Here is a 72,089-nt window from a genome sequence, read left to right on the forward strand (position 1 = left end):
CAGGGCCCCATGTTTTCACTTGCACCTCCATCTACTGACTGTCCGACTACAATAAACAAGAGACTGTTACATAACAGAGCAATGCTATTCTGATGCATACAGTAGGTCTCCCTATGGAAATCACATTTAAGTGCAAAGATGCTGCTATGGAAATGCCATAGATTGAAGGTAAATGCTTTCTGATGATCTGCCGCTTGAGGAATGATAAACAGCCGGAGCTTAATTTGAACAACCTCTCTGCGCATGTTGGAGCTTGTCAAATCAGCAAACACTTTCTGGTGTGTAGCGTAGCTGCTGCCTTCCTTCCTCTCTCTCTCTCTCTCTCTCTCTCTCTCTCTCTCTCTCTCTCTCTCGTGTATCCGGGATGTTTTGAAAGGATAAGCAAAATGGAGCCCGTGTGAACAAAGACTCATTCGCATAGCAACAAATCTGATGACGGTGCAAGCTTGTCTTTTGCCGACAAAGGTTCTGATACTTTCTTGATGATCCAGTGAAAAATGGGCCGTGGTGACAGCATCCGTCCCCGAGGTGAATCCCCACACACGCTTCAGCTCTACAGATTCATGCTTTAAATACTCTGCATCCATTTGAGCAATTCAGATTTGCTGTAAATTCATATATTTTAATTGCAGAAGCTAATAACCTTAGTGTGCAAATACTCTGATCATTCAAAAAATCATATAAAGTTTTTGTAAATATTATTTGTATTATTTTCAAATAGTTTACTTTATATGTGTGTGTGTGTGTGTGTGATAATTTTTAGAGACTGTTAAAAATTAATTCTCTGTCATCATTTATTCACCCTCATGTCTACACTGATAGCTCAAAAATATTATATTTAAAAATAATTTTTTTCATTACAAATATTCTTTGGATTATTCTAAATATAATATATTATATTATGATATTATTATTTATAAGTGCCTGATTTTTTCATGTATTACATTACATTAATTATATTATTTACATATTTGTTTTTTAAAATGTGTCTGTATATTTTTGGAGACCCTTAAAAATAAACTCTGTCAACGTTTTTCCACTCTAATTTTCTTCAAAGGCTGTATGATTTACTTAAAACACAAAATATATTTTAAAGACATTTAGCATTTAATTCCATTAAAAAGTAAGTTACACCGCTTTTTGAATGATATGAGTGTGAGTAAATGTTTCTTTTTTTGTGTGAAATACTCCATAAATAGCTGTTTTTGTGCTTTAAGTGGTTGGCTTATTCATTTGTGTCTTTGCCGTCTCTTAACCTCAGAGGAGTGTAATTTCTTACCATGATTATTACTGTGTGGCCATTCATTACTAATTCCATGACTACCCAGAGTCTGAACTGCATAAACACCCAATTAAAGCCTTGCTCGTTCCTCTGCCTGATACGTTCCTTTTGTTTAAGTGTACATGTGATTAAAGCATTGTGTGCTCTTTTTCCAAAGCAGCATCATCTTAATATGCTGAGCAAACACATATGCCGTCCTGCGCTATTGTTCCTATTGTTGTGTATGCAGCAATTTTTTTATTATACACACTAACAGTAGAGACTTTGCTGCAGTTTACATGGTCTGATACACAATGGACCGATTCAACAGTGGGGGAGCGTTTACTTTAGTGTGTTTGCAACACGAATCCAGTGTCAGTAAAAGGCCTAGATTCTTTTTAGTAACTGATAGCTTCAGTAAGACGACAACATGAAATAAAAATGGACCATTCAGAAAAGTAAAACGTTTGTCTTTATAATCTTTTGTTAAACTATAATTAGGCCACCTGACTTTCCTTCTCAGCTGATGTGACATAAACCTCATGGGCTATACAGACATCACTGAATTCAATGATGAACTGCCTTTAACTGTCATTTTGCATAATTGACACACTGTTTTCCTAATGAATGTTGTTCAGTTGCTTTGACGCAATGTATTTTGTTTAAAGCGCTATATAAATAAAGGTGACTTGACTAGTTTTTATGAAATCTGCTAATAATTAACGTCAAACAATATATATTTTCTATAAACTGAGGGATAATTAAAAGTCTTAAAAAAAATGTTTTCTCTTCTAATCTCCTCTGCAATTATTTGATAAAAAAATACAGTAAAACATTAATATTGTGAAATTATTTAAAAGTAATAACTGTGGTAATATATTTTAAAGTACAATTTATTCCTCTGATGATGAAGATTATTTATTTATTTATTTATTGTATTATTACTATTTTTTGGAATTTCCTTGTATTTTAGGCCATCCATATCTAAAAAAAAGTATACAATGTGTTTACTTGAGTCAAAAGACTGTATGCTGTTAATACCATGCACTTCTTTGGTTAAAGTGAATTAATATTGTATTTTTTTTATACCAGGGTATGGTACTGTAGTGCACTTTCTGCTATAGTAACAGGTATTAGTTTTCAGCATGTCATCTAGAAATGCATCACATTAAGGAAGTAAAATGGGAAGCGGATGCAGTTTTCATGTTGATTTTAATATTTGATTTCAGAGCAGAAGCTGGGTGTCAGATGATGTAAACCTCCTCTGTGGCACATGATGGCAATGTGTAAAGGTCTGTAGAGTCTGTTGGACTCTAATGTGGACACGAATGTGTATAATGACTTGAGTATTACAATGTCAATATGTTTTATAAGGACACTTCCTGTGTGTGTGTGTGTGTGTGTGTGTGTGTGTGTGTGTGTGTATAGGTGCTGGTCATATAATTAGAATATCATCAGAAAGTTGATTTATTTCACTAATTCCATTCAAAAAGTGAAACTTGTATATTATATTCATTCATTACATTAATTAATTTTTGATGATTATAATTGACAACTAAGGAAAATCCCAAATACAGTTATCTCTAAAATTAGTGAAGACACCTGGTGCCACACTGTAATCAGCTAATTAACTCAAAACACCTGCAAAGGCCTTTAAATGGTCTCTCAGTCTAGTTTTGTAGGCTACACAATCATGGGGAAGACTGCTGACTTGACAGTTGTCCAAAAGACGACCATTGACACCTTGCACAAGGAGGGCAAGACACAAAAGGTCATTGCAAAAGATGCTGGCTGTTTACAGAGCTCTTTGTCCAAGTACATTAATAGAGAGGCGAAGGGAAGGAAAAGATGTGGTAGAAAAAAAGTGTACAAGCAATAGGGATAACCACACCCTGGAGAAGATTGTGAAACAAAACCCATTCAAAAATGTGGGGGAGATTCACAAAGAGTGGACTGCAACTGGAGTCAGTGCTTCAAGAACCACTACGCACAGACTTATGCAGGACATGGGTTTCAGCTGTCGCATTCTTTAAGTCAAGCCACTCTTGAACAACAGACAGCTTCAGAAGCGTCTCGCTTCAAAAAGGACTGGACTGCTGCTGAGTGGTCCAAAGTTATGTTCTCTGATGAAAGTAAATTTAGCATTTCCTTTGGAATTCAGGGTCCCAGAGTCTGGAGGAAGAGAGGAGAGGCACACAATCCACGTTGATTGAGGTCCAGTGTAAAGTTTCCACTGTCAGTGATGGTTTGGGGTACCATGTCATCTGCTGGCAGGCGGACTGGCCATCTGTGTGATCTGAAGAATCACAGAACGGCTGGCCCACCACCTACCATGCACGCAGTAATCACCTCATTCAGACTATAAGTCGCACCTTAGTATAAGTCGCATCAGTCCAAAAATACGTCATGACGAGGAAAAAAACATATAAATCGCACTGGATTGTAAGTTGCATTTATTTAAGAACCAAGAAGAAAACATTACCGTCTACAGCCGCGAGAGGGCCCTCTTGCTGCTGTAGATGGTAATGTTTTCAATTGGATCATTTCTCTCGGTTCATGTCAAATTAATTTTGATAAATAAGTCGCACCTGACTATAAGTCGCAGGACCAGCCAAACTATGAAAAAAAGTGCGACTTATAGTCCGGAAAATACAGTAAGTATGGAGCATGAGAGGAGAAAGAGTTACTTGCTAGGGATGATGTTAGGAAGTGATATTCAGGTTGCTATATTTTTAATGATTACAGTAGTTAAAACAGCTAAACTTCAACATTTTAGCTGTAAAATGCCACATGCAGTAGCTAATATTAAGAAATATTTTGTGCTTTTACTTTTTAAAATGTTGGTAACGTTAAAGTTAATGCTTACAAACTTTGAAGATTTTGAATACAGAAGTTACATTTGTAATGGTGTATTTTCATTTAGATGTGGTATTATTATTTGTGCAGTAAGATTCATTACTGCATAAATTAATTAAGATTATTAAGTAATAAATTCATTTTATGACAGCATGGAATATATTGTATAATATGCTGTTATAACAGCATATTATATAATCTATTCCATGCTATCTTGGAATAAAACCCTTTTTTTTTTTTTTAATCCATTTCATAATTTGAAATGTCAGATAGTCACATCCTAGAGTTTTTCCTCTCCCCCCTGAACTCCCGAACTAATTCAAATGATTTGCGATTCCCAAACTGACTCAAATGATTCGCGAACCCGCTCCGAACTCCCGAACTGACTCAAATGATTCATGATCCCGTATCGAACTCCCAAACTGATTCAAATGATTCGCGAACCCGCTATGAACTCTCGAACTGACTCAAATGATTCGCGAACCCGCTACGAACTCCCGAACTGACTCAAATGATTCGCGAACCCAGAACTGACTCAAATGATTCGCGAACCCGCTCCGAACTCCCGAGCTGATTCAAATTATTCGTGATCCCGTATCGAACTCCCAAACTGACTCAAATGATTCGAGAAGCCGCTCCGAACTCCCGAACTAATTCAAATGATTTGCGATCCCCAAACTCACTCAAATGATTTGCGAACCCGCTCCGAACTCCCGAACTGACTCAAATGATTCGTGATCCCGTATCGAACTCCCAAACTGACTCAAATGATTCGCGAACCCGCCACGAACTCTCAAACTGATTCAAATGATCCGCGAAGCCGCTCCGAACTCCCGAACTGATTCAAATGATTTGTGATCCCCAAACTGACTCAAATGTTTCGCGAACCCGCTCCGATCTCCCGAACTCCCGAACTGATTCAAATGATCCGCGATCCCGCTCCGAACTCCCGAACTCACTCAAATGATTCGTGATCCCGTATCGAACTCCCAAACTGACTCAAATGATTTGCGATCCCCGAACTGACTCAAATGATTCGCAAACCCACTCTGAACTCCCGAACTGACTCAAATGATTCACAATCTGAAGTTCCCATCCAAATCAAATGACAACGCCAGCTCTATTATTGGCTTAGTTCCAGGGTTCGAAATGACTTAGGACTCTTGGGGGGGTCCCCTAAAATTTAATTATTAAAGATTCTGAAGACTACCTTGCTGATATACTGTAGGCAAAATTATATGGACCAGTGTTGAAGGTGGGATAATGGTCTTGGGATGTTTTCCCTTGCCCCGATGCAAATATCTAGATACTTACATTGCCACCAACCCCTGCCATCTCACCCCTATAGGCACATAGAATAAAATGAAATTCTGAAAAACTATCACTTCTTCTTGCTTAACTACTTCTTCCTCTTCTTCCTGAAAACAATTTCACCTGATGATTTGTGTAGCTCTTTTTGTAAAGTTCTAGGATGATTGGGGTAATTTTGTAGGGTAGGCCTAGTGCCTCTGCATAGAAAATAATAAACAAAGTACAAGTATATATAAATGCAATAGAACAAAAATACATGTGAAATAAAGCAGTGCTTTTGGTTTCTCAGTTAAATTAACTGCATTAAGTTACAGACATTGAATAATCGAATGTAAATAACACTGCCTTCACTGTATACATTAAATATGGTTCATACAATTAATACAGTTTACCTTTAGCTACAAAAATGTTTTTTCTCTTTCTCTTTTGTTTTTTGATTAACTTTGGTGACAAACAGCTGCAGGTATATTGGGTTGCTGTTCCTTTAAGACGACTGCATGCAGAGGTGGGTAGTAACGAGTTACATTTACTTCGTTACATTTACTTGAGTAATTTTTTGGGGTAACTAATACTTTTTGGAGTATATTTAAACATGGGTACTTTATACTCTTACTTGAGTAAATTTTTGGGGAAAAATCTGTACTTTTACTTCGTTACTGTGGGCGACGCTCCTCTCGTTACTTTATCTTAATACAATAAATGTTATAAATGCTTCAGTTTATTCCAAACACGCCGTCTACTTTTCTCTGGGCAATGAGCGATGCCCAGTCGCGAATGATTCATTCTTTTGAGTCAATTCTGTTCAAAGGCTTGATCAAACCAATTGGCAAACGAGTGAATTGGTTCACTCAGAGTTGTAACGTTTAAGAACAGAAAGAGCGTTGAAAACGTGGCTATGGAACTGCATTGAATTGAAAGCAAATCTGCAAAGGCTATTATTTGCTAGCGATGGAGATCCTTATTAGATGAACACCGCGTGTGCTGTCTACTGTTTAACAGGTAATAACTTGGGCTACATTTGATTACAGTACACGATACCACTGTGACATTAGTTTGTTGTACGTGTGACTTATAACAGAGGGGAGTCAAGTTGAATGCAGCTTCCAAAAGACAAAAAATAGCCGATTAAGATTTTATTAATTTTAATACAATCACAACGGTGCGAGTACGTTCAGCAAGTCATATCATCAGCTGCTAAATTCAGATCTGTGATTGCTTGCTGGCGCTGAGCCAGAGATAGATGTGTTTTTCCAGCACTGCGCATTATAACCAATCACACATGATTCTTTTGAGCTTATTAAAGCATTGGCCAATCAGAGGTGTTCCGATGAGTCATCGCTAAAATGTCGGTGCTTCCTTCACTCGCTCACTGACTGAATACCTCTTTCTGGTGAATTCTCTCGTCAGAAACAACAAAGTGCAGATGTGTGTACGAATCTTTAATTAAGATATTGATTTCACAGTGTTAACAGTTTCAGTGATTTTAATGGGAGTTTCTGAGAGTGATTGAAATCTAGACTGTCAGTGAAAATGATCTTTAATAATGTAAATGTAATTTGCTCTCTTTCTGAACAATGAAAGATTAGAGTGAAAGTAACTAGTAACTAACTACTTGAGTAGATTTTTTATCCGATACTCTTTTACTCTTACTCAAGTAACTATTCAAGACTAGTACTTTTACTTTTACTTGAGTAAATATTTCTAGAAGTACTTTTACTTTTACTTGAGTACAGTTTTTGGGTACTCTACCCACCTCTGAATGCATGTATCTAATACCGGTAATGACACGCATCTGTTTTCTTTCTCTGACTGCGTTTACGGGGAAACTCATTGGAACGGACACTTTGACTTATTTTTTCGAGCACATCGTTATTTATTTTTTTCTCTTCAAACACAAATTGATAAGAAAGACAAGGGAATTCGGTATTCACGAACTTCAGGTGCTGTCTGCGACTGCGTGGATCTGCGCGCCGACAGACAGACCAGTCTACATTTGGATGTTTAACATAAATATATAACCTACTGATACAGCAAAGACAACGTCGGCAGTTTTGACGGCAAAATAGGCTACAGCATATTTCGTTCTGTATTGACAGAAAGTTTTTTAAAGCAGAATTTGATGAGAATTTGATGCAGTTGCAGATACCATAGAGAGTAAAAGAAACACTAGGCGGGAGGCGCCGAAAAGCGCGCTGTTTTTGCATCCCTGATATCTACAATTTCCCACAACAGCCATGTTATCACATAAGCACAATTTACCCTTGAAAAAAGTCGGTGATCTTTCTTTTTCCTCTTTTTCTTTCCATGTGCAGGATTCCAAATTAAGAAAAATAATTTTTAGCTTCTTTACCATGCTCTCATGTACCTACATTCATGCTCAAATCACATTCACTTTAATCAACTCACAGACTTGAATTAAGTCCTGGTTATCTTTCGTAATCACTGACTGGACAAGTTGGTTGTTAAGCTAAATGTCACTAAAACCTATAATTTTCACAATAATTTTTAATGTTAAAATATATTTGTTGGGGACCCCCAAAATCCAAAAATGAATTCTTATGGGGGGTCCCTAATGACGTATGGAGGGTCCGGGACCCCCCCAGACCCCCCTCATTTCGAACCCTGCTTAGTTCTCTAATTTCATAACATTTACTGATTTTAAGGTACGAGAAGTATGTTGTTAACAAAAAAAAATCTATATTTCCATTCCGAACTCATTTCCACGTCGAAACATCCACGAACAGGGGCGGACTGGCCATCTGTGTGATCTGGAGAATCACAGAACGGCCGGTACTCCAGGACGGTAGGCGGCCGGCCCACCACCCACAATGCATGCAGTCATCACCTCATTCAGACTATAAGTCGCACCTTAGTATTAGTCGCATCAGTCCAAAGATACGTCATGACGAGGAAAAAAACATATAAATCACACTGGATTGTAAGTCGCATTTATTTAGAACCAAGAACCAAGGGATTCTGGGCGCCACTGAGTGGCTTCTGTACTTCCCGGTTAGAGAGTACCTGTCCATCAAAAGCTCACTATCCAATCAGAGTAGATCACTGTTAAGCCCGCCCCCACGAGAGGTTTGTTTCAAAACACCAAACGAAAAACTGCGAAGCATAAGCAAAATCTGTGGCAATGCATTCAGAATCCACGATTAGCGAAAACGAATCTTTGAAAAACATTAACAAAGAATGAAGCATATTTGAAGAGCCTGTTACATTTGTGCGACTGAGTTAATTTTTTTCATTTTCATTGTGTTTTTCTTCTTTTGTAATGGCATATTTTTGATAGTTTCTGAAAAAGTTACATTCAGTTTTATAAAGTTTCGTTCATTTTTATTGACCCAAATGTAATTCCATATAGATCTAAAACATCTGCTTTAATAGTCCTTCACATTCATATTATTTTCACATAATTCAAGCTCTCTGGCTACAATTTAGCCTCTTCCTTGTTATTTCTCATTATAACTGCAGCACCTCACAATATCGGTCTCATTAGTCGATTTTCAAAAGATTGTCCAAAGCATCTGAGCTGATGGAGCTCATCTTAACGAATACGTATTAGACTGTTCTACTTTTGTGCCATTTATTTTTCTCTCATATTGTTTAATGCATCACGAGTAGGAGGGTTGGATGAATCATATCCACGTATCGATTATAATCTAAACTGCGCTAGGCCAGACTCGGATGATCCGTTTTACCTTGATAGGTGCCTGTGTGTGTGTGTGTGTGTGTGTGTGTGTGTGTGTGTGGCTCTAAATGCCTGCAAGCAGCACCCAGTTTCCTGAAGAGCAGGAAGGGAGAGTGACCTGATGCTGTTCATTAATAATTGACTGCAGGCAGCCTCTGACTCCCACATGGCTCTGTTCAGATTACAGCTTGCAGCCAGGACTCAAGGTTAGTGCTAATGATAGGACGATGGCCAACAATAGCCCTGGATTGGCCTTCCCACAGGTTGTGGGTGGAGGAGAGGGATTTCGCTTGCTGTTTCATTCCCACAAAAAAGGCCGCTGCTCAGTTTAGTATCATGTTTGTGTGCAATAGAGGGTGCAATAACTTAGGCCTGAATGAATGCAAAGGTGTAGGGGAGTAAATTTTGAATACAAGCGGCTCAGTTCTTGTAAATATTATAATACATATTAGTGTTACTAGGGATTTGCATGATTGCTCTGACGTGACAACACTCTGATATGATTGTGTGTGACGTGACTTTTTGTTGAATTCAAAATTCAGTAACAATTCTACAAAAAAAAAAAAAACACTCAAATTGACCTTATATTTAATTTAGTCATTACAATCTATTTTTGGAAACCATTCAGCAAATGTTCTCCATGAAAATATTAGAATTTCTGGAACAGGAACATTCTTATGAAGTTTTTAGAATTTATATTAAGACATTTCTTAACAACTTTTTGTTGTGAAATTTCTCAAAATGCATTTCTTAAGAAACCTTTGACTTAATTACTTGTTTAAGAAAATATTAAAGGCTTCATATGATGCGATATAAAACTTTATTTTCATTTTGGAGTGTTACAAGCTCTTGGTGCATAAAGAACAACTGTAAAGTTGCAAAGACTAAAGTCTCAAATCCAATGAGATATTCTTTATGAAAGTTAAGAGACAATCACACCCCCTAAAATGGCTCATTCTAACACGCCCCCACAAATGGTTCATTTATAATGGGTTTTAATGTTGTTGTTTTTTAATGCTACCTATCAGATTATGCTACCAACACTGTAGTTATGTACTGCAAGGGTAGGTTTAGGGTTCGGGTAGGTGTACATGTTAATAAAGCCTCACACCTCATCGATATCATTCTGGAAGCAAAATCTGATAGCTAGCACATTTGGCCAATCAAAACGCACCTCGCCTTTCAAAATGATGAGCTTAAGTCGGGGCATAGAGAAGAAACAATAATGTACATAATGTGCAAAATAATGTGTTTTTTTTACAGCATAAACACATTTCATTACACCAAATACACCAAAAAAATAAATAAATTGTATCAACCTCATATGACCCCTTTAAGAATTCCTTGAAGAAATGCACTTTTTTTACAGAATGCTTAGAATTATAAAGAATTATTCTCTTTTTTTTTATGTCTTTGTCTTTAAAAAATGTTAAGACAAAGTTCTTTGTACTTTGGAAAATATTTAAGAATTTCTCAGAATGGCCTGTAGAAAATTTGGCAGATAAATATAAAAAATGATCCAACATGATTACGCATAAAGCAGCCTTCTGCTTTTGCTTTCTGCTTTTGCTGAATTGAAATTCTGTAGCAAATATATATATTTAATTTTGTAAATATGACCTAATATTTTACAGAATTCAGCACATATAAGAACAACAACAACAAAAATAACTTTCTTAGAATTTATATTAAGGAATTCCTTAACTACTTCTAAAATCGGTCTTGAAATGCCTTTGAGAAAATATTTATGAATTTCTTTAGACATGCACTTAGGCATGCAAACTTTTTCGCACTCAGGTATGTTCTATGTATTTGTTTTAATAGATTGAAACGATACATTTCTACTTTCAATATAATTTATTCTTCAGACATTGTTTTCTAAAAACAATGAGCATCACCTTTTTGCAAAGTGAGCCACATTTGGTTTTCAGCCTTGAAAATATGTAAAATTCAATAATCTGGACATCAAGTTGCATTGGGCTCCCTATATCACTGGGACTAAACCATACAGGGCTACAATGCAACAAAGATTGATAAAGACAACAGATATTTCTAACAGAGCTACCAGCCTCTGTGTAACACAATGATGCTTCCATCTTTCTGAAGTCATTTTTATCCCCTGTAATTTGGCTCCAAATCTTGTCTACCGTTGTCTACAAAATAGTGAATTATGCATCCATCATATTTAATATTTTGGCATTCATCATTATTCATGTTTTTCTTTCTTCAGAAAAAAATAATAATAATTGAGCAGGGGAAGTTTCTGGAATGTGCTTGATTTGATACAGAATGCCTATGCAGTCTGAGCCTGTAGAAAGTTCTGCTGATTTTTCTTAAATAAATGCTTCTTGGTTAATTTGATTACACTTTCAAATACCACTAGTTTAGTGAAGTGCCCTTAGCTCTGTTAAAAACAACACATTTTGCAAAAACTCAGGCTTGTTAAAGTGCAATGCTAAATTAATACAAAGGTCTAAAAGAGTAAATATCGAACATGAGCTGCGCAATTTGTGCAGACAAGTGGGAGAAATCAAACGCAACTCCTGTCGAATAAGTTAACCTGATGAATTTTTTATCTCATTAGTATTTTTTCAGCAGCGGGTTCGTGTCAGCAGCGGGTCTGTACTGTGGGTCCCACTGAGGGTGGGGAGATTTTGGCAGTTCTAGAGCCACGGTGCCAAGCCCGAGGCCGCCTTCCATCTCACAGAACATGACTTTCATGCTTGACTGGAGCTTCACACATATCATAACCCACACCATCAAAAAAAAAGGATGGAGAGGAGTACAAAAAGTGAATGAGAGAGTGCTGACCTACAGCTAGACTCGGCAAGAGCAGCCTTGTGTTGTGTATGGAGAAGGATATCGCACATCTGTCAGCTCGGACGGCTCGAGTTAAAGATCTCATCGTAAGCCTCTCTCTCATCGGCTCTGTGTTAATGCTTCTCGAGTATATCTCACCAGATCAAAACCTCGCTGCCTATGGCTCTACTTATAGTAAAGGCTCTCAGGCTACACTGCTCGAGTTTCCCCGGCTTAACGGCTAACCTTGACTTGGCCCAGTTTCAGGCGAGTCTGAGAGGAAATTGAATGAATGAATTACTAATGTGAATAATTCAGCGTTTTACAATTACAGTGTATTACAACGTGATACAGCGTCCACATTCGGCATATTTGAGTTTCAAGTTAAAACAATTTTGCAGTGTGTGATCTTAAAAAAAATTATGCTGTGTGTGTGAAGTTTAGATTAAATTGAATATTCTGAAAGATACAGATGTGGTCAAAACATACTGTACACCTTGCAGAATGTTCATTATTTTACCAAAGTAAGAGGGATCATACAAAATGTTATTTATTTATTTTGTATTCCTGAATAAGAAAAAAATGACTCATCTTGACCCTGTTCGAAGGTCTGTCAACAAGAATCCCCCCCAACTCATCAGTGATTCTTTTGAAACTTTTGTCTTTAGTAATATGAGTGTATCACAATTTGCAGGATATGGGACATTTTTCTGAAGAACAGTGGGCAGTTTAACTGTTCAAGACAAACGGCTCATGAACAACACAATCACAAAACAAAAAACACTCAATGGATCATGTAATGACACAGTATTAAGAATAAAGCATAAATTTAAACTTTCGAACAGGGTCATTTTTATCAATTCAGCTGTTATTTTGTCTTGAGGACTATATGTAAACATCTGTTATATAAATATCTAATTCAGGACAAAAAATAGTATGCATTTTGTATGATCCCTCTTATTTTGGTAAAATAATGTGCTTTATGCTTTCAGATAGCAATGCTCTCAGCTCTGTGAAACAGCAGCAGATGCTTTTATCCGAAGAGAGCAACAAAAGTATTTGCTTTTTCAAAAAGCCAACAATATTCATAATACCAGGTTTATTTGACAACTAGATCAGGAAGCAAGCTAGAGAAGAGGAGAAATGCAGAGTGTGGTGTAACTTCATGTGCATGTTCTACACACAAGTACTAACAGAAATACAGGTTTCATGTTTCTGCTTTTAAAAAACATCTCTCATGCTTGGTTTCCTATACATGTGCATTTAATTTAAATGCATGTTTCATTCATTTGTGCATGTTATTTGCCTTCATTTGTGCTATGTAAGCATGCGTTGGAGATGCATCTCATCTCACTCTGCTTTCCAGTATCTCATATGTTTTTAAGAAAATGTATCAAGTTAAAATAAGTTTGAGACACCTGTGCTCTGTTGCATTGCTCTTTTAATACACATTCTTTGTGAGCAACCCAGCATGATAGGGTTTTAATGTCTGTGCTTATTGACAGAATGACACTGATGCATTCTATCAGCATTAGGGTGTCTTTAATAGATACATGAAAGTAATTTATCTCTGTCATCACCAACTGATCTCTTGATAGGGTGTATGATTTGTTTTTCAATGAGCATTTCCTTATGTCTGACTCACAGACCTGTTTCTGAAGCTCTTTCTGTGATATTGGAGCATTCCAAGCCAGTATGTAATGTAATATCTGTTACTCAAATACACACAGAGCCCTGACATCAGTGGGAGATCTCTGACACTTTCTACAGATGTAGAGTTAAGTATTGCACTAAATGCAACTAACATACTTCTACATACTAACCCTGCTGAACGTTTATGTTAACAGATATCAGATTGGAGATCAGATGTGTGAGTTGATCCTGTGTATATATTTCTGTTTTGCAAGTATTGCAAGAATAAGGTCATCACATTAGATATAGATGAAAGGAAAGCCATGTACTTTCCTTTAAAATTTGATATCAGAATTATAGAGTTCAGTGCTTTTCTTTCATGTATTAATAAGGATGCGAACATCTGAACATCAGATATTAAGCTCATTATGAATAAGTCTGCTTGTGCTGATGTTACTTTACATCTTCCTGTCCAAAAGAAACCCTGATGCTGTATTTGGTGAATTTCAGATTAAATAGTCATATGAAAAAAAAAAAATTATAACTATATAATATATAATTTTTTATTTATGATCAGAATCACTATTGATTTTAGTATTACAGGTCTATATCTTTCAGTTTGATTTCCTATGCAGGTCCCAGAATCGTTAGTCTCTCGTCTCTCAGGTCTGAGAGCATTAAAAACCAATCTGCATATAACACCACTGTAACATGCAGACATGAAACGGTAACACAAGAGCATGATGGGAATTGCTACAAAGACTCTACATGTTTCATTCAAATCAACACAACTGTGTGGTTCCTCTGGAGACGGATGCACATCACACACCCGGTAGATCGGGATTTATTTTTACACAAATATCTAGCAGTAGACTAGATGTGAGTGGAGCCGGTAGCGATTATCTGACATCAGCCTTTGTGAATTTAATATCTCAATAGTTTCTCCGGTACAACAATGGAGAGCAAATGGAGACTTTCTTTAAGTCTGCTCCTTTTTATCTCTGAGAAATCACAGTAATCTCTCCTAAACCTCCTAGAGTTGCATAATAAATCTAAGTAATGCCTCAAAGTGTGCACAGATTTGCCAGGATACCAAAGTCTGCAGTCAAAAGAGATCTCAATGTAAACTCATTTCTCATCAACTTCAAATCAGCATTACTTTTTTTATACTGTAGCTTGGTACTCTTACTTATAGCTCTTACTATTGACTCATTTGGGTCTGTTTTTATTTCACTACAGGAATTTAGGAGAAACAACTGAGACAAAGGGAATCCTTAAATAAATTTCAATGCAGTGTTATTTTTGTTTTATTTATATACTATTAATTTATTAATATTTTGAATTAGCTTTATTATTTAATATTAATGTGTTAGTAAACTTATTATTTGCTTTTTGTATTGTTGATTATTTGTATTAGTTTTTTATTATTATTATTATTATTTGATTAGCTTGCATTTATTTTAGTTTTACACTTACATTTAATCATTTAGCAGACACTATCCAAAGTGACTTAATGTCAATGTCAATGTCACCTTTGTTTATATAGCGCTTTAAACAAAATACATTGCGTCAAAGCAACTGAACAACATTCATTAGGAAAACAGTGTCAATAATGCAAAAATGATAGTTAAAGGCAGTTCATCATTGGATTCAGTTATGTCATCTCTGTTCAGTTAAATAGTGTCTGTGCATTCATTTGCAATCAAGTCAATGATATCGCTGTAGATGAAGTGTCCCCAACTAAGCAAGCCAGAGGCGACAGCGGCAAGGAACCGAAACTCCATCGGTGACAGAATGAAGAAAAAAACCTTGGGAGAAACCAGGCTCAGTTGGGTGGCCAGTTCTCCTCTGACCAGACGAAACCAGTAGTTCAATTCCAGGCTGCAGCAAAGTCAGATTGTGCAGAAGAATCATCTGTTTCCTGTGGTCTTGTCCTGGTGCTCCTCTGAGACAAGGTCTTTACAGGGGATCTGTATCTGGGGCTCTAGTTGTCCTGGTCTCCGCTGTCTTTCAGGGATGTAGAGGTCCTTTCTAGGTGCTAATCCACCATCTGGTCTGGATACGTACTGGATCCGGGTGACTGCAGTGACCCTCTGATCTGGACACAGACTGGATCTGGTGGCCACGGTGACCTCGGAACAAGAGAGAAACAGACTAATATTAGCGTAGATGCCATTCTTCTAATGATGTAGCAAGTACATCGGGTGTTATGGGAAGTGTTTCCGGTTCCGGTTTACCTAATTAATGCAGCCTAAAAATCCTTTAACGGATTTGGATAATAAAAGCATATTAGTATGTTATGTGTATGCCAGGTTAAAGAGATGGGTCTTTAATCTAGATTTAAACTGCAAGAGTGTGTCTGCCTCCCGAACAATGTTAGGTAGGTTATTCCAGAGTTTGGGCGCCAAATAGGAAAAGGATCTGCCGCCTGCAGTTGATTTTGATATTCTAGGTATTATCAAATTGCCTGAGTTTTGAGAACGTAGCGGACGTAGAGGATTATAATGTAAAAGGAGCTCATTCAAATACTGAGGTGCTAAACCATTCAGGGCTTTATAAGTAATAAGCAATATTTTAAAATCTATTAAACCACCCAATAAAGAATAAATTTTTAGAATAAAAAAGAAAATTGGTATATTGATTCCGTGCCAGTGGTCATCTTGAAGGCAAACATTAGTACCTTGAATTTGATGCACGCAGCTACTGGTAGCTAGTGTAACCTGATGAGGAGAGGAGTAACATGATCTTTTTTTTTAGCTCATTGAAGACAACTCTCACTGCTGCATTCTGGATCAATTGCAGAGGCTTGATAGAACATGCAAGAAGGCCCGCCAGGAGAGCATTACAATAGTCCAGTCTGGAGAGAACTAGAAGCCAAGCTTACTAATGTTGTATAAGGCAAATCTGCAGGACCAGGTCCTTGTAGCAATATGGTCTGTAAAGCTTAAATGATGATCGATCCCAACTCCTAGGTTTCGGGCTGTCCTGGAAGGAGTAATGGTTGACGAACCCAGCTGTATAGAGTAGTTTTGATAAAAGGTGGGTTAGCTGGAACCACCAGGAGTTCTGTCTTAGTAAGGTTGAGCTGAAGGTGATGGTCATTCATCCAGCTAGAAATGTCACTCAGACAGGCTGAAATGTGAGAAGCTACCGTCGGATCATCTGGTTGGAATGAGAAGTTGAGTTGAGTGTCATCAGCATAGCAGTGATAAGAAAAGCCATGCTTCTGAATGACAGATCCTAATTACGTCATGTAGATGGAGAAGAGAAGTGGTCCAAGTACTTAGCCTTGAGGAACCCCAGTAGCAAGAAGTTGTGACTTAGAAACCTCACCCCTCCAAGACACGCTGAAAAATCTATCGGAGAGATGGGACTTCAACCACACGAGTGCGGTTCCAGAGATGCCCATCTTTCTGAGGGTGGACAGGAGAATCTGGTGGTTAACTGTGTCAAAAGCAGCAGACAGATCCAGAAAGATGAGTATTGAGGATTTTGAATCTGCTCTTGCCAGTCGCAAAGCTGTAACAATTTAGTAATTGTTTGTTTGTTTTTCATTTTTTATGTATTTTTGAAATATTTCTGTTTAACTGTAATTTATTCTAGTTTAAGCTTTTACTATGAGATTTTTTTATTAATCAATCAAATGAACCTTGTGAATCTTAATAACGTCAGTACAGCATGTGGGTCTGTCTGAGAGCAGCAGCATTGTTCAGTCACCATATTTTTTGACTTCTCTTTTTGCGTCTTCTCTGCAGGTCATGGTGGTGGTTAGCGGATGTGAATATACAGATGCCTCCATCTTCATTTCCATTTCCACAGTTGTCCTCTTTCATCACTGAGCCAGTGGCCATTTACCTCCAAACATCACTTCAGTTTTCCCAGAGGAGCTCCGTCACAGGACCACAGAGCCACTCTTTGATCATCACAAAGACCCCAGAGTATCTCAGGGGGACAGGTCTCTCTTTTTTTCTCACTCTCTTTCTTCAAATCTCTTATTTTCCCCAGAGAAACGCTCGTCTCCCAAGACAAAAAGGGCTGTGGTGGTGAACAGTGAGGCAGAACAGTTTTTTCTTAAGTAACAAACCAAACCAGTCCTACTTATCTCTTCATCACAGTTTAGGTGAGAAAATCTCAACCAGTATGTTCCTTTTCAACATCATACATGTATTTATTATTCCCCTTGAGATCCAACTATAGTGCTAGTCAAGACTTCAAATCATATAATTTTCGAATTTTTGAATTAAGAGGTTTTGAATTAAGTCTCTTATTGCTCACCAAGGATACATTTATTTGATAAAAAATACAGTAAAAACTGTGAAATATTATTACAATTTTAAATAACTGTTTTTTTTAAGTATTTTATAAAATGTCATTTATTTCTGTGATCAAAGCTGAATTTCCAGCATCATTACTCCAGTCTTCAGTGTCACCTGATCTTCAGAAATCATGAAAATATGATGATTTGCTGTTCAAGAAACATTTCTGATTAATATCAGTGTTAAAAAAAAGTTGTGCTGCCTAATATTTGTGTGGAAACTGTGATACATATCAAGTTCAAAAGTTCAAAAGTACAACATTTATAACATTATAAAAGTCACTTTTAAACAATTTAATGCATCTTTGTTGAATAATAATATTAATCATAATGCTACAAACACAAAGAATGTCAGGAAGTCAAAGTCAAGCAGTTAAAGCTCTCAAGTCCTTGCATGGGCAATCAACATTAATTTCACACTGAATGAGCATGGAATTGTTACCAACCTGCAAAGCCAATTTGTCCAATATAATCAGTCCTAATTGCCATGCATTTAGTGTTTCCTCTAATCAGTAATTGACTGACAATAGAATATCCGTCTCACTGTTTTAGTTATAATCAGGGGACTGGGTTAAACTTGTCTACACTCATTTGAATCTAAATATCCCTTCATTTGAAAGACATATTAAAAGACATATTGAATACAGTCTAGTTTATGGGTTGCATTAATTGGAAAACATTTTAAAAAAGTTTACATAACAGTATATATTGATGTACATAATCAGCATCTGGAAAAACATGTGGGATTGGTGCATCCCTATACAAATACTGCAAAACTTGCTCAGTATATTTAAAAATATTTATAAAAAATATATATCCCTGTTGTTTTTCAGAACAAATATCTGAATATTCTTAAGGCAAGATGCGTTCACTTAAGATGCAAAATGGCATAACACATTAAACCTAATATCAAAATTAAATCAAATCTTATACCTGATATCAAAATTCTTAATTGAGCACACACTTAAAACAAGAAAAAATTCCACCTGTGTTGTAAAAAAGTAAAAATATAAATATAAATCTTGTTTCCCCTTTTTAATTAATTTATTTTTATTACCAAAATTGATGGATGTGTTTTCTTGTTTTCTTGTTTTAAGCATAAACTCACTTAAACTCACTTGATGTAAGGATATTTGTACTGGATATTTAGATATTTGTACTGGAAAAAAAGACAACATTATAATTTTGCAGTAAATGCAATGAGAAGTTCTTCTAATTTCACATAATAGCACAATATTATATATCATATTAAAGCACATTATGAAATTTGTTAATTGTGAATATTCCCATTTTTAAATTGATTTACGCATGCTAGTAAGTTTAGGAATATCAATTTTAAAAGTTATGTGAATCTCACAGAAACAGCTGATTTAAGCAGAAAATCATAACCGGGCCCTTTAGCTTCCAGTGTTAATATAGCCATTGTTTTTCTCTCTCTCTCTGTGTCCTTGATGAAGTAAGATGTGAACTCTATTGCAGACAGGATGGATGTCACCACTAAACTTTGCGATATATAATAATAGCCAGTGAGGAAACCAGTGGAAGCAGATCGCAGGCGCTCCTGAGCCAATGTGTGTGCTTTCTGAGATCATTATGTCCCATTACGTCTCTCAGGGCTGCTCACCGCCTCAGCAGCGCTCGCCTTCAGTTGTATTTCAAGATGGAAAAAAAAAGCTCTCCTTTATGAGAATAATTTATCACTATTAGAACAGTGACTCTCTAGAAAACAGGCTCAAATGCTTTTCCAAAAGAATTATGTATCAGAAATTAAGAATGCAGCACTTTTCCAGCGTGCTTCGGCCCGTGGGGAACCATTTACGGCACTCGAAAGAACCCACGCTGCCAGGACGGCGTAATAAAACATTTGTGCTTCTAAGCCGCTCAGGATGGCTCTCGTTTTCCTTCCTGTCAGCGAGAAATGCAGTATGAACACAGCCGTGTGTGCATCGCCCGTAAATGCTTTCATAATTCATATCTGTGCAACTGGAAGTCGAGTATGTTGTTTTGGAGATCTTTAGCTTTGCGTGGCTTTATTATCGCCGTACAGCAGGTAGATTTGTTGAGTTAATAGCTTGATATTGGAATTACTGGATCATAAATACAGAGGGTGTAGAAAAGAATCACCCTCCTTTAAAATAATCACATTTTGTTGCTTTGCAATCGGAAATGAAATTTTTGTTTTATCCAGCTGTATTAACTCGTGCAAGTGAAAGATATAACACCAACCAAGATGTGGACAGGCACAAGGCAGGAGATGGAGCCAAATAAATATCAAAGGCTTTATCAATGCCTAGAAGCAAAGTAAAGTAGTGGAAGGTATTTGGTACAACACAGACCCTCCCTGGATCATGATGTTGCTCCAAACTGGATGAAAGTGCGGAGGAAACTGGTCAGAGAGGCGACCAAGAGGCCAATCATTGAATGATTTGACCTCAACACCAAAATATATGTCCAGCGTAAATCCACTACAGCTCAGCATTAAAATAACAGCGTTCCTGCGGTAAAGCATGGAGGTGGTGATGTCATGTTATGAGGTGTTTCTCTGCAGCGAATGGAGCATTTGTCAGAATATAAGGATAAATGGATGAGGCAAAATCCATCACATTCTTGAGGAAAATCTGCTGCCCTCCGCAGGAAAGCTGTCAATGGGAAGAAGGTTTACGTTCCAGCATGACACTGACCCAAAGCACACAGCAAAACTGAGCACACAGAGGTTGAAGAAGAAAAATGTAATGTCTTGCATGGCCTCATCAGTGTCCAGACTTAAACCCCACTGAAAATCTGTGGAATGATTGAAGACTGCAGTCAACAAACACTCACCATCAGATTGAACTGAACTTGAGCAGTTCTGCAAAGAAGAGTGCGTTATGTCAAAGTCTATCAATGAGGTATAAAAACTAATTTTCCCTTTGAATTGAATTTATTTCTGAGCCCATAATTCTTCTTCTTTTAATCATAAACTTGTTTTAATCAAAACTTTATTTTTTTTTTGGTAAAATTAATATATAAAGTAATGCTAAAGCTTTCTGCTCCATAGATTGTTACATTTAGAGATGTTTGGATGGACAGTGTTTTCTTCAATGTCATCCTTGAATTTTTTTATTTGGTCTTTAGTCCTTAAACTCTTAAATTGACCTTCATAAAACCTGCAGAAACTGTTCTTATTATAGTTGTGATGTGGACTTACATATTGTCAGAATTATAAAAATAATTAAAACTTTAGTTAGCGTTTTTGGCGTGAACAGGCTTTATTATTTGCTCACTGTTACTATTGTAACTGCTGTTAGTATTACATTTTGGCATGCAACTTCTTCAAATTAAAGTAGTTCAAATCTAGTTATTGGTCCTTATTCCTTACACAGTTTTGTGATTCCACACACACCGTTGGACATAGAGTTGAGTGGTAATGTTGGTGAAAAGCCCCCTCTGTAGTGCACTAGATGAACTGTGCTATTGTGTGCTGCGATCTGTCACAGAGAGAGAGGGGAAGGGGTAGATGCTGGTGGCCTCATAAGAACGTGAGCTTTTTGAAAGAAAAACAAGAGACAATGTGAAATGCAGGACTGTGGACACCTCACACCTTCTTCACTGCTGTCTTGTATTTTTATTGTTTTTATTTTGTTACTCTAGTAAATCACCAAAGGAGTTTGTTTTAGCTCGTACTAGCTAGTTACAGTATCATCCATAAATGTTAACTATATTATTGTCCAGTGATATTTAGTGCATCCTACTGTACATACAGTACACTCACATTAAGCAATATATACTAAATAGCAAATCTCGTCTGTTTGATTGTTTTATATCATTGCAAAAATGTGAAGTGTGTTATCGCACAGCTCTATATATAATGTTGGGTGTTTATTATGACCAACATTATCCACATGCATGCATACAGTATCACATAAAGCAATATACTCTATGGCACAAATCTCAGCTGCTTGTATCTTTGCTAAATGTAAAACTATATTATCACTCTAAGCTCTAATCTAAATTTTTTGAGTTTCTGAAAAAGTTGCTTTGAAATTATGTGTATTGTGAAAAGTGTATCAATTGCTCTTGATTATTCCATCTGATTTCAAAGTTTATCATAAAGTAGATTAGTCTTAAAGGGACAGTTCACCTTAAAACTATCATTCTCTCATCATTAGCTCACCCTCATGTTGGCCGAAGAAAAAAAAAATTGTGTGGTGAAATATGTGATGCTCAATTGTGTGTTTAACATTTTATAAAGGAAATGTTATTGTTGTTTGCTTGTGCTAAAGTCTCCAGCATCCGTGGTTGCCAGGGTGTTGCTCTGTGGCTGCTAGGCTCTGGTGGCTTGTTGCTAGGTGGTTTCTGCATCTGAGTCCTGCATCCTCTCGTCTCTGTGATATTCTGGTTTCTTGATATGGCTCGGGTCCTGAACTTCACTAGTTAAGTATGAGCTTGGCTTAGCAAACACTACTAATTATCGTATTTTTTGGAAGTGTTCGGTGTGGCTGAAGTGCTCACACACCCAAACACCAATCCTCAAAGCCCGTTTGGATTTCTATGCGGGAAGGCAGCCTCGAAGTCACACGTCTGTTTACAAGCAGAAACGGTGAAAAGATACACCTGGACGTCTTCGAAGGACACCGTCCCCGGTGAATGGACGCCCAATTCTCCTCATTGTATTTCGCTACATTTCTAATGCTAAATTCACGAGGGAAAATATAAAAAAAAAACAAAGAAAGTCTGGCCTCAATAAACATGAGTCGTGGTCCATTCAGGCGGCGAGCGGTGTATTGTTTGTTTGCTATGGCCTGGTTTCCAGAGACCCCAAGAGTGGCCCAGTGAAGAGGGTTCAGAGAACAATGGTGCTCCTCATTGAACGGGGCGAGGACCGAACTCCCGAACACATATCGCCCGGCCTGTGCTCACGGATGAGTGACAGCTGAATCGCTGGGTGAGTTTTTCCCAAGTACGGGCTCATAGAGCTTCACTGCACAAGCTTAGTGTGTGTGTGTGTGTGTGTGTTTGATCGAGTGAGTGGAACTAGGGTGAAAAAGTGTGTGGCAAAGGGAGTGAACTTCCCATTGCCTGTGTGTGTGTGTGTGTGTTGAGGTTGCAGCTGCGGATCTGGGAGGTCCTGTGCCATTGTCAGCCACACACAATGGTAAGAGGAGCAAGAGATGTTTCTTTACAAAGTGACTGCACTCGCTGCCACAGAGCACCGAGCACCAGGAGAAAAGAATAAAGATGTCATTGATGTACAAAGAGGCTGCGTGTGATGACTCAACACACACTCACATACAGATAGGGCCACAACACACATATCCATAAAGAACATTCCTGAGCTCGCTCTTTTTGTATCAAGCTACCAATTAAAGATTTTTTTTCTTGCAACATAGAATTAAATTAATACGTTAAGCAAAATAAGCATCATTCATTTTAAAGTAAATTTTGAATTAAACTTTTTATGAACTATTATCAATATGAGACAGAAAATACAGTTGTTTTTGTTTTTTCTTTTGCACGTTCCAATTTAATATGCAAAATCGAGTAGTACTGTGAAATATTATTAAGATTTAAAATAATATCTGAATGTATAGTAAAATGTAATTTATTCCTTTGATCAAAGATGAATTTTAAGCATCATACTCCAGTCTTCAGTGTCTCATAATCCAATTTAATATGCAAAGTCGACTGTAAGTGAATGGTCGGGGACTACCTGTTACCCAAGCAATTACAGACAGATGAGAGCTTGGGAAACCTGTTTGAAAACATTCTTTTGCAATTATGTGTTGCTGAAATGACATACCCCAGCTTTAAATTATAAAAGGCTAAACTAATAATTTGGACCACAAAATACAACTTATCCAATGCTTCATTGCTCACCCTTACTTTGTTCCAATACTTCAGTGAAGATGCAAGGTTTAGCTGAATGTTTCTTGCTCTATTTTTTTCTATACAATGAAAGCTAGCTGTCAAGCTCCGAAAGTATCCTAGAAGTATAGTCTATACTCTAAAATAGAATTTGTTCGCTCAAAAAACAATAAAAAAGTAATGCAAATTTTTGCATCAGTTTTTTTTTTTACATTTTTTTTATGACAACTAATGAAATTATGTTCATCCAACAAACTACACTGAGTTAGAAGAACTTAATTTCTAACATAAACATATTTTTAAGTTTGTGGTCCTGGAACCCATTTATATTATGTTTTGTTTAGTTTAAATCCACAGATATCATAACATATGCTAAACGTATTTTATTTAAGTATCGCTGGCATTAGCGCAGTCGCTGCTAACAGTGTCAGTGCTACCTTCATGTGCTCTACTCTTCAGCTCAATAATAAAAACTTCAATATAACAGAAACTCTTTAAAATGTCAAACATAACAGCATTAAACACTAACAGGTCTTTCCCTTCACACACACAAAAACAAAACAAACAAACAGACAAAAACTTATTTTCAGCATTTATACTCCTTAATCTAGTGCTATGCAAAGCATGCTGGGAAATAGAAATCCTTTACCCAATTTCCAAAGTTAACAAGACAATTGTATTGAGTTAATACAACTAAATTTTTTTAAGAAATTCAAATAACCCAGAAATTTGAGTTCAAATTGTGCACAATATTTATACTAATCAACATTATTCAACTCAATCAAATGTTTGCAACGTAAAAGGTTTAATTAAATTATTCAATTAGAATTTTTTACTTGCAACCATGCATTTATTTTAGTTGTGGGAACTAGTCCCCTGTATAATTTTTAGAGTGCATGCAGCTTGTGTGCTATAATTCAGATCTTCAGATCAGAATTTTTGCAGTTCTCACATCATTTGCCCTTCTGTGTGTTGAAATGAGCTGTCAAGGGACACATACTGTATATATAACAGTTTTATTGTTTTATAATATAATTATAATTATATATATATATAAAGATAAATGCATGAATACATACCAAATGCAGGAAATCTATCTAAATTAGAAATATATGTGTATGTATGTAAACATTTATTTATTGTGACTTAATTTTTTATTTTATTTTGTCTTTCATCTTTCTCTCCTTGTGCATGCTTGTAGGAACTGAATAGAGGAGAGTGACACATCCTGACATGGTTGTTAAAAAAGTAACTGGACAAATGTCTCCACCATTTCTCCACCAGTCAGTAAACCCACACACGGCTCAAAAACACAAAGTCAAGGCTTTTTTTGCGGTTCATCTTATTATGGTTGTGGCTCTGTTGTTCCGCAGGTGATGCATGCGGTGTGGAGCGGCCTGACCTCGATGCAGCTCCATGGATCAGCACCGCCCTAATAGCAGAGGCAGCGGCGCATGGCCTTTAAAAGCATGCATGGAGTAAAGTTCAGGTGTCAGTAGTTCAACTGATTTATAATGGCAAGGTGGTCTTGATTAAGTGCTGATGTCACAGGATTCCTCAGTGCTCGTTTGCCGAATCAAGTCGTGGAGATCCAACAAACAAGACAAATGGCCGAATGAGCCGCGGTAACCTTTGTGTTTCCCTTTCAGGCTTCATCCAATCATGTGCCAGTGGAAGTGCAGCGCTCTTCCATTTGTTTTATTTATGGCTTTGCTCCTGGCGTGATATAACTACAGTTGCGGGTGCAGGGACTTTGGGCAGGAAGCAAATACAAATGAGAAGTGTGTTTTCATTGCACGTGTGTGTTTTTTGCTCTGTGGGCCTGTCAAGGCGACAATAATCAGCCATTTTTTAAAGCCGGTTCTCCTCTAACTATCAGCCGTAGACGTGTCACATGACGCAGGTGTCTTCGTTTCACCCTCCCGTTCGCTCTCTACTGTTGTCAACGTTCAATTATTCTTCCCAGTCCTGTAGCGCCTACAAAGGAAACATCACAGGCTCATTCGAGGGGGAAATGGGTAAAAAAAAACAGCAGCGACACCGATCGGTTGCCGGCAGTGTCATTTGTGAATAAACAGCTTGTCAGTCTGACTGGCTTTTTTCTCTGCTGGTTGCAGACAGGCCTGTCAGCCGCTGGAGGATCCTGACAACTAGTGTAGCACATTACAGCATTGTTCACCTCCCAAATCATGAACCGGCATCGTTTGGTCAGTGATCTCGGGTTGGTTTTAATACAGTCTGAATCAGGGTTAATTTAGTTAACTGAAACTAAAATGAAAAACATTTAAATATATATATAATGCTTTTATTCAAGAAGGACAGTAGTTCATAAATGCACTTTTTATGTCACAAAAGATTTCTATTTCAAATAAAAGCTGTTCTTTTGAACTTTTTGACTCATCAAAAAAAAAGAATTCTTCAAAAATAAAATGTACCAGTTTCCTCAAATATATGAAGCAGCACAACTGTTTTCAACATTGATAATAATCAGAAACGTTTATTTAAACTATTTTAAAACCATTAAAAAGCATTTGTTACTTTTAATAAAATATATGTTAGCTGGAATGAAATACAATAAAATATTTTTTTTTTCAAAAACAGAGAAAAAGGAAAAAGTACTAAAACATTAAATTAAAATGAAAACAGAAAATATAAATAAAAATATATTATAAAAAACTAAAATATTATCTCAATGATACTAAAATAACAGGAATTGTATTGAATTTTACTGTTTTCTAGCATGTCTTTTAGGTTACATCAAGATTAGTTGCATAACATTTGAAAAATTATAAGACTTACCTTTAAAAAAGAGTAGCATGCTTAATAATAAATAAATATTGCACTTTAAAATATTATACTTAAGTGTGAACTGAAAGTAATGTTTTCAGACACATAACTGCATGTTAAATGCAATTAAACAAAAATGTATTTATTTTAGATAAATGGGTTTTTAGCATGTCTTTTAGGTTACATCAATTTTAGTTGTATTACATTTAAAAATTATTACTTTCTTGCAAAAAAGAATAAGCATACTTGTAAAAAGAGCACTTATTATGGAAACATCTACTTTAAAAGAATGAACTTAAGTGCAGACTGAATATCTGTTATCTGCAATTAAATAAATAAAGTCATATAAAATACAGTTATCTGAACTGTGGAGTGCATTTTGACCCACTAAAGTAGGACTTAAGTACAAGTTCATAATTCTGTCATCTTTGAAGTATTGTTAGTTTACCGTTGAATGTATTGACAAGCATTTTTTTAAATTTAAATGAAAGTAAAATCATTTTAATTTCTGTTGAATCATATGTCATGTATTTAAAATATTTGTAGTTATACATTATTTAATGATTAAGTTGAATTTTAGTACATTTAAAATCTATTTACTTAAAGTGTAATATCGAATAACACACTGCAGTCAAAATTATAATCAAGTACTTTGTGCTTTAGTATGTTAGTCAACACAAAAAAAATATGAGTGCTTATTTAAAGCATGACTTTAAATCAGTGATTTAAAATGTACTTTAAAACATAGTTTCACAATATTAAAAATGACACTTTTTAAAATGGTGTTAAGAAACATACTAATGAAAGTGTAACTCTTTAAGTACACTTAGGTATGCTTTTATTAAGTACATGTTTATTTAATATTACTTATCTGCTAGAACAGTTTTATACTTGAAGTACACAATGAGTGCACATTCAATACTATCAAGAATGCTTCTTTTTTATATAAGGGCAAGATTAGTCTTAGGATACAAACAAAAAAAAAAGCTTAATAGTTAGTGATTTTCATCTCAAGTAAAATTCATCAAAGATGCGGCGAGAGTTCACTATTTAAACGCTCCGGTTGGCTCCCATTGTCCTGTCTGGAGATGGGAATGACTAATTGGTCATAATTGTTGGTAATTCCGCATGCGTCCGTCTCCTTTAGGCCGTTCCTGTGTGGTCAAGAAGGAGATATCCGTTATTGATGTGACAACGCAAAATTGAAAACCTTTGGCGGTGCATCAACCCCTAATTAATCGCTCTAATTTAATCTCACCACGGCTCTTCAGCCATCAAATGAATGCGATTACGGTGGCGAGAGCCATTTTGTTGCTCAAGCACAGGAGGTTAACCATGCTAATTAGCGGCTAGCCTGGAGAAGACAAGGGCCTGAGGGTCGGCCAGAAGAGTCCTAAATAGAGCTAAACGATCACATAATGACCTCAGGAACACGTAGCCATGCTCGGTCTTATTTTCATAATGTATTTCACTCAAGTCCACTTGGACACAATGGGGCAAGAGGCGGTTAGCGAGCGCTGGCCTCAGACTGTAGGGCTATGCTAACCGATACTTAGCCTGTGTTTCGTCGCATGACGCTCATCTTAATGTGTTTTGGTCTCTTGGTTGTATGAAATATGAAATATAAATAAAGGTGACTTGACTTGACTTGAAATGGCCTAGTTTGAGGATTAAAGTAAGGTTTTGAACACTTTTTATAAGCGAATTTGTAGTTTTAATGCATTTATACAAAAACATCAGAGATTAACTTTAATTTGCTGTTACAAAGCTACGAGGACAATTTAATACAATTATTTTTTTTTACATGTACACTATTCATTTGGTTACTATACAAAATGATGGCAACACAGTTGAAACGAAACCAGATAAAGTGGTAAACTGCTGGATTTTTAATGGAAAGTAATACTTTTATTCAGTAAAGATGCATTAAACTGATCAAAAGTGAGAGTAAAGACATTTATAATGGTACAAAATATTTATATTTCAAATAAATGCTTTCTATTTATCAAAGTATCCTAAAAAGTTAGACGTATCACAGTTTCCACAAAAATACTGATAATAATTGATGATAAAATATTAATTAGCATCGATAGTAATCAGAATTGTTTCTTGAGCAGCATATTAAAATGATTTCTGAAGATCATGTGACACTGAAGATGGAGTAATGATGCTGAAAATTCAGCTTTGCATTGAGGCAATAAATTAAATTTTGAAATATATTCAAACAGAAAATAGCTATTTTAATTTGTAATAATATTTCAAAATTTTACTGTTTTTATTGTATTTTTGTTCAAGTTAATGCATCCTTGGTAAGTGTATATATATATATATATATATATATATATATATATATATATATGCAAACACACACACACACACACACTAAATCCACGTTTTATTTCATTTTTATGTGAAAATAATTTTTACCTTTGAGATGGAAATGCTGGGGAAGTCTGTAGCATCTAGAAAACATTTCAAAGGTTATTGAAAAAGATTTCAAAGGTTATTGAAATCTATTAAATGTTGTCAATTTTGACACAGTAAATTTAAAATCAGCTATTCATTGTTAAAGGCTTTTTTATCCACATAGAGACGAATGGCTCTCATTCTACAGAAAGTGTAGTAATGTCAGATTCCCCTCATCGTCCTGTTTAAGAATCTGTTACGCACTATTGGTCTTTTTACCAGCACTAATTAAGAGCAGCAGACAGGCGACGTCTTGCATCAGTTCCCTCAATATACTTAAGATTTAAATGCTTAACATTTAGTCAAAGATCAATAATTGATCAGCGCATGTTTATTTAAAGAGCTGTAATGTAATATCACTTTCTTCGCCATACACACACAGGCTAGAGTGTTTACCACTTATCACCACATGATAAATATATCATGAGAACATCCTTCAATAATTGACATAATGCAAGTGCTCAGAATGCCACCAGTGGTTGGCATCAGAGTGTGTGTGTGTGTGTGTGTGTGTGTGTGTGTGTGTGTGTGTGTGTGTGTGTGTGTGTGTGCGCGCGCACGTGTGTGTGTGTGTGTGTGCTCTTGTTTTTGTGTCATATCAGGACACAACTCTGTATAATGACATGGGTATGACACAGGTATTACAAGGAGAGGGTGACTTAAGAGGACATAACCCATGTCCCCATTTTTCAAAACACTTATAAATCATACAGAATGAGTTTTTTTGAGAAAGTAAAAATGCAGAAAGTTTCCTGTGAGGGTTAGGGTTAGGTGTAGGGTTGGTGTAGGGCCATAGAATATACAGTTTGTACAGTATAAAAACCATTACGCCTATGGGATGTCCCCACTTCTCACAAAAACAAACATTCAGCTAAAAGCTGAAGGAGTCCGAGCGGTGCAGACAGGTAAAATACCCACCGCACATCAGCTTTAAAGGGTTAGTTCGACTGAGAATGAAAATTCATCCATCTTCTACTCACCCTCGAAGCATCCTAGGTGTATGTGACTTTCGTCTTTCAGAATAATCCAAGCGTGGGTAAGCGTGTGTTTGTTGTCAACAATTCAGAAGATGTGAAATAAAGTGCCACATCTGTAATAAAAAGACCCTCACACGGTTCTGCTATTTGTTTTTTTTATTGAAGTTGTAAATAAGACAAAGTATGTTTTAGAAGGAAATATGATTTAAATTTTCTACTTAAATTTTTTTTAATTCAGTGTGTTACTGGCCATTGTAATTATTTGTGAAATTTATTTTCAGTTTTTAAATTCACAATTTTTTTTCTTCATTGTGTAAAACTGATTTTATTTTATTTTTTCTTGCATGTCTGAGGCAGCTCTTCACAGCAATGCATATGGCTTTCACGTCAATAGAGAGCCTTACATTGCTGTCTAGGTATATAGCTATTTGAGGAATTAGCTTTTTTTATATAGGAATCTGAGCTCAGTTTAAACTCTTAATTATTTTCAGCAGTCTGGCATAAACTACATTAGGATGGTTAAATGCAGCTTGTAGCCAATCTGTGTGAAGCCTGACCCAGACCAAGGCTAAGTTTGTTGTTGTCTGAAGTCTGTTTGCTCTGAACAGGGGTGGACTGTTGTTTTGCCAAAGGCTGAGGGGTTTCGTAGCCAAAGGCAATGACCATCCTTTGCCCTGGGCAATGATATAAGTGATGCAGCGAGCGAGGGCTGAAAACAGCTGCTTTTACAGAGCGGATCTCCTGCCAGCACTACTTACGAGGAATTGCTTATATTAAAGAGAAAATTACATCTTGCTGTACTGTTTGCCATATATATGCAATAATTATTATTTTTAGAGTTGCATGCCAATAAAACTGAAATCAAGAAATTGCATGTTATTACCAAGTTTTTTGTTTTTTGTTTTTGACACTTCATTGCAATTCCAACTGCAAAAAAAAAAATTTTCTTATTCAGTATTTTTGTCTTGTTTTCCATTACAGATATCTAAAATAATCATTAATCAAGATACATTTACTTGAGAAGCTAAATGCCTTAAAATATTAAAGTTAAGGTAGGTGATTTTAGAGATGCTAGCAATAGCAAGCTAGCTTTGAAAGCATAAGATCCCACCCTCCCTGGAAAACACTCTCCAAAGCCACGCCTCCTCCAAAACACTTTTTCTTTTCCTCTTCTCTTTTTTTACCATCTAAAAGTAAGTTTTAGCATAATTCAAATGGAATGTAAGATAATTTTTTCTTACCCTACTGACACTTTTTTTCTTGTTTTGAGTTTCATTTTGATAAATATTTCAATTAACAAGACTTCATCTCATTTTGCTTCTTAAATAAATGTATCTTGATTTAAGAAAGGTTTGATATTTGTACTGGAAAACGAGAAGAAAAACTGAATAAGAAGATAACTTTTGCAGTGTTAAAGTGTCATGTAAATACCATAAAATTGGTAATCATTTAGTATGATGGTGTATATTAGAGTACCATGATATTGCACCATGGTGTTTTTTGTGATTTGAGTTAATAAATGTTTATCAGCCAACTTCACAAATTTATAGGAAGTTATACATTTATTTGCGGTAATTTTTTTGTTAGATTTCCCAAGGAAACACAAGCAGAGTTTGTCCTAGTGAATTCTTGTGATGCATATTTATCAGACACTTTTAACCAAAGATCGACTTCTAATCTCTCATTTAGAAAGCATTTCTTATTGTATGGTAATCGAAACTTTTAAATTGTGCTGACAAGGGGTACATTTCCAAAAGCATCTTTGGCTAACTATGGACGCAAGTTTTGGTAATGACAGAAGTTGTGACCACAGTTGCTTTTGGGAAACGCACCCCAGATCAACAAAGAAAACAGCCCTTGGAAAAGATCTGTGAAGAACCACAGACACTTTGCATGGTCTGAAAGTCTTTTTCGCACATTGCACACGTCACAAACATCCGAAGCGATGCGATGAGCCTCTGATTCTGCACAGTCAGAAATGAGGTAATAATATTCCATGTTAAACTTTATTGGACCAAACATTTTAAAAAAGACTGTAGTGTGTTTTAAATAGAAGGCTCTCTCTCCATTAAAGTCTTCATTGTGTGGCTTTTTGTGGGAATGTGCTGTACATCTGGGCACCACATTGGCTTCATGGTGGCTGGCTGGCTTTGGCACCCATCGTAAAGTGACGTACAGAAAAATAAAAAAAATAAAAATAGAGGGACATGACATTCAGCCAAGTATGGTGACCCATACTCAGAATTCGTGCTCTGTATTTAACCCATCCGAAGTGCAGTCTGCCAGGCCTCCAGGAGCCCGAGCGGTCCACAGCACTCACTTCAACAAACAGCGGCGAGAGAAACACGAGACGCCGAGAGTCACTGACCTAATGTTCATTGAGACCAAGGGCCAATGTCTAGTTCACACTGAGAAACATCGCGTGTCGAGACAGTCGTGTTGATGTGTGTTAAAGAGGGAGTTTCTGCTTCTGTTCAGCGGATGTCTGTGAGGGCCAGACATGCAGGTACGATGACTGGGCCACCATATATTTCAAATGGGCTGTAATAAACTCACATTCCAAATGCTCCACCGTTCAACCATTTAAAAATAATTATCATAATAAAATCCAGTGCTGGTTTTCTACTCACTAGTCACTGGAGGTTTTCAGCTCAGAAATAAAACACACACACACAGTGTACAAAGACACCAACAAAACCAACAACCCAAGAACAGAACATTTTAATGCACTTGCATTTCTTGTCATTTAATCCGCAAAAATTAATTAAATGTGTTATTTTTATTTATTTTCTCAGTTTTTTTGTATAGAAGAATATTTAGGTTGCTGTCCTATTAATGAAAGGTATTTTCATATTATCCCATTTTTGTCCTGTGATAAAGCCAGATATTGTTCTGATTACAGGACCCACAGGAACTTAGCATAGTTTCTCTCTGATCATAAAGCTGCCAAAATGTGGCCTTAGAAAGGAATCAGTTTTATTTTTTTATTTATTTTTTTATTTTTAATAAATTTATTTATTTTTTAATTTAATTTAATTTAATTTAATTTAATTTAATTTAATTTAATTTAATTTAATTTAATTTAATTTAATTTAATTTAATTTAATTTAATTTAATTTAATTTTATTTTATTTTATTTTATTTTATTTTAAAACAATTAATTCATCAAACAATGCAAAATGCAGTATAAAAGACAGTGGTGTTTCACTTTTTTTCTTTTTTGTTTTTGTCTTTGGTTATGTGTAATTCAGTCACTTGGATATCACTTATATATTGAATTTGTCCTAAGTGTATATTTGTGACATACATACATACACACACACACACACACATATATATATATATATATATTTATATAGATTTTATTTAGTATTTATTTATTTATTGTTAATTGAAATGCAGCGACAGAGTGTGTGTGACAAGATGTGTATTAACAACTTAACACTAATCTGCATTTGGTTTTGGGGACCTCAGTTATAAATGATCATGACAACTAGCATCATCTTAATGTATTAATGTTTGTGTTAATACTGTTTGGCATTGCTGTAATGAAAAATGCTTTTGAAACTGGTCAAATAATGAGGCCCACAAAAAAATAGTGATTGATTTTTTTTATATTTTTTACAGAACTGAAGATTTACATCAAAGGGGATACTGCAGGGAGTGGACTTGAAATTTCTCAATAATCTGTCAAAACTGTACAGCACTCCAACACTATCACATCTTAATTGATGATGAAAAAAAATCAAAATAATAATCACCTAACTGGGGGGTAGTGTTTCATTCCATAAATCAGTGTTTGTTTGTGATGCGCTCTCTTCAGATCAAGGTTTGTCTTTGTACAAACTCTCCACAGCCGTTTTCTCTCCCAGTGCATGAAACGTGTTCTCAGGTTTCATATGAACTGCTATCATATCCAGTGATTTCTGAGTGAGGTAATATGTTGAAATGCAAGTGTATGATCAGCTCTTCCTCGTGTGTGTGTTTGTGCACATGTGATTTACTCAACCATTTTCAAATCAAAGTACACATTTTCTGATGTAGTTAATTTAGCATTGCTAAAGGGGCTTCAGTGACTACACTGCAGGATAAGGCACGTGACAGTCAGGCTAGATTACGCTGTAATTATTCACATTATAATCCAGTTTCATCACTCTGACTCCTGTGCGTGAACATAAATAAGAGGTTGACGAACAAATGCATTTCCCAGCTCAGTCTCTCTCTGTAAACATGGTCGGGGGGGGGGAACATGAAAGAAAAAATTAATAAATAAAATGCAAATCAGTCTCTCATCAACAGATCCTTCTGTGAAACTTGAGTCTGCCCCAAAATGCAATACTCAAAAAAAAAAAAGAGTTTCTTTCATCTCGTTTTTTTATCGTCTTTTGAACTGGATCGGCCACATTTGTAAAGTTCCTGGCCTGTACAAAAAAAATGCCCAGGTAGATCGGTTTACGTATCAGATAGATGTAGTTTGTGTATGACTAGCATGATCAAAGATGCTCGTGCTTTATTTCTGATTTAGGTGGCTCCACGAATGGTCTTCGGAGGAAGCAGATGAAGGTGACTCGTCCATGTGCTCGAATCTGAGCATCAGAAGAGGCTTGTTAAGGTGCCCTGCGATGGACTCCGGCATTCGTGAATGTCCAGGCTGCCCGGGACAGAGGTCAGTACGGAGGTGACGGTGGGCATCGTGGGGTTGGTCAGGTCTGTGAGGGTCGTGGGAGTGCTGGACGGGCTCATGGAGGTGTTAGAAATCTCTGAGGCCGGTCTGGACGGCGTTCCTCCAGGCAGGGTTGACCCGTCCGAGGTCTTGTCCACACCCGTGTTCTCCTGACGCAGGAGGTTTCGTCTGAATTTGGCCCGAGCGTTCTGAAACCAGACCTGAAAAACCGAGACGGCAGACGTTAGAAATAATCCCACAATCCAGAAAACCATGTGATGCTCAGAGGACGAACATTAGTCTCATCAAAGCCCAGTGACAGCTGATGATAATTAACGCTTCGAGATTTCATTTTTATTTGAGTATTTATATTCTATACTCAATTATATTGAGTATTTTCACTGGTTGTTCTGCCAAAGCAACTGTTTTTCATTTTTCTGGTTCCAATATCTGACAAACAGCTGTTTCTTTTATTTCCAGACATGCTTGTGTTTTATTTGTGCATGTAATAAATTCAGATTTCTAACTTTTAGGAACAAATTAATAGTGTTCCAGACCAGGCTTGTGAGTTACAAGCGATTCATTCCTTTAGTAATTTTTTAATCAGTCTAATCTGCTGCTGATGTGAAGGAATGTGCTGTTTTTGACAAAATCTGCTTGACTTTTTTATCACAAAATATAACAGTATTATCACCCAACTCTTTATAGAAAGTAGAATATAGGAGTATCTTCTACTTTATTTGCATACATACAGTGCAAACTTGTAAATCTCAACCACTTGATTGCTTGTATTGTTGCAAAATGTAACTATATTATCACCCAGCGCTAATCTGTTAAATGCAACTAATGCATGAAGATATTATAAACATTAACATTATGTTTTTCTGTAAATCTGCTTTTGAAACCGTGTGTATTGTAAAAAGCGCACATTTGATTTGGCTAATATAAAAACTAAAGGCTTACATGGTCAGTATATGCTAACAACGCGAAGCTGAAACAACATTTTTCTGACCTGTAGGACGCGCTTGGTGAGGCCTGTTTTCTGGGCCAGCTGCTTCAGATCCTTGGCGTCAGGATTGTGGTTGATGGCAAAATACGACTTCATGGTCCTCAGCTGATGGTGTTTAAATGACGTTCTCATGCGCTTGGTCTTCTGGTTGGTGCTGTACTGCGAGTCTCTGTCCATCGGATCGCCATCGTTCTCATTGCAGCTCAATGCTGAATCAAAAAATGCAAAATAGATGAGCTGCGTTGCTGTTATCGATGCCCAAGTGAGGTTTTCTGTAGTGCATCCATATCAAAAGCTTAAAACTACACATGCATATTACATTTTCCATAATGCAAAATTTATATAGTGTAGCAGTGAAGTTCTGGTTTGAATAAATGCAGAAAGCTGAAACTCAACAATGAATACATGCAATGACAGGACGATCAGACGCTGTGATGAGAATGATGAGGTGCTTCACAGATTCTTTTGTTTCTTTGATTGCACTCCAACATTGTGTTTAGTCTTGGATTTGACTACATAAAGGAGTCCCAGCACCATCATGTTGCTGTGTTTGCAACTTACTGCATGCATAATAATCTGCATTATGCTGTAGTCTTACATCATGCTCTTTTCATATTTTTTACGATGCAATTCTGCATCATGATTTTTATTTGACTTTTAAAATCCTTTTAAAACATGGTGGGTTTACTCATTTCTACAGAAGCCCCACCCCCCACATATGGCCATATTTTATGGTGTCTTGTGTAGGATTTGATTGTGAAAAGCCCACACTATCCGTCTTGGACACAAGTGTTTAGGAGATAGATCTGTCTGAATGTGTCAGAAATGTGTTTGCGCCAGTTCCACATTCTTGGCAGAAGTTTATGTGTTGCTAGACACATGACAGTTCAGAATTTTAAAGAATAATTTAATTTAATTTAATTTAATTTAATTTAATTTAATTTAATTTAATTTAATTTAATTTAATTTAATTTAATTTAATTTAATTTAATTTAATTTAATTTAATTTTATTTTATTTTATTTTATTTTAAAACAATTAATTCATCAAACAATGCAAAATGCAGTATAAAAGACAGTGGTGTTTCACTTTTTTTCTTTTTTGTTTTTGTCTTTGGTTATGTGTAATTCAGTCACTTGGATATCACTTATATATTGAATTTGTCCTAAGTGTATATTTGTGACATACATACATACACACACACACACACACATATATATATATATATATATTTATATAGATTTTATTTAGTATTTATTTATTTATTGTTAATTGAAATGCAGCGACAGAGTGTGTGTGACAAGATGTGTATTAACAACTTAACACTAATCTGCATTTGGTTTTGGGGACCTCAGTTATAAATGATCATGACAACTAGCATCATCTTAATGTATTAATGTTTGTGTTAATACTGTTTGGCATTGCTGTAATGAAAAATGCTTTTGAAACTGGTCAAATAATGAGGCCCACAAAAAAATAGTGATTGATTTTTTTTATATTTTTTACAGAACTGAAGATTTACATCAAAGGGGATACTGCAGGGAGTGGACTTGAAATTTCTCAATAATCTGTCAAAACTGTACAGCACTCCAACACTATCACATCTTAATTGATGATGAAAAAAAATCAAAATAATAATCACCTAACTGGGGGGTAGTGTTTCATTCCATAAATCAGTGTTTGTTTGTGATGCGCTCTCTTCAGATCAAGGTTTGTCTTTGTACAAACTCTCCACAGCCGTTTTCTCTCCCAGTGCATGAAACGTGTTCTCAGGTTTCATATGAACTGCTATCATATCCAGTGATTTCTGAGTGAGGTAATATGTTGAAATGCAAGTGTATGATCAGCTCTTCCTCGTGTGTGTGTTTGTGCACATGTGATTTACTCAACCATTTTCAAATCAAAGTACACATTTTCTGATGTAGTTAATTTAGCATTGCTAAAGGGGCTTCAGTGACTACACTGCAGGATAAGGCACGTGACAGTCAGGCTAGATTACGCTGTAATTATTCACATTATAATCCAGTTTCATCACTCTGACTCCTGTGCGTGAACATAAATAAGAGGTTGACGAACAAATGCATTTCCCAGCTCAGTCTCTCTCTGTAAACATGGTCGGGGGGGGGGAACATGAAAGAAAAAATTAATAAATAAAATGCAAATCAGTCTCTCATCAACAGATCCTTCTGTGAAACTTGAGTCTGCCCCAAAATGCAATACTCAAAAAAAAAAAAGAGTTTCTTTCATCTCGTTTTTTTATCGTCTTTTGAACTGGATTTGTAAAGTTCCTGGCCTGTACAAAAAAAATGCCCAGGTAGATCGGTTTACGTATCAGATAGATGTAGTTTGTGTATGACTAGCATGATCAAAGATGCTCGTGCTTTATTTCTGATTTAGGTGGCTCCACGAATGGTCTTCGGAGGAAGCAGATGAAGGTGACTCGTCCATGTGCTCGAATCTGAGCATCAGAAGAGGCTTGTTAAGGTGCCCTGCGATGGACTCCGGCATTCGTGAATGTCCAGGCTGCCCGGGACAGAGGTCAGTACGGAGGTGACGGTGGGCATCGTGGGGTTGGTCAGGTCTGTGAGGGTCGTGGGAGTGCTGGACGGGCTCATGGAGGTGTTAGAAATCTCTGAGGCCGGTCTGGACGGCGTTCCTCCAGGCAGGGTTGACCCGTCCGAGGTCTTGTCCACACCCGTGTTCTCCTGACGCAGGAGGTTTCGTCTGAATTTGGCCCGAGCGTTCTGAAACCAGACCTGAAAAACCGAGACGGCAGACGTTAGAAATAATCCCACAATCCAGAAAACCATGTGATGCTCAGAGGACGAACATTAGTCTCATCAAAGCCCAGTGACAGCTGATGATAATTAACGCTTCGAGATTTCATTTTTATTTGAGTATTTATATTCTATACTCAATTATATTGAGTATTTTCACTGGTTGTTCTGCCAAAGCAACTGTTTTTCATTTTTCTGGTTCCAATATCTGACAAACAGCTGTTTCTTTTATTTCCAGACATGCTTGTGTTTTATTTGTGCATGTAATAAATTCAGATTTCTAACTTTTAGGAACAAATTAATAGTGTTCCAGACCAGGCTTGTGAGTTACAAGCGATTCATTCCTTTAGTAATTTTTTAATCAGTCTAATCTGCTGCTGATGTGAAGGAATGTGCTGTTTTTGACAAAATCTGCTTGACTTTTTTATCACAAAATATAACAGTATTATCACCCAACTCTTTATAGAAAGTAGAATATAGGAGTATCTTCTACTTTATTTGCATACATACAGTGCAAACTTGTAAATCTCAACCACTTGATTGCTTGTATTGTTGCAAAATGTAACTATATTATCACCCAGCGCTAATCTGTTAAATGCAACTAATGCATGAAGATATTATAAACATTAACATTATGTTTTTCTGTAAATCTGCTTTTGAAACCGTGTGTATTGTAAAAAGCGCACATTTGATTTGGCTAATATAAAAACTAAAGGCTTACATGGTCAGTATATGCTAACAACGCGAAGCTGAAACAACATTTTTCTGACCTGTAGGACGCGCTTGGTGAGGCCTGTTTTCTGGGCCAGCTGCTTCAGATCCTTGGCGTCAGGATTGTGGTTGATGGCAAAATACGACTTCATGGTCCTCAGCTGATGGTGTTTAAATGACGTTCTCATGCGCTTGGTCTTCTGGTTGGTGCTGTACTGCGAGTCTCTGTCCATCGGATCGCCATCGTTCTCATTGCAGCTCAATGCTGAATCAAAAAATGCAAAATAGATGAGCTGCGTTGCTGTTATCGATGCCCAAGTGAGGTTTTCTGTAGTGCATCCATATCAAAAGCTTAAAACTACACATGCATATTACATTTTCCATAATGCAAAATTTATATAGTGTAGCAGTGAAGTTCTGGTTTGAATAAATGCAGAAAGCTGAAACTCAACAATGAATACATGCAATGACAGGACGATCAGACGCTGTGATGAGAATGATGAGGTGCTTCACAGATTCTTTTGTTTCTTTGATTGCACTCCAACATTGTGTTTAGTCTTGGATTTGACTACATAAAGGAGTCCCAGCACCATCATGTTGCTGTGTTTGCAACTTACTGCATGCATAATAATCTGCATTATGCTGTAGTCTTACATCATGCTCTTTTCATATTTTTTACGATGCAATTCTGCATCATGATTTTTATTTGACTTTTAAAATCCTTTTAAAACATGGTGGGTTTACTCATTTCTACAGAAGCCCCACCCCCCACATATGGCCATATTTTATGGTGTCTTGTGTAGGATTTGATTGTGAAAAGCCCACACTATCCGTCTTGGACACAAGTGTTTAGGAGATAGATCTGTCTGAATGTGTCAGAAATGTGTTTGCGCCAGTTCCACATTCTTGGCAGAAGTTTATGTGTTGCTAGACACATGACAGTTCAGAATTATGTTTTCTCTGACAACTACAAATATTAGTCATTGAAAATGGTCTGATCAACACTTCAGATAATTAACCTTGAATGCTTTACAACGCTGCACATGGTGAACAAATGTTTCCTCCTGAAATAAAATATGGCCATTGAGAAATACTGTTACCTTTACTACAGAGATGCACGTCAAGAGCAGTTATCTTCGCTGAACGTGATATTATTTATGTGTACGTGATATGATGAACTGTCTTTATTGTTCTTTTTTCAGGTTTTGATCTCGCTGTGCTTGTGTTCGTGCTGTTGTTTAAAGTGTGAGCTGATGGGGGCAGCAATGATCTGACTGTGTCTGACTCTCAGAGAGCAGAGAGACGCCAAAGTTCACTCTCTCTAGTTAACTCCTGTTTTTGTCAAATGGTTGATCTGATTTCAAAAAGTTTATTTTTTTCTATTTTAAGTCCATGTATGTTTAAACGTTCTTCAGAAGCCGTCAGAAGCCTCCAAACAAGACCGCAATTGTAATACATTTGGCAACTTCAATTAACGATTCCAAACAATCTGAGTTTAAAGTGATAAATAAGCATCGCATTTACACACATTTTACAGTGGACATATAGCTTGGAGACATAATTAAAACTCGTGATAGAATTGTATTTTATAGTTATATTCTTTATTTGACTCAAGCACTTTAAGTATGTGCATCCTGGGATAAAATATTTTTTAATTATTATTATTAATACAATGTATTTATTTATTTCACTTTATCTCATATGTGACATTAAATCCTGGAACCTATATATATATGAATATTCGTAAAGAAATGGTTCGTAGATTATTTCTGTTTAAAAAAGTATATACCCTATAATTTGAACGCGTGCATACATCTTTTTATAGGCTAGAGAAAAAGCAAAGTAAATTAATTCATCTGAATTTTCCTTGAAAAGCTGAAGATTTTCCGTTTCTTTCTTTCTTTATTTTTTTCTTTCTTTCTTTCTTTCTTTCTTTCTCTCTTTATTTCTTTCACTTGTATTTAATCTTCCCGGGGTCTCAACTAGCATCTAAGCCATTTTCCACTTGTCAGTCTCTGTAGTCGTCATCATTCCTCTCTGTTTGGTCCTCAAGCAGGGGCCCTGATGCCCCGCTGAGGGGCCCGAAATGCCCGAGCGAACAAGTCACGTTGTTCCAAATTGTTCAGCACAAGCTCAAGTATTTTAGTAGAAATCTGTGATGTGTATCGATTTTTTTAAGTGGCGCATTTTTGTCTTTTACCTAGTAAAGAAGTTAACATTTTCTTTTTCATGTATATATATATATATATATATATATATATATATATATATATATATATATATATATATATATATTTACAAATTTGTAAATACGAAATTAATTATTTAATACAGCATTGTGATATAGTAAAGGATAGCGCTCTTTTAAATAACTATTAACGCATATGATTTATGAACTTTATATATCTTGTCTCAAACGAATTGTAATGCAAAAGTATTTTGAATGTATTTTTTTTCTAGGTTAAATTAGATACTGAATTATTATTCAAACAAGGGAATATTATTCAAACAATTTTTTAGCAAGAAAGTGCATTCAAAAGGCTTTTTAAATTTCCCCATATTTATGTTCCCTTTAGAAAACTGTGTATTTATTGCATGTTTACTTTAATAGCCTATATATATATATAAATCGTGTTTAAAAAAGTCGTACTTTATTGTTCAAATAGTTGCAGCTAACAGTCTTGTTTAAGCGAAATTTCACTTAAGTTTTTTGTAAATTCATCGGATTTGTTTTTATCTTGCTCTGCACGATTTCGTTAGGTATTCAGTGCCGCCCAAAAAGTTTCGTAAACCTGGAAATTCACCGAATCGCATGGAGCAATAGGCTAACATATACGCGCTCTTAAAAACTTGTTCAGATAGGAAATATGAGTGCAACTCGTTCAAAAATAAATTTTAAATGAATGACAAATAATGTTTATAAAAGAATAAAACGAGCAGTTAACCAGCAACAACAACAACAAAGTTGAGTGATGGTCTCACCTGCATTATAAGCCGCCAGGTCCGCTCCGGGCCCAGGGCTCTTCCTCTTTCGGGGCCGGCCCTTCTGCACCGTGTTCACGCCGTTATAATAAGACAGTCCTAGAGGGCCCGTGCTGCCCAGTCCTTTATTAGGCGCTACATCCGTGTGATTGAAATGCGTGGGGAAGTCTCCCTGGACGAGCGTTTCAAAGTGTAGCCTGCAGTACACCAGACTGTCTTTCATTCCGAAGTGGTCCCCAGTCGTCAGCATTTTGTTGCAAGTCGTGCAGGTGAAACAGTTCAAGTGGTACACCAAATCCCTGGCCCTCATGACCATTTCCGAGGCCGAGATCCCGAGGTGGCACCGGGCACATCTCTGCACCGAAAACCTTCTGCGAGAGAACAGAGCAGCTGTGACCTTTCAGCATACTTCAACCAGAAGGTGGGCCCGCCACTCACGAGCCTCACATTAAATGTGCTGCTTCTCATAATAACCATTGGATAATTTATAATTTGCGATTATACATTATATATCAATATTTTTATCTGGCCCTATATAGACATGCTGAAGTAAAACAATGCCTTAAACAGCAGGATGCATGAACAAATAGGCTGGTTAAATCAGTGGAATCTAGACTCACCTATAATTACGTCTCGAATAATTACTAAATAGCTTGCAATTGAGATTGAAGTGTGCTGCAGCCTCAATTGAACATAGAAACGCGTGAAGCCTTCACTTATATGATTGTCTTAATAGGCCTCTCGCTTCCCTCTGATTATTAAATTACACAATGACATACAGAATCAGTGCACAGTCAGCTAAATATCATGCAAACATCACAGAGTAAGGCGTTTTTCTATAGGTTTTGCTGCTTTCTTTTCTTCCCAATACAAATGTTGCAATTCATGCAAAGTATAGGTAAATCGTTTCTGGGTTATTTAGTTGTATAATGACGTCTAAAATCACCTCACACTGCAAAATATAAGTAAAGACGACCTAGGCATGCTGCTGCATGTTTTTGCTTATTTAACTGTTGCGAGAACAGAGTAAAATCGTTGAGCAGGTTAAGTAGTTTCTGGATTATTGTACTTGTTAACGTATTTGTTAAATTGAATCATGACGTTTTCATATCTAGGAAGAAAGAAAATCACTTTGCAAGAGAATGAAACGTTTAATTTCATATATATATATATATATATATATATATATATATATATATATATATATATATATATAGGGCTATATATATATATATATATATATATTCCTTGAAAAACTTCTGTACTAATTTAAGTATTATTAGTCTGATTATTAAAATGTACAACGACGTTTTCATAGGCAGGGGAAACAAATCTGTATTTTTTAATGCACGTAATGAAAATTAGATACGCCTTTTCTGTATTATTAAAATGCACAATGACGAAACCACATTAAATACAGTTAACAGACAAAAAGCCGGCTTTAGCGACACGTTTGCCTTTTTATTAGGCTATCCATAAACGAAAACCTCAGTCCAGGCAAAGAAAAGGCCGGAAGATCGTGCAACTTTTGAGTAAAGGAGTTTGCTCACCTGTAATAGTCTTCTTTGCAGTAGATGCTTCCGTCTTTGCTGAAGCAGGTGAGTTCAGACTCCAGGTTGAGTTTACACTCGCAGCACTTCAGACAGCGCATGTGCCACTGCTTATCCACGGCGAGCAGGTAATAGCGGTCCGAGATCTTCCCTCCGCAGCCCGCGCACAGAGCCACCCGGTCCCCGCTGATCGAAGGCATGTTCTGCACAAACACAGGCGAACAGCGCGCTCGGTGAAGGCAGGAACTCACATCCAGCTTCATTAAAACACCGTTTTTCTTCATCATTATCTCCAGTGTTATACAAATGAATTATTTCACGGGCAGATAAGTAAAAGATAAAATAGCCCCCATAACGCGTATTTCAAGAGTCTGGGTTCTGTTTTACGCATTTTCTAATTAAAAATGTCCAAGGAGTGAGATATTACTAGTGTTCACAATGGGAGGGGCGTGAGATTCAGAAGATAAATACAGAAGTGTATTCAGTGATTTGTATTTAATATTTCCCTGACAACGGACTGCCATACATAAAAAGAAAATAACCGCAAGAAAAGATTAGGTTATATCATGCATGACTGTATTCACATATTTTTTCGATTAAAAAAAACACAGTTTTGGAAAATGTGATAGGTATGTAGCTATGCAAATTAATCGAAGACTGAACTTGGTTTATTATGTTGACGTTCGCCGTGTTGTGTGGCCTTAGATGCACTACAAAGCAAATCCACTCGTAATATAGGCTCTACACACACACACACACACACACACACACACACACACATACACACACACACACTATTGTGTAATAAAAATATTGTTTTAATCTTTATCATTTCTTTATTGTAATTTTTGATTTGCCATCGTATAAGTTTTGAGATGCAGTGTTAAAATGTCAAAACAGTTTAATGCATCGTAAGTCTAGGTTAGCCTATTATTGCTAAATAAATATTTTAATCGCAAAAGAATCAATGTAAAGGTTCAGCATTGTCTTCCTTGTTGTTAATCACATTACGGCCCAAAACAATGTCAGTTTATTTACAATATCTGCTAATGCTTTTATCATAATTATATCACTAGTATATTATGAAAAAAATAAAATGTGTTATTTTCGCGTCACTTAAAGTTCAGCAGCACTGCATAAATAATTAGAATTTATTTTATTTGTATAAAAACTAACATGCATTTTCTTGCTCCCTAATTCCTTTTTGTTTCATCATTTTTTTTTTATCGAATAGCTACACTTTTACAGTCGAAATTAAATTGGGCTATATGCCATTTAAAATTGATACCGTATCTCGTAGCTTTCTGTAACCATTTGCAATCCACACTTGACAAAAAGATTTACAAGCAATGCATTGAAGGCAAGACCTGTGATTTTGGTTTTGCAGAAGTTTAAAGTTTGTTTAACTGGACAAGACCGGAATCACATCTCTGGGCCTCTATATATTGCGCGGTTGGACTAACGGTTCAGTTAATATAGGCTGTTAGGATTTCCAAGCAAGCGCCTGGAGCGAGAGGCATGGCTTTCTCCTACCGTCTCTGTTTCCCCCATATCTATGGCCGAGCTGATAGTCGCCGAATCGCTCTTTCCTCTCCGCTCCATTTCTTCCATGACACCATGCATCTCGCCTCCAGGCAGACCGTGGAAAAGCATCGTTGCCGCAGATGAGACCGAATAGCACGTGTTTCCGTCAGATCTGCAACCCAAGATTTCCGTGAGACGCACTTCCAGCCCTGTGCAGTTCATATGACCTCTCTGACTCTCATTAAATAATTCCCGTTAAGAGGATCTGATCGGTCTAAACGGTGCTCGTTTATCAGGACTTTCAGCTCCGTATTCTGACAGATTCTTTTAAATGTATCAGAGTATGAGATCGCAAAACATGCAGCCAGCACAGATTGGTTTAGCCTCTAAGAGCATTCCGGAGCTTTGAGGACATACCAGCTGAAGCCCCTCTACATGTGTGACACTGGACCCTCCTATTTCTTCGTGAGTAACTTTCAGTTACCACATTTTGGACATGCATTTGTCAGTGTAAGGTTTCAGTCTTGTCTTTTCAGAAATCAGTTTTGGAGTATGACTCCAAACACAAACACACACACAAAAAAATCCGTTATTGCATCGCCGAAGAATTAAAAAATAGTATAGGCTACATAATCCCGAAATGCCTGGGAGGGAGGACTACCATGACGATTCAGATTTTGCAAGTGGTTATATCTTCATCTACGTCTCTTCACCTCCTCCACGACAGTATGTGATCACACACGCACACACACACACACACCAAAAATGTCCAATTTCAGTAGGCTTCAGCTCGGGTAAGAATCAACTCAAAGGCTTGTTCTAACAAATGAGCTGGTTTTCCTTGTTCGTCCCCGCGTGCAGTAGGATCAGCCTGTAATGAAGTGAGAAGGAGGAGGAGCTGAGGACACTTTTGGTTTGTGTAATCCAGTGAAGACAGTGAGGTTCCCTGCGCTCTTGCCTCTCCGATCGTGAGCAAACCCAACGCGCCTTTTCTACCGGGACTTTGACGTCACGCCGTTCCGTTCGTGATTATTGGCTGTTCGGAGTATTGATATACGCGGTACACACTGTGTCGAATTGTTGCAGGGACTTTGATGTCAGCTGGACCGAAATTTGATGGTATTTCAAGACTTTCTCAAATGGCTATTTTTCGACCGATGATTTTTGTTCATATCTTCTTCTATGGATAACTTGAATGCGTTTGAACGCTTAAATAGGCCTAATTCGTTTTAGTGAGCGACGTGCAGTGCGATACAGAGATTTAAACTTTCGCGAACTGGACATTTCAAGTCAGAAGTGAATCGCTTTGATTTGTGACTTGATTTCATTCATACTAATTAAGCCTAACTTTAAGTCGATGTCTTATGCCATGAATTGCTTAATGTGAAAATAATAATTTGCTTTCTTTTTACCATTGGCTCAAACCTATCTGGCTATCTTGATCAAACCTATCTTGATCTGCTTTACCAGACAAACCGCCTCGGTGTAGATCTCCAGCCCCGGACTTTAAACAAAAGGATGCAGAAGAACGGAATAGTTCCTTTTGACAGTATTGAATGTAGTTTACATCTCAGAGTATCAGAGAAGTCCAATTAACGTCAGTGTCACAGTCAATTCAGCTGTTTACTCTAACCTGCTTTTTGCACTTCTATTTTGTATAGTTACCAAACGTTGGGAAGATGCAATACTAATAATCTCTTTTGTGTGCGTGGTTTTTCTCACATTAATATTTTTTTCACATTTATAAGTGTAATATTTTCTTAATTTTTTATGTTGTTCTGTAAGCATTATATTTTCACCCAAACTCCCAAAGATTTCATATATTATTATTATTATTATTATCTTTCTCAGTGAGGTGAGTGTTTGGAAAGCTAAGGAAAACACTCCCATTGCATATCTGGAATCATCCATTATTAATGGCCGTCCTCTTTTGTACTTCATATGGACTGCTGTGAGCCACTCCAAATCCCAAAAGGCCATATATTTGTTTTATTTATTCAGTCCATCCAGTATAATAGGCGATGATTCTAACAGCGCAGAGAGAGACACTTTTCTGATGTCCACGCAGTGAATAAAGAGGTGGGAAAAGCAGACAGGAGCACAAAATACGTTAAATTTAGCATATATTAGTCATTTTCTTTTTAAATTTTAGTCCAGTTTTTTATTTCAGTGTTTTGCACTCAAAAACTTCGTTTGGCTTTTGTCGTTTTCAGTTGCTCATTTAGATTTTTTAGATTTTTTTTTATTCTAAGAATTCATAAAGCACTCTTAATTGGCGCTCTGAACTTAATTGGCGAGACAGTATTAATCTCGAGCCCTAGAGAGCAGCGGACCTCAGGAACAAACCAGTGGGAGACAAATTCATATAGCCCCCACGTGACTCGTGTTTTAACAAAATAGGCATGATAGTTCGGCGCAAAAAAATCAATAGATTTTTGAGTTAACATAGTATTGATGCTCCACAGAGAATTAGATTTATATATATTTTATTGCTTTTATATGTTGTATGCTGAAGTCCACATGTTTCACTATAATCACAGCAATGCTTTAACCCAATTAAAAACAGAGTTTTGCAGAATAAATATTTTAATAAACACTGCTCATTCAAACTTAGTTTTCAAACATTCAAACGTATGTATTTGCTTCCAATCTGCTTTATAGCCTATTGAACACGAAGCATGCACAAAATAATAAAGAGTGCAAACTATTTTACATTTTGTGCAAAAGTTTTGAAATAATGTAGGCTACATGGCGCCCAAATAAAAATGCTTAAGCATTGTGTTTACTCTAGGTGTATAAGGTTTAATATTTACATGTGGAATTTCTGCCAAAACTATTGGAATTGCAACAATTCCATAAACATAAACAATGTTCTCGTACGCCGTGTTAAAACCAAAAGTCTTATTTCGAGAAGTTGCGAGAAGAGCTCGTTAGTTGCTCAAAAATAGTCATGGGTGTTTGTTTATTCTTCAAAAAGCTTCTGCTTCCTCCACTAAGACAACCTGAATGCAAGCGTGTTTCCAAGCAGCACAACAGATTAAGGCTGGCTTTAACTCTGACACATTATCAACTTGTGTCTTATAAACAAACACCAGGCTTTTTGACAAGATCATGAGCTTCACATACATTGCTGGGAAGTGTAAGCGTAGGTAACTGTGTATTTTTATTCAGTGCTGTGAACGAAGCAACTAATAAACATTCTTTAAAATGGGCCGTTTATTGTATCTGGCTCATGAATTGTAAATGATGTTGATGTAATCGATCGTCATTAGCTATATAACCTACTTGAAGGGTATGGCACAGGTTCACTGAATGAAGAACAGTCACTGCTGGTTTGTCTCAAACATATGGAGCATTCAAACGCTTTAAAAGGAAAATTAGCTGAGGGAATTAAAGCCATCGTTTTCCAGCAACAAGCCTATCACCGACTGACATTGTCCGAATGATTATTATTATATTATATTTTATTTATTTATTTATTTATTTATTTATTTATTTATTTATTTATTTATTTATCTATCTTTGCATCACACAATAGTAATAAGAAGGGGAAAATGGTCAGAAAAATGGTCAACAAAGACATGCAAGAGAAAACAGCAGGACTCTGCAAGCTAGCTTGTTTTTGCAGTAAGAGTGCAATAACGTCCTATTGTGAGAATCTGGGGATCCATAGATAAACACTTGACTGAAAAAGCCACACATTTGTCCACTGATCCAAATATTTAGGCTACCCACTCAGTGAAAAATAATAGAATGCTATTCGTTCCAAAAAAAAAATGAATATAAAATACACATGAGCTGCCATGAGAGAAACAGGTGCAGCTACTGTTTATGTAGAGTGAAAAATATAGCTACCAGTCACAATTTACCACAGTCCTGGCAGTCATTGGGCCCATAAGCTGATCTGAACTGTGAAGATAGATATAGCAATAGTAATGTAGACAGATAGACAATACCCACGGCATGGTAGGGCAGGCATTAATATTAAAGTTTTATTTCACAAACATGAAAAGGCATGTTAAGCTCCAAAATTCGTATGCAAATGAAATCCTGTGTAATACCCTTAATTGAATACATGCATATTTATAAAGTGAGCTCTGTCTAGTATAATGTTGGTTTATACATTAATCATTTCAGTGCATGTTATCGTGAAGCGTGTGCGAAATATCGTGATTCCGTCAAATCTAAAAACTGATAAGGACGGTTAAGGACAAAACACATAACCTCTAACACTTAAACTTCACCTACAGTTCTGAGTATATATGTAGGCCTAGTTTGTTTACAGACAGTGTGCGAATTATAGGGGATCTCGGAGGATCAGATCCCCTTTTAAGGTTTGAATAAGGAAAGGGCGGGCGTCTTAAAATAAAATATATATTTTAAATACAAACAAATAGGCTATTTGTATGTTTCAACAGGGGTTTTCAAACGTTTCGTTAACGCTACAAGTACAACTACAAGTTAGTCAGAGCACATAGCGATTTTCACCTGTCGCGAAATTCGCTAGAGGGAGGTAACCATAGCAACAGTAGCCTACACTGTGCACGCGATTTCGAATAGAAACAAATTGCATAAGCATGACTTTTTGTCACTTTATTGTAGAATTAGATTTACATAATAAAGATAATAATAGTTTTTAAGTATTTCAGAAAAACGTTTGTGTTTTGTTTAGAATTAGTAAACAATTGACATTTAGCTAGTTAGTTACACGCCAAAAAACAAATTGCATTGCGTGAGACGAACATCCACAGATTATGCCCTGAAAACTACCTAAGACACTTAATAATTTAAAATTACCTTTAAAAATCGACCATTTGAAAGTCACAGCAGGCTATAAATCTTAAACTGTTTACATTTTTACACAATTATTTATCAGTTTAGTAAAACTATAAGCCCCTACAATATGTTAGTCTACCTATTTGGTTCGTCAAACAGCGTCTCTGATTTAATAAACGCATGCTTCATATTGCTGTTCTGTTTCAGTCAGATCTAATAACCTGAGTTAGGTGTTTAATATGGTTTGTACTCAAACACTAGGGAAAGCGAGCGCGTTTTGTCTGCTGCCTTTGAATCTCTCCCCGTGATAATTCTAGCCAGCTCTGATCAAACCACTGATATTTCTGTGCTGAGATTTGGGGTTTTCACCACGAACGAATAGAGGAACAGTGACCCACTCCCGGTGAACAGATCGTTCATCATTTATCCAGAGAGAACAGTGAAAGCTGGGCTGAAAAATACCGACAGTATATATTTTATATTAGTAAATGGCACGTATAGCAGATATTTTGAAAGCGAAAATTAAAACACAATAAGCCTTTTTTAAGTAAACACAACTAAATAGACCGAATGAAACGATACATGCTTAAAAATGATGATGTTTTACACACAGAGCATCTGTTGGTTGTCTTGTATGCGTTCTCTCAGCTCTGAATTAAAAGTGGATGTATAGTGTTGTTTCGTGGCCCTTCTTTTAACCTTTTAATGAGTTCAAGGTTTGCCCTTTACCTTCTGTCTGAATCAGATTCTTCCGATGAGGTGTGTGAGCGGAAACTTCCTCATCATGACACTGCTCTTCTGACAAGACTGATCCTGAGTTCAGATGGACGACAGGAACGAGTGTTATATTGCCAAAGTATGATATAGACTACATTATCTGTTCATAGCTATGTTTATACTATATCTCTAGAAAAGACATTCTGTTTTGAAAAATTGCTTATACAAAATTGAATTCTGATTGACTTAATGGAGAAATATCAGAAACGTTAGTAATTTAATATTTATACAGTAGGCCTATCTTATTGTTATTATTATTTATAGACAACCCATTAGTTAAAAAAAATAATGCACACTTAAATGGTATTAACGCATGAAATAATAGACGTGTATAAGAAGGTCGCATATCTCTCTCTCTCTCTCTCTCTCTCTCTCTCTGAGACCAATGATTGTTGCAAATGGTTTCCTCGTGTTCTGAAATCTAGACTTTAAAAGATTGCATTGACACGGTGCATGATTAAAGAATAATTTGCCTAAATAAGATTAACCCGATATATATTCAGAGCTTTATTGGCATTTACTGCTAATACAAGGGTCTGCACGCACAGCGAGAGTTCACAAAAAAAGAAGATAATTAACACTTTAATTGCGCGTATGCAGTCTATTTTATATCAAAATAAAACTATTGTCTCTTATAATATCCTTTGACTAATTAGAAGCGAAAGCAGTTTTGAAGTTCTGGTTCATTCCCCAGGTATCGCGATAGTTCAGGTGCGTGTTTACGATGGTTCGAGAAGCGAGAATTACGATAAGTGAGTCTCGAAAGCCATTATAAATATCCAAACTTCTAAAAGCTAGTGTTTTAAACGCTGTGGGCTGGGACACCAAACAAATTAGATGTTGGATATAGTGACCATTCTGCTCGTGCCCATTAGTGCTGCTGTCTCATTATACAGTAACACCATTTGGAATTGATTATAGATTAGCTCGAGAGCCCGACTGCCTTCAACTTTCTAATATTAACCTGTCAGTCTCTGGGGCCAAAAGTCAAGAAGACAGTCTGTGATTGGGGAACATTTCAGAAACTGGTGCATATTAATTAGAGACATTTTTATGGTAAATAAATGGCGAGGCTTCTGGGCTGGGAACATGTAACACTTGTAGATAAACATACTAATTTAATTGGTATAAAGTAAAGTGAAGTGAAGTGAGTGAGTGAGTGAAGTGAAGTGAGTAAGGTTAATTAATGAATGAATGTGACCAAGGTGAGTACCGTGAACTTTATAACATCATTAATCACCTGGAGTCTTATTATTTTTCAACTTAAATAGGCCATCCCTAAACTAAAGTCGATGCTTTGAGAACTTTTACATTTGTTCATCCAATCATTATTCATGAGGATGAACTGGCACACAGAAAGCGCTTTACAAAGCAACATAAGCTTTTAGCTTGTCTGCTTGGTTTTGTCCCACACTTTTTGGAGAACCTCTGGCTCAGTTTAGACCCGGCGGGGGGAAAAGAGAACATTTCTTTTGTTTGCCTCCATCCTTTCTCTGACTATTTGTCCCTGTAAGAGCAGTGAGCTTCTTTCCAGCATCTGCAGGCTGGATTAGCCAGAGGAGACGGAGCTCGTATTATATCCTGAAGGGGCTTGTACTGTAAAGGTTCACTACAAGTTCCCTTTCCCTGCTTTTCTCCTCCTAAACATACCGCCGACTTGAATAGGAGGATAACTCTTTGTTAACAGGGCAACTATTAACTCACATGGAGTTAATCAGAGTCAGTGGAATGGTGTATGTATTAACATCTGAATGGGCCATAGTCTCCACTCTGGTCTGCTTTATACGGTGGGTCCTCAAAAGAGCCAAGGCTTTGCCCTTTAAATACTTCCTACTTCCCACTATTGGTTGGCCAGGAAGAGAAAGCTGTGTTTAAAAGTAAACACTTACAGAAAAACGCTTCATGTGTGTGCTAATGTCACTGTTATCCAGATCCAGGATGCTGGATCCAAAGTAGATGGATAGTCTTTGATCTTTGACATCCATAAAATGCTCACATCCAGTCCCAACACGCAGTAAAAAGAGGATTCTGTCTTTAAAATCACAGCCAGTGACTCACTGGTTAACAACGCTGAGAGGAAATTAAGATGAGCGCTTTGAATTTCTTTCTAAAAATGGACAGAGCCATGTTTAATTGCAAAAATATTGCAGAGCATAAATGTGCCCGTGCCCTCCCGCTCCGTTCCTCTTTTTCCTCGCTAACAGCAGTGCTAAGACAATGTTTCTGTCTTTGTCTGAGCCTTAGGTACACAGATAGCGTTGACCTCTTCATTCAGACCCCTGGCACGCCGAACAGGAGGAAACACTAATTAACATCTTACAGATCTCAACACCACTGGAGAAGCAGAGTGTGAAAGCGGCTGTGCGTAGTTATGTGTATGTGTGTGGTTACACATAAAGTGAGTAAACAAGGAACATTATAGTGACATGCTATGCTCTTTTTTGCCATCTTTCTGAAACTTGAGTTTGTTTTAACTCACTAGCATAACTACGAACCATTGTTGATACTGACGCCTCGCGTCTTTTTACAGAAATCATCTTCCAGAAGCTTGACCCCAGTTCGGCTTCATGCAGAAGTTGCAGGACGTCATGGAGGATTAGATGAGGATAGTAAAGTTGTATTAATTTCCTAAATGTCTATATGGTATCTGTTCTCCTCTGATTAGCTTGGCATGGTCTGTTTGCTAAACCGGTGGCCCTGTCCTCTCGAAAGCCTCGCTTATTTGTTCTTGATCATTTTATTGAGTCGCTGGATTGTTGACGGGGGAAAGTAAAGCTGATGTGGAAACGTAGACTTAGTGGGATTTATCCATGGGAGTGAAAAGGGCCTTTTCTCTGGTTTTGTTGGTTTAAACCTTGTCTTAAACCCCCACCCACCCCCTTCCACCCACCAGCCTAAAAGCTTTTGACATCTTCATCTAGTTCACAGTAGGAAGGCTTTGTTTGCTCTTGTCAGGAGAGCGGATGGGGTTTTGCCCCCGTGAGCCTAGTGGCACAAGCGCAGGACTTTGCCGTGGACGAAAAGGGAAGGGGGTTTGAGGGGGCGGCTTCACCGCTCCAGCTCGGGCCAAAAGCGGGGCACTTCCCTCCACCCTCCAGATCCCCACAATATGGTCATTGTCCAGTGGTGAATAACGTGGCCAATCCGGCGATGTGGGCCGCTTCTTGGGCTTTGACTATGAACCAGAATTCTTTCTTCAGCGTGAAAGAAGTCTAATCCATGTAAATATGGGGATTCTGTAGATAGAGCTTTCACTGCAAAGGGGAGGAGAGGGAGGGTCAGCAATTTAACCTTTGACCTGACAAATAAGGAGCATGAAAGTTCCAGAATTGGCAGACAAAAAGAGGCTCCCACGACTGATTGAGTTTTCTTTGTGCCTCTCGGCTGTACGAGGATAACTGACAGATGACATGTTGTGAAGACGAAGACATGCATGACTGCTGAGCACATCACTGTACATTCAGCAAAGAGAGGTGAGGAAACTGCTGATGTGGTTTGTTTTTCTCTCGGCTTTAAAGCATTTGATTAAACTTAAAGTGCACAGACGATCTGGCCAAAGTCAACTCAAAGAGTCTGTTTTCCCCCAATGCCTGTATCTTGCATACTTAAAACAGTTTAAGTGTTCTTTGAATATAGCCTAACGTTCCAGAAACCCCCACAAACACACAACACCCAAATGTCACTTGTAAAACATCAAGGGAGTCATAACTTAGCTGGGAAAGACACAAAACACTGCCTTTAGCCCAGACGTGTGATATTGCTACATTTACAATGGTTCATGAAGGAAAACGCCCCCTGCTGCTTTTTATTTTATTTTTTTTAAGGTACAGCGCAAAATTACAGAAAAAAAGAGAGAGAGAGAGAGAGAGAGAGAGAGAAGAGAAGATTTTAATGGCTTAAAAATATATATTTTTAAAAAAATTTCTTAATAAATATATTTAAAATGTAAAAATATATTTAAATATAAATGCATATGTATATATTCTTTCTATACAGTTTCCTACAAAAAAGTAAAGTAAAAATAAAAACAATAAATAAAAATGTATAGCTAAAGCAAAGTATTTAAATAAATGCATGGAGAAATGTATGTACATTATGTACAACTACAAAAAAAATAAAAATTTAATTGCTAAAATAAAATAATTAAATATAAATAGATGGGGAAATGCCCCTTCTTTTTTATTTAGTATATATATATATATATATATGTATGTACGAATAATAATCCAAATAGGATATTTTGAAAACCATGGACCACCTAGTGACTTTCATTGTTGAGCAAATTTGTTCTTCAAAATATCTTAATTTGTATTACTCCACAGTAGAAATAAAGTTTGTAATCGCAGATGGGTCATAAACTGATGACAGAATTAAATTTTGTGAATGAATAGTGCCTTTAAAATGGGCAGGTAATATGGCTACAAACACCCAGGTAGCTGTTCATTGAATCTCTCACTAAAACCAGTGTATGTGTGTGTGTGTGTGTGTGTCTCATGTTGACCCCACCTTATCCAGACCTGTTCCTTTCATGACTTCCTTCCTGCTTTTAGGGTTTTATCGTTTCCTCTAGGAGAAGAGGGCAGTATGATCAGTTCTTGTGCGATACATGTACTAGATCAATCAATTAGGGTTTGTTCTAATGTACTTTAAATATAGACATGTATCTGGTGGTGTCTGAATGCAATGTTGCGATTGATAAAGCATCATTGCAAGCTTGTAATGTAACTTTGCTAAGAGTCTATGTGTGCATCGTTGTGCGTGTTTGTGAGCTCCTTGATTGGCTTGTATGTTTTCTTTTCCTTTCATGTGTTTTTAGTCTCCAGTGCCTTGTTCCTTTTATAATTACAGCAGTGTTCTCCTCTGAGAGCTCTGGTTGCTGCGGTGAGGAGCACACACACATATACGCACACACTCGCCTCTCTCCTGCAAATACCCATTAACGTGTAGAGCGAAAGCTGTCTGTTTATACCTTTTATACAGGGGCACAATTAAAACAGAGCAAGATCAAAAAGATATTGAAGTTTTCAGTTGGGGGGATATGGTTCAAAAATGCAGATTTAGATATTGATGGAAATACTTTTTTTAATCATCAGGGAAACGATGATCGTTAAAGCTTCCTCAGCAATTCAGTGTGCACACACTCATACTGCCCCTCTTTAGAAAATTGTGTAGAAGATGTATGTATTTTTTGTCGCTGATTGGAGTTGCAAACATAATGGCTGTTTTCAGACAGGTTTCCATCAAACATGCGATCAGTTGAGGCAGCTTGCTGTGTCAAGATGTTCAAACAAACAGAGCAATGTTTCTTAAAAAAATCAATCTAAGCATTGTTAGTTGTTTCAGCATGTGAATCTAGGAAACATTGATGAAAGCTTTAAAGATGAACAAGGTCATAGGAATGAAGGCCTTGACATGATCTGCTGGTGATTTTGAGGGATTATCTCCAGAATGGATAGTTACTTGAAGGCAAGGTGCTACAGGCAAAAATGCAGATGATTTTTTTCATGTAGTAGTCAATTTTTGATTTTATAAAGTGTTTTCACTTTCATAAAGTGGTGTTTCGAACTAGTGGAAAGATAAAAATACATGCAAAATACACATTTAAGTTTTTATTTGATTGTATTTGATCCGTCTGCATCTGTAGATTTTAATTACAATATATAACTTTAATCAGTTTTCTTAAAAGAAAAAGAGAGAGAAATCTTCACTTTTGCAGCTGCAAGTGTTTTAAGTTTGTTCTTATAGCATTTGCCTGATTTGATACATTTTATTTCTAAAGACATTGTGAAATGTTAATTCATTTTAATTTAAATATTATTTTCCCCCTGACTTTAAACAGTGTTTTGGGGTGATAAAAAGGAATGTCCAAAATCCCCTTTGTAAAAACCTTTGGCTTTATTCATTGTTCAGGTTTCTTCAGATGGTTCAGATTAATGCATCATTTGCATATTCAAATATAACATTTAAGAAATCTTGGTGTGTTATGATATCTATTAGTTTTTTTTAAGCCAAGGTATTGTATTGAAAGTATCAAATTAATAAAATATAATGTTTAAAAAGCAAGTATATGTGGGATTGATACAGTATCCGTAGGTTCAAGTAAATACGTTTGTCACACTGGGGCCACTCAATGAAATTAGTGCATGGTTTATGGAAAGTATTCGTGACTCTTGCATCTCTCAGTGTGGGTTTGATGACCGATTCAGACCTCTTTTTATTCCAGGAGTCAGTGGTCTTGGCTTCTCTGCTCTGGTGGTGACGGCCTGGGGAACCGCCAACATGGAGCTGTCCGCCTTCAATTCACACTCATCTCCTCTGTCTCAAGGGTGTGAAATTATAAGCTCCGAGGACTCCCTCATTCACATTTTACAAGACTACAGGTTAGTAGCCAAACAACACGTGCATACACTTCCCCGGTGCCAGAGTTTTCACAGCGGAGGATTTAGATCTTTATTCTCATCTGCCCCCTGTTTTTTCACCTCTCTACCCTTCTCATTTATGTCCGTCTCTCTCTGAGAGCCTGTGGACAAGGGTTTCCATTGGGTTTGACTTGAGTGAAAAATCGTGCCAAGATCATGCCCTCCTTTCTATCTACCCATCCTCAGCGCTGCTCTCTCCTGCCTCGCACCTTTCATATGCACTTTCATTCAGATCTCTCTCAGAACAAGGGAAAATGGTTTTTGCCACGTCCATTTGTTCTCGAAAGAGGAGACAAATTACAAATGTGCTCACGAGCCTTTGTACATGAAATGGCTTTTTCATACGTGGAGAGGAAACTGATGAAAAGCGTTGAGCACATCAAAGTGGTTTGACGCCGGGGCCGATTGAAAGGTTTGGAAAGTTTCGCCCTATCGCAGGACGCCCCACTCTCTTTCTAGTCCGATTTTAGTTACAGGCTCATTTGAATTAAACTCGCCCGTCAATTAGCGTGACTTTTACCCCGGCTCACTGGACTTCAAGGGCGCAGAACTTTCCTAGCGCCGTGTGTTGTGTGAAAGCCTGGCATGCTGTTTCCTTCCTCTTACCAGCAGCTCGTAGGAAATGGTTAATGGTCTGCGTTTGGCAAGATGGGGGTATTGGAGAGGTATTTTATGGGTCGAAAAAGGGGGGCGTGTGTGTGTTTGGGAGAGTGGGGGGGGGTAACAATGAAGAGGGCGTTATAGGTGACAGGTGAGTCAATCAAAATTAAAACATATGCTGCCCTACCCGAGACCAGATGCTCTGGGAGAGGGTGGGTTGTGGGTGTGTATGTGTTTGAGACAAAGACAGAGTGAGTTTGTATGTTAGTGTGTGTTTGAGAATAAGACAGAGAGAGTTTCTGTTTCCCAACTAGCTGCATGGGGCTGGTTTGTGGCAGGGGAGGTGGTATATACGTAAAGTTAAAACTCGTAAAAACCTTGATTGCAGCCTCTGAATCACGTTTCCTTTATGACGGAAGGCTGAATGTGGCCGTTATGCCATGTGAATTGTTTTTCCTCTTATAATGCCCATAGTGGGTTTGATAAAACGTTTTTTCATGGAAATAAAACATCCAAAATACACTTTTAAGTGTATATTTTATTAGACTTGCAAAAGTGCACTATTACTTTGATAATGCAGCATTCACATATATAAACAACATTTTAGAAAACTTTTAATACAAAAAAAATGCTTTGTATTTTGCAATTTTGCATGTAATCAATCAACTAGGGAAATAAGATAACGATATCTATTAGTTCCTTTTTTTTTCTTTTTTTTTACTCCGTTCACCTTGGTTGCTTGCATTAATGCAACAATCTTTTTTATTAACTTAATAGCTAACATTAAACTTTTAATTGAGTATATAAAAGCACTAATATTAGCGCTATACTAATTTTCCTTAGAAATGTTTGCTAAATTGGTTCAAAACCTAATTAACTGAGCTCGAACTACTTGATATGCAGATTTAACCTGTGTGTTGTATATCATTTCAGTCTGTACTTTCTGTTATTGGTAAACTTTATACTTAATTTTCCAACTTTGGAAATATCCCATAGACTTTCAGTGATAGAATGTTAAACTGACAATGATGTCATCATTATAATATTTGCATATAATATTTTCATATCAGATTTCATACTGAATTGTTTTCCTAAACCTAGATCTATAGGTGCACTCACAACATGTGTTGCATTCATATGCACACAAACACAGTAGGTGAACTTTGGCTAAAGCCTATAGTATTACATTACCTTGGCATATTTATTTTGCTGCTTTGCATGCACTGCTGTTTCATTTTAAATAATGCAAATTTAGTTGATAGCAGGTGTAGCATTATATAGCATGCATAAACATGCTGGTCATAAACGTACCAACGCTATCTCACGACCAATTCATATGTATTTTACGAGGTGGCTAATTCGTACAAATTTGTATGACCTCACTTGTATGATTTTGTACCATTTGTCTAGACCCCAATGATGGATTGATTTAGTGGCGGGGTTAGTTGTAGGTCATTCGTGCAAATTCATACGAATTGTGCAACTCATAAAATATGTACGAATTGCTGTGAGATCAGGCTGAACTTACACATGACTTCTTGAAAAATATAAACAAACAATATTTTTGCAATTGCATAGTTGCCACTGGGGTGATTACTTTTCAAAAGGTACACTTTTGTACCTTATTTTACCTTATAGTTACATGCTTGTACCTTGAAGGTGCATATTAGTACCGGCATAAAGGATACCGCACCAGGGATAACTGTTCATGTCAAAACACATAGATTTATATTATATTTATGCATTATTAGCGGATGCTTTTATCCAAAGCGACTTACAGTGCATTCAGGCTAACATTTTTTACCTAACATGTGTTCCCTGGGAATCGAACCCACAACCTTGCGCTGCTAATGCAATGCTCTACCACTTGAGCCACATGAACATGGACAGGAACATATATAACTTAGAAAAGGTTCTATACTTTTGTGTTTCTGTCTGCTTTTAAAATGAACCGTAAGAGATGTGCTGTACGACAATAAGCTAATTAAATGTTTGAGGGGACCATGAGAAGACAAATGAAGGGCTGAGCAGCTGAGATGATGAGTGTCAGAGTTAAACTGAAAGAGCTAAAAGAAAGAAAGGAGACAGAGGGGATTAAGCTGTGAGAAAGAAAAGGGAGGGGGAGAGAGAAAAAGTTTCTGTGTGTGTGTGTGTGTGTGTGCGAGTGTGTGTGAGAGAGAGAGAAAAGAGAGTGAGCGATGTAGTGCACACTGGGAGTTAAGGTCCAACACGACGGCTAAGCTCCTCAGGGGGACTTTGGGCAATATCCTGTTAGACTGGAATGCAAATCTGTGTGATTGTGACCAGGGGCCTGGCACCACAGTTCACATACGCACACCTGTCTCCCTTTCTCACTGTCCTCCTTATCCCATCAAAAGCCCTTTTTACCTGTCAGGTTTTTTTCTCTTGCAAACATTTATAGAAACTGTCACGTTCAGTCCAGGTACCTCTGAAAAAAAAAAAGAAAAAAACCTGAACCAAGCCACCTGATGTAGCACGGTTTAGTGAGGCCCAAGGGGGGCGCCTGTGGCAAGACTGACCTGAATAGTCTTACAAACAAAACTACCGTCAGGATCTTTAGAGCATCTGCAGAAAAAGGGCCATGCATGTCTCTTGAAGGAGAAGTTCACCCAAAAACCAGTGATCATTGTGTGCTTAACTGTATTTTGTTCTTAATCCTAATTTATTATATGGAATGTAAAACTGTGCTGTTGTTTTTTCATGTTTTCCAGTACACATATTTATAAATTCTTAAATCAAGATACACTTTTATGGAAAGGAAAATGACTTAAGATATGAAGTATTCTTGTTTTATGGAAAATGTATCAAAGTTAAGTGACTTCATGCTTTCAGACAAGACAGTTAAGTGAGTTAATGCTTTAAAAAAGAAAAATATCAAGAAAAATAAACTTAATTCAAAGTGAAAACAAGATTATTTTATCATCCCATCTGCAGCTTTTTCTTGTTTTAAGGAAAAAATACACAATTTTGATTGCTTTTGCAGAGAATAAGATATAATATTTCAAGTAAATTCAATTTTATTTATATAGAGCGTTTTATGATACAAATCACTGCAAGGCAATTTTACATAAAATGTATGTTTCTATAATATTTAGTAGTAGCTTATCAGTGGTGACTCAGTTTATGTACATAAATATGTACATATCTCAAGTCATTTTTATTCTCAATTAACTGTATCGTGATTTAAGATGAAATCTGTGTTTTTATTCATTGAATCTTTTCCACTCCACTGTGACTTCAAATGTGATGTGTTACCACATATTCAGAAGTTTTCATTTTTTTCATTTTTGTCACTTTAGCAGCTTGTCAGCCATTGATCAGTCCAGGCTTTTATTGCATGGAAAAAAGCAGCATTAACAACCTTCAAAATGCTTTGGACCAACATGAGTGAAAGTGAGTGAAAGTTTTTTGGCTGAACCGAGCCTTACTTTTATTGCATTTCTGTTGTCTTATTTCTCACATTCTGTCATTTTAATGCAATTAAGGAATGCTCTTAAAGCTCAGATCTGTTGCGTGGTTTGTGACTTTTCACTCCGGAGGTGTTTGGTGGGGTTTCGTTCCAGGCTGGAGTCTGCTTAAGGTAATGAATAAAACGCAGAGATACTTTCATCTGTGGTTGATATTGTTCAGTCATCTTAGTCATGCGTTCCTCTCCCACGTCTTCGTGAGTCACGCCGGCTCTTTTTTAGGTCACCCTCTCATTTAAATGACCACCAGGAAGAAGTGGGAACCTGGTGGTTTACATACGGACGTTTATGTGGAGGAAGCGTTGCTGTTTTTTATTAGAAAATACCAAAGGAACCGTCTGGGACGCTCTTCAGAAGAGTTGAGAGGCTCTGTTTCAAAGGGCCTCTCCGCTGGCAAACTCTGATAGGAACTGATCTCAAGTGCATGTTGGGAAACATGTTTGAGTCTAATGGGTTAATTAGCTCCGAGTGTTGCTCTGTCTGCTGAGATTTAGTCTGCCGTTGCAGCCAATGTTGTAACATGAGTGATCTCTGTTTTAAAGCATTATTCTGGGTTAAATACTGCAGTTCTGTTGATTCAGTAACACACTTACAGAACTTAACCAGAGCCTGCAGATGGATCGCACTGGAACATTTAAAAACATAATTATTTTTGTTATAGCATTTACATTTACGAGTTCAAATACATTTTTCATGATCGACAGCTGCTACTCATTGAGCTTTATTGCACTTAACATAGAATATTGCTTTTAATGAAATGTTTCTGCACATTAACAGGTTTGTCTTTCTTTACCTTTCCGCTCAGGTAAGTATTTGTTTGCTCTTGTTTTGCATGCATTTGTTTTTAAATCAGTGCTCGGTTAATTGGATTGAGATGCAGAATCCCAGAATTGGAGCCGTACTCCAAACAGAAGCACTCTTCAGTGTTGACTTGGTAATTCGGTCCAGCTCTGTATGGTTTTGTATGGTCTCTGTTGCAAAACAGCAGCAGCACTCCAGGCCCTCAGCCCCTGAAAGGAAGCCCAGGGCCATTCTGGTTAGTGCAAACTCCCAGAGGATCAGAGCAGGAAGAAAACAAGCCGAGAGAACATCCTCTGGTGTGATTGACACGACGTTGCTTGTCAGCTCCAGTCTGCTTGTGTCTAAAGAGATGGCTTGGGACACACCATGTGAAATGTTTAGCTTGTTTTTAACAAAGTCCAGTGCTCTGTGAATGGAAAATAAGCAATGCACGGCATCGGTCAGCTGCATGTTTGAGTTTTCACAGTCAGCTTAATCATCTCCTTCTTCTCTTCATCCTACAGTTTCCACACAGTTCAGAGATGCCAACAGCCGATGCTCCCTGTGTTACATGGGTTGCTTGGAAACCAGCTCATTGGGAGCATGTAGTGCAACACAGAGAGGCACAGGATGCAGTGTGTAGAGAAAAACAGGCGCCCAAAGCCCACGTGTGGACAGCATCCTCCAGACGCTCATGAAGATGTCCCACGTACTTCAGTTCAGTCAGCGTCTGCTGGATTTTTACAATGCTGGATTTTGCCCGTCTGTTGGCAACAAGAGCATCATTGTGTGATATCATGTGATGTTTCGGTTTGAAGAATGTAGACTGAGATGATCATTCAAATAATTTATTGCACTCAAAAATTATTTGGGTATCATTTTAAGATGTATGTAATTGAATAGCATTTCAAGTCAAGTCAAGTCAAGTCAAGTCTGCTTTATTGTCAATTTCCACATGTCCAGTGCATACATACAGAGAATCAAAATTGCTTTACTCTCAGACCCCTGGTGCATACAGATAAGATTAACATTAAAGCCTAACAATCTAGATCAAATATAAAATGTAGATAGAACTATACAATAAGAGAATGTAAAAAAAGATATAATAAAATAAAAAAATAAAGTTAAATAAAGCAGTGCAAGGCAAATGGCAGATAGAGTGCAAATCAATTAAGTGAACACATTGCAGATAAAAGATTTTTAGTGCAAAAAAAAAAAAACCTTAAGTCTGATTAAAGTGACAAAGGGTTCAAGAGCAGTTATTTTTTTTAACTGACTGATGAGGTAGTGGAATGACATCAGTTCCATGCTGAATGAGGTAGTGAGCAGACCAATGCTGCACAAAGTGACTGGTGCATGCCATCATATATTAGTGAGGGGAGGGGGTGGAAGGACCTGGGGATGTGGGATCTGGGGGGGGGGGGGGGGGGTTCATAGTTTAGTGGAGCCTGGGGCAGAAGAGGGGAGGGGGGGCAAGTTTGGGAGTGAGTTCAGCCTCCTGACAGCCTGGTGGATGAAGCTGTCCTTTAGTCTGCTGGTCCTGGCCTGGAGACTCCGCAGTCTCCTCCCTGATGGCAGCAGACTGAAGAAGCTGTGTGATGGGTGGGTGGGATCACCTGCGATGCAGAGGGCTTTGCGGGTGAGACGGGTTCTGTAATGTCCTGGAAGGAGGGGAGAGTGACACCAATGACCTTCTCAGCTGCTCTCACTATGCGTTGCAGGCGCCATACCACACAGTGATGCAGCTCGTCAGGATGCTCTCGATGGTGCCTCTGTAGAAGGTGTACATGATGGGGGGTGGGGCTCTGGCTCTCCTCAGTTTGCGGAGGAAGTAGAGACGCTGATTTGATTTCTTGGCCAGTGCTGCGGTGTTTTCGGTCCAGAAGAGGTCCTCTGTGATGTGCACACCCAGGAACTTGGTGCTGCTCACTCTCTCCACAGTCGCACCGTTGATGGTCAGAAGAACGTGCTGAGTGTGAAGTCAACAACAATCTCCTTCGTCTTCTTGGCCAGGTGGCTCACCTCGCTCCTGTAGTTTGTCTCATCTTTGTTGCTAATGAGACCAACCACAGTCGTGTCATCCGCAAACTTAATTAAGAGGTTGGAGTTGTGTGATGGTGTGCAGTCATGGGTCAGCAGAGTGAAGAGGAGGGGGCTCAGCACACATCCTTGGGGGGCCCCAATGTTCAGTGTTATGGTGCTGGATGTGTTGCTGCCCACCCGTACTGCCTGAGGTCTTCCAGTCAGAAAGAACTTAACATAAACAACTTGTGATGCATTAGATAAAAATGTGATGTCAGTCATCCATAAATAAATCAAAGAAAGAGTTAATATTTCTGCACTCATATTACCTGTTTGCAACTGTTTGATTTTTATCTAAATAATCCTATTTTCAAAATTCATTTATTCAGATTTATTTATTTAGAATCTGCATAAATTTGTTTTAAGTTTTTCCACTTAAAATGTTTTAACTAAACGTTAAACGTATGAATGTTAAAATATGATTAGTTGTCAGAACAGGCGATAATCAATTAGTTTAAATGTTGTAACAAATTTGATTTGTTGATGATAATATCTAAACCCGGTTGTGTATTTAAAACATTAGTATTATTACAGAAATCTGACCTGTTTCATTTATTTGTGACTGACAAATTTGTATTAAATTGTTAATTAGTTTATGTTAAATGTTAATAAAGATAAATCATATTTTTTTATGCAGTTGAAACACATAAATAAAAAAAAACAAATTTTTATTTGTATATTTTATTTTATTTTATTTTAAAAAGTGCCAATTCAAAGAAAAAGTGTTCCCAGACATTGTGTGGCATTTAATACGTTTGATTGATTGATTGTGTATATATTTATATATTTATTTATATATTTGTATTTTATTTATTTTCATGTAGTTAAATGTCATGATATACATACTGCAGTGTTCTTGATTGTTTCATGAATTAGTGTTTTTAGTTATATTTAATTGATGTAAGTTTTCTCGCTTTCATGGTGTCACTCTTAACGAGACCCTCATTATCTTTTCTTCGGAATGGAGATTGTCAGCTGGGTCACTTCCAAATAGTTTTCCCTTGCAGTCGAGTGTCTCATGAAAACTTTGCGAATCAGTTCAACTGAATCGTTCAGTTCAAAAAGGAGGTTTTGTTCACAAATCATTCCTCACTAGTCTATTTTGACCGTCCAACCACTGTGGAAAATGTGTCATTAGCTTTTAAGAAAGTCTGGACACTGAAACAAACTTCGGTGTGATTACAGGCACACACAGTCCCTCCAGTCGCAGCGTCCCGTGGACGGATCAGAAATGTCATCTGGTTGTCTCAATTTGTGGAGTTTGGACTTTTGCCGGCCTCACGTCCTCCAGCTCAAAGGATAAAGCCGGATCAAGATCACATCCCTTCTAGTATCCATGGGCTCGAGGAGGATACAGACACTTCCTTCCCGCTCCACATCCAGTGCAAAAACAAATAAATAAAAAGTTGACAAATTGATAAAGGTGAAAGTAACATGGTTCTTGTTTTGAAGTTTGAGCACTTTGTTTGTTGTAAATGGGTTCCTGTGAGTTTGCATCTGTTGACTCATGTATCATGGGTTTCCATTAACTAAAAGCAATAAGAGTCGGGTATATCTTTATCCTCTTGTGAAAAAGCAGTCCTATTTATTTCAACAACCATCTAATTCACCATTCCATTGTTATGTCTTTATGTTTCATGCATCCTATTATTTTATTGCATCTGTATATTTGTGTGCTTGTCGTAATTACATCCATAACTAAATCTCCACTTAGAGCAAGTTCTAGCTCCCTGTTTTAATCGAAGGATGCTCTGTAATCAGACTTGACGAGACGTTTTCCTAATGATGTTTACTTCAAACTGGTTCTAGTGGCTCCGAAATGACTCATAATGATCCTTGGCAGTAAGTTATATTATAGAGAAAACTGAGACTTTAAAGAGCTATTTCAGAGAATGGGCTTTCTGTATTAATCAGTGACATTGTTAAAGCATAGCTTCCAGAGAAATGAGCTGTCAGTCCTCCACTCCTGAGCACTAATGGTGAACGCTGCTGTATGAAGTGTTCAAAGTGTGTTATTCTAAAGAGCCGTTCCCTTCATTTAGCTTTTCTCATTAAGACAGTTTAATATGTTTTTGTTTCTTTCATTTATATTCAGGGTTTTTTGTGCACAGACTGATGGGTCTGTCGTCTCTTCGGCTGTGGCCTTGGAAAGCCGTAGGAGGATTTACCAAAAGATCTTTGAGGAAACTTGTTATGGAAAATGATTGTACATATCAGAAATGCTGTACTGGTTAATATCACATAGACTCTTTTATTTCTGGTTTTAACATCTGTTGATGCATCTCCTGTGATTTTAAGGGACACTGATTTCATAACTATACATTAGTCACTGTGCATGTTGATAAAGCACACAAATTTCCACAGACACAGCATTGCTCCCAAATGTACTTTTTATCCCACTTCAAACATGATGTTACAAGCAACGCTCATTTAAATGCATTAACCTGCATTTACGACTGCTTAGTGTGATTTTAATTGGTAGGATTGTTTTAATTATGTAGAAATCATTGAAACAACAAGGATTTTCTTGTGCAGCAACACTGAATAAAATATAAAGACTTGAGTGTATTTTATCTTGCTGTTCTGACTTTAAAAATAAACAATTAAAAAAAAGTGGGTTGATCAGACAAAATATGATTAGAGTCTGTGAAAACAAATGTTAATATTTTATGGTGTTGCTCATCTTGTTATAAAGGTTTTTAGGTATTTTAACTGGAAAACAAAACAAAAATACACCTAAATGTTTTTATTTTTTATTTTTTTTATTTCATTCATTCATATATTTACTTTTATTTTTATTTATTTATTTATTTATTTTGAAGTGTGCATACCTTGCAAATCATAAAACCTGAATTTATTAAATCATTGCTCAAAACGTTTTGGACCCCTTTTAGATTTGTGTTTAGTGGTGTCCAGTTATAAATATGGAAGCTTATTTTAAAATATATATATATTTTTTTTAATTTCTCAGAAGCAATTCTCAGAAGATTGCGAGATATAAACTCTGTTGCAAGATATAAACTCCAAATTGTTAGATATAAACTCAGAGTTGTGAGAATTGTTCTAAAATAAAAAATGTTAATTGCAACTACATCTCACAATTCCGACTTTTTTCTTTAAATTCTGAGAAAACAGGGATATACAATTCAGAATTACAAGATTTTAAAAAATGCAATTGCAAGAAAAAGTAAAAAAAAAAAGTAATTGTTTCTGCCAAAGAATATAATAATAAAAATGGGAATTGAAGATTTTTTTATCTTTCAATTCAGATTTGAGAAAAGTGTGAGTCAGAAGCTCAGAACTGCAAGATATAACATCGGAATTGTGAGCTGATTTGCAATAATACCTTTTAAATTACTATTATTATTATTATTATTATTATTATGTATTGTTTGGTAGTAAGCTTCTCTAGTAATCAGATCGAGATGTTCATAACAAGAGTAAACTTGCAACTGATCAAACTAATTGATGCACTCACTTGTTTCTAAATGTGTGCTTTGTTTCTTGTTTCCCATCGCAGATCTGAAAATCTGGCGCCCCTAGTCCAGGATTAACACAGCAGCCTCTTTTCAGTCCAATGACTGGTTAAACTCTATGAAACCAGGCAATGAGATTACAGGGCTTGACTTTCCCAAAAGCGCTTACACAGTCTGCTTTAGATTCCCACCTCTGTGCCTTTGTCCCGGATTGCTAGGCAGTCACTGGCGGCCTGGGCTCTTTCCCAAACCATGCCCTCGCTGTTAAACAGCGGCCTAACATAGAACATGTGTTTCTGTGTTGACAATGCACTTGACAGAGGCGGAGGCTTGTGAACGACAATGTGAGACGGGGGAATTGAGGTCTGTCTCCAGATCTGTCACAAAACCAGGAGCTTTTTTGGGATTTGGATTCGCTGTTCAGAGATCAGCGCTTGGCACGGAGGGTCTGCTGCGCTCATCAGCTGTTGATTATTGACAGTGTCTTGAGGTGTCATCACAATGAGAGACATCTGTGTAGAGTAAACCAGCAGTTTGATGCATGTTGACGTGCATGAATATTAATGCAAGGCCATGAACTATGATGATATGGGTCAGAGAGAAGTATCATGCAAAAAGGGAAAAAGCCTTGCTTTTGAGATGGTCTGTTTAGCTCATCTCTGGTTTTGGCCTAGAATCGCCACTGATGACTGTTCAGCTTTGACTCACTGTTGAGGTTTGGGATGTCCTGGTTTAATATCAAACTGGGCAGATGCATCTGTATTTAATAACCACTTATACTCTTCTTAAAGGGATAGTTCACCCGAAAATGAAAATTCCATCATTTACTCACTGTCACTAACTATGTCATGATCAGGTCACTGCACATCCGTTTATTCACCACACAGACGTTCACACGACACAGTACACCCTAGACTACATTTCCCACAAACCCCTGCCTAGGAACTCATTATTGAACCACACCTGTTTCCTATCAGTGACACTATAAAGGTTGCACTCTTCCACACTCACATTGCGAAGTCTTGTTTAGTTCTTTCTGGCATTTTCCCCATGTTTGTTCCTCCCATGTTTGAAAGTGAAGTGACATTCAGCTAAGTATGGTGACTAGGGCTGGGACAACGCGTCGAAGTCATCGATGACGTCGACGCAAAATATGCGCATCGATTCGTCGACCTGTTTTTATTTCTCTAAAAAACGTTTGGAAACGTTTACCTTATGTGCGCTGAATATACGCGATGGCCGGATCAACATTCTGTCCAACGTTATATAACCAATCCAGGGGTTTTTCTGCATTGATCTTTTTTTTGGCGGCTGTCAAAGCCTTATTTGATCGGTGAGTGACAGTGACAGGGCGCGTACGAGAGAGAGCCCCGGCTGCGCGCGCACTCACAGTCTTCAAACAACACAAGCGCTTCTTGCTCTCTCCCTCCCTTGTGCATATTAATCAAAATCATTAGACACGATAGAAAAAGGGCAGAACGCCAAAGTTTCACGTGGAGCATTCGGAGATTTTTTTTCTCCATGACAGGCTGCTGGCTCCCACTGTTAAATTTTTTTTTTTTTGTAAAAGCACTCTCTGTATTAGCTTAAAGCCCTCAAGTTTACATTTACATACTGTATTCTTTCAATTGCTCTAAACAAGTATTTTGGGTGACCTTTTTTATTGAATACTAGACATCAAGTTGTTGTTATTTTCATCTGAAAGAACTTCTTTTTTCAGTAAGCTAGGCCCTATGTGTTCAGTAAGCTTGTTTCAGTAAGCTATGTGTTTTCAAGGCTTCAAGGTTTTATTGAATGCTATCTCTATACAAGTGCAAAGTAATGCATTCTTAGTCAGTCTTTTATTTTGTAATTTTAAGAGCAATAAACATATATTGCAATGTTAAGGAATTGATGTTTTTTTCATTCAGATATGTAAATCAACATGTATAAATTGTTAGTAGTCAATTAATGGGGAGATAATCGAAATCAAATCGGTCCGAAAAATTTATCGTTAGATTAATCGATGCATCGGAAAAATAATCGCTAGATTAATAGTTTAAAAAATAATCATTTATCCCAGCCCTAATGGTGACCCATACTCAGAATTAACCCATCCGAAGTGCACACACACAGCAGTGAACACACACACACACAGTGAACACACACCCAGAGCAGTGGGCAGCCATTTATGCTGCAGCGCAGTTGGGGGTTCAGTGCCTTGCTCAAGGGCACCTAAGTCGTGGTATTGAAGGTGGAGAGAGAACTGTACATGCACTCCCCCCACCCACAATTCCTGCCGGCCTGGGACTCGAACTCACAACCTTTCAATTGCCAGTCCAACTCTCTAACCATTAGGCCACAACTTCCCATTTGACTTAGGATTGTATATACCGACTGTGATACTCTGCCGCCTGCCCCGACCTCTGCCTGGTATTGTTATTGATTCTGGATATCCCTTGACACACTTGACGCTGTTACCTGAATTCTGCCTGTCTGACCATTCTTAATAAACTACTGCATTTGGATCCGAACGTCTCTGACTCCATGCTACAAACTCACTGTCATTTACTTCTTTTTTCTTCTGTTGAGCACAAAAGAAGTTATTTTGAAGAACCATACACTTTATGGTAGCCATTGACATCTACAGTACGGAAAAAATATATATGTTATGGAAGTCAATAGCTACCGTCAACTGTTTGGTACCAGATACAGGTTTGAAACTTGAGGGTAAGTAAATGAAATAATTTTCATTTTTGGGTGAACTATGGCTTTAAGTTGTCTTTTGAGTCACTGATGTAGTGTACATAAAGCTCAGAATATCCTCATTATGGTTTCAGGCTATGTTTTTGACTTTCCTTAAAGCATGACTCCAGCTCAGGTCCCATAATTCCAAGTGCTTTCCTTTGTGTGTTAGTCCCAAATAAATGTCAAAGTTGCTCAGTTCGTATGACATCCAGGAGACCATTAAATGTCTTGAATTGAAACGCAGCTGAGGCAACGTGTGTCACGCAGAGTTCAGATCTGCTGAAGCCTGAGACTGTTAGAGCAACTTGGATTAGTGATTCAGAAAGGATGGAATAAAATTACTTGTTCACATTAATCCACATTATAGAGACAGTTCCTGTACCTCAAACAGTGGAGCATAGCACCACAGCAATGGCACGGTCACGGGTTCAGTTCCCAGGGAATGCAGTAAAAATATATTTTTTTAATTATTAAATATTTTTGCTAATTAAAATAACTGTATTCTATTGTAATATATTGTAAAATGTATTTTATTCCCATAATGCAAAGCAGAATTTTCAGCATCATTCCTCCAGTCTTCAGTGTCACATGATCTTCAGAAATCATTCTAATATGATGATTTACTGCTCAAGAAATATTTCTGATTAATGTCAATGTTGACAAAAGTTGTGCTGCTTCATATTTTTTTGTGGAATCCATGATAAGTTTGGGGTAAGTAAAATAAAATAAATAAATAAATAAATAATACATTTATTAAGAAAGAATGCATTAAATTCAAAAGTGGCAGTCACTATTCTAACACTATAAAAGACGTTTATAGTGTTAGAAAATTATTTTGTAAAGATTTTAAATAAATGCTGTTCTTTTTAAACTTTTATTCATCAAAGAATCCTATCAAATCAATTAAATTAATGATTTTTATTACTCATTTTATGAATCATTATTATTAATAATACTACTAATTATTGAGCACCAACTTAGCATATGATTTCTGAAGTATCGCGTGACACTGAAAATTCAGGAATAAATTACATTTTAAAATATACTGAAATGTAATGTTTTTAATATTTCACAATAATACTGTTTTCACTGTATTTTTCCATCAAGTAAATGCAGTCTTGGTGAGCAGAAGAGACTCTTTCAAAAACATAAAAACCTTTTGACTTTTAATGTAATTATGCATGACTGAGGAAACATTTATTTGTTTGCATGGCTGGCACACATGCATGCTTAACATGCATTATTATGCATATTCGCAGCGCCTAAAAAGGGTGATGTGATCGTCATAGAGCTGACATCTTTAAACCTTTTCGTGAAAGGCCTAGGGGACCTTTAGATCTACAAACCGCAGAGGAAACATCCTCCATAAGCACCAACCGCCTGGAATCTCTGTCACTTTCAAGGGATTTGACTGAACAAATGACAGCATATGGTAGATGCAAGGAGAGACTGGTATTGTTGTGACTGGGGCTGGAGTGTTTTTGTCTCCCACCCCCTCCAAGCTATTTCCTCATTGTGTTTTCACAGACGCACTCCTTCCAGTGCTTTAATTAGCCTTCAGGAGTTCAGCGTCTGGCTGTCCGTCCCTGTGCTGGAAGGCTTTCACTAGTCTCACCGTCTCTTTCACGTGCGTTTTGGGCCGTCGTTTCTCCTTCGGTCTCGCTGAAACTACAAACAGAAGTAGTCTGAAAGTCAGTATGATATCTTTTTCTACGTCTCGAATCATCCAGCCGGCAATTTGCTACCAGTGGGAGGTGAGCTGGTTTAATGCTCAGTGCTGTTTCTCCATCCCTTTGATTCTGAAGGG

General features: G+C 37.0%; 2 protein-coding genes across 2 annotated transcripts; both read right to left on the minus strand.

Moving 5' to 3' along the window:
• Window positions 1-33,703: 33,703 nt before the first annotated feature.
• Window positions 33,704-37,408, minus strand: LOC132115044 (LIM/homeobox protein Lhx2-like). The gene is made up of 3 exons (XM_059523454.1): window positions 37,342-37,408; window positions 35,618-35,886; window positions 33,704-34,826 (listed from the first exon to the last, which is right to left on the minus strand). Exons 1-3 carry the CDS (start codon window positions 37,406-37,408, stop codon window positions 34,536-34,538), a joined length of 627 nt encoding a protein of 208 aa, XP_059379437.1. The 3' UTR covers window positions 33,704-34,535.
• Window positions 37,409-37,897: 489 nt separating this feature from the next.
• Window positions 37,898-46,277, minus strand: LOC132114971 (LIM/homeobox protein Lhx2-like). Its single transcript, XM_059523381.1, has 5 exons — window positions 45,167-46,277; window positions 43,634-43,836; window positions 42,084-42,454; window positions 39,161-39,366; window positions 37,898-38,369 (listed from the first exon to the last, which is right to left on the minus strand). Exons 1-5 carry the CDS (start codon window positions 45,377-45,379, stop codon window positions 38,079-38,081), a joined length of 1,284 nt encoding a protein of 427 aa, XP_059379364.1. The 5' UTR covers window positions 45,380-46,277; the 3' UTR covers window positions 37,898-38,078.
• Between the last annotated feature and the right edge of the window lie 25,812 nt (window positions 46,278-72,089).

This window comes from Carassius carassius, chromosome 34 (genome assembly GCF_963082965.1).
Source record: "Carassius carassius chromosome 34, fCarCar2.1, whole genome shotgun sequence".
Taxonomy (NCBI): domain Eukaryota; kingdom Metazoa; phylum Chordata; class Actinopteri; order Cypriniformes; family Cyprinidae; genus Carassius; species Carassius carassius.

Bases quoted from the DNA above. Each gene is read 5' to 3' on its own strand.
- LOC132115044 (XM_059523454.1), bottom strand. From the start codon at position 37,408: ATGATAGCAGTTCATATGAAACCTGAGAACACGTTTCATGCACTGGGA. The intron at 35,887-37,341 runs GTTTGTACAAAG...GATGCACTACAG, and splicing joins AGAGAAAACGGCTGTGGAGA to AAAACCTCACTTGGGCATCG. The intron at 34,827-35,617 runs GTCAGAAAAATG...TCGGTTTTTCAG, and splicing joins TCACCAAGCGCGTCCTACAG to GTCTGGTTTCAGAACGCTCG.
- LOC132114971 (XM_059523381.1), bottom strand. From the start codon at position 45,379: ATGAACTGCACAGGGCTGGAAGTGCGTCTCACGGAAATCTTGGGTTGC. The intron at 42,455-43,633 runs GTGAGCAAACTC...GTTCTCTCGCAG, and splicing joins TGCAAAGAAGACTATTACAG to AAGGTTTTCGGTGCAGAGAT. The intron at 38,370-39,160 runs GTCAGAAAAATG...TCGGTTTTTCAG, and splicing joins TCACCAAGCGCGTCCTACAG to GTCTGGTTTCAGAACGCTCG.